Below are 60948 nucleotides of genomic sequence, written 5' to 3' on the forward strand. Positions count from 1 at the left end.
AAAGAGAATGAAAACGTCTGTGATGTTCGCCAAGTGTGTCATTACTTAAATTAGACCCATCTATGCTGCTGGTCTGGGACCAGATAGAGGTTTTCCTCGAGGACTTCTTTTCAAGTTGGCTAAATGGAAATTCAAACTCAGTTTAAGTGACAAGTCTAAAGGTAAAAAAACACACAGGTAAGGTATGTAAAATTAATACAACATACAAGAACACTGAAATTGTTTTTTTTTTTTCATGGAGCGTAATACCATGGTAAAAAACTACATATATAAACTATCCCTTGAAGTGTTTCATGAAAACAACTCATCATAATAAACCTACACATACCTGAGTGCACACACACCTTTACACACCCCCAATCCGCTGGATGATGCCCCCTCCCCTACCTCCACACACACGCTGTCCCTTTGAAGTGCGGACCTGGCTGTAAATTCTTGGGCTCTTTTATGCTCATTCCCATCTCGATTAGTGGGGTTAACAAGCCTCTGCAGCTCAGGCTAATGAGACTGTACCACGGAGAGGGGTCATCAGAGGTGGGGACGAGAGGGGGTCGAGGATGGATGACTCAGTCCCCTACCTACTGGTGTGTGTGTATGTGTGTGTGTACATGTGTTGTTTTACAGTAACTAAACATCCTCCAATTTGAGCAAACAAGATAAAGCAAGAGTGAGAAAATAGAAGATGAAAATGGAAAGTTGTAACTTGCTTTCTGCACTATCCAGCACAGTGCTGACTTCACAAGAGGGTGCATTTTCTCTTATGTTATGAATCAATTATCTCCCAAGAATAAACACACACACAAACACACACACACACACACGCGTAGACACAAACATACCTCTAACTAACATGGGGGCCCTGTGCAACCAATCCCGCTGGGGACAGATGGGCAGACAGAGAGGGGGGCCTCATTAAGGCAGGATGTACCAGGACGCAGTAAAACCTCGACTTTCCTTTCCTTTCCTCCCCTTCCACTTTTTTCCCTCTCCTGTGCTCCCTCACAGCGCACAGTGCCCTGTGAGATCACAAACAGATGGAGGAGACAGAGTCAGATCACTCAGCAACAAAAGAAGAGGGTCTCCTTTGTTTTTGTATTTTTACTCACAACCTTCAGTTTCCTGTTTAGTAAAATCTGCAAAAATGGGATTGAAAATGTACATCAAAGAGAGAAATGTCTCATCAGGTTATTGTATTTACCAATGTGTTCACGCAGAGCTTATAATGCTCACGCAGCCAGCATGAAAAAGCAATATCACAATACTTCATTTGTACTTTATTTGGCCTACAAAAAGGTGATATGTTCGGTTTTAAAACAATGAAAAATTGGAGAAGAGGGAAAACATTTAAAGGTAACTTTTTTAATAGTCATTTAAAGACCATGTTTCTTTTCATCTTCGAAAACTTTAAAGGTTTTTTTGTTTGTATGAATCAGACGTGTTTTCTGTTATTAAGATAATATCATTGTATTTGCAGATGACAAAAGAATGGTCAGAAACAAGTGAATATTTCATTTTAATAAGTTATGTTTATGAACGAATCAGACGTAATTTTCATTCATCCACAGATATCTTGTATAGTTTTCTGATTATCAAGTGAACCTGGACTTTAAATTTTAATGTGACTTAGTCAGATTTGTCATGGCTGTGGGAAAGCGTCCATCTGCTGAAGAACCTGCAGTCAGACGGAAAGTTTCTGACATACAGTAAAAATGTTTGCATGTTATCATTTTTTAAATTTCATTGCAGCATTATTGCCTTTCCAGTTTTAGTGTGATAAAGTTAGAATGTCTGTCTTTTAATTCAGTGAAGCATAATGATTTTTCATTTTGTTAATGACTTGGTATATTCAGGAATCTACCAAGTGTAGTTTTTCTTATAGTCTCAGCTTTTCTGTGATTAATATTTAAAGCCTCGGAAGAAAAATAAAAGTTATATTAACATGATTAAGACTTCAATCGCTGTTCTTGTGCATTTCTGAACATTATGTATGAATACATAAGCGAGTATAATAAGGCCTCGTGGACCAGCCTCAGGGCTCCTGTTCTGCATGTAAACGCTTCACGGGGGTCATCACACTAACAAACGATTCTGAGACTCCTGCTCGGCTCTCTGCTGCAGAGGTTAAGTGTCTTGACCAAAAGGTCAGGCCATCATTTAACAAATATATCTACTTCCCATCAGGGTCACATGCTGGCATGGAGATCAGCTGTGATGGTTGGCCAAGTGAGCAGACAAATGAGGAAAAGCACCCCCCCCCCCCCCCCCCCCCCCCGCCCCCCCCCCTGCTGTGTGTGTGTCTGTGATGTCCTAATCAGGCTGGTCAGCGGTGACACACAGCATACCGTTCTGAAGAAATGCACGGCACACAGTCCATCGACTTCCCTGCTGCTGGAGAAAAACGCAGAAAAGTGTGGGACCCTAAATGTCATTAAGTGTTGAATTAATTTACAAATACTTGAAACTCTTGTTTACTAATGCTTATTTGTGTATGTAACACAGACTTATCTGTTATAATAAAACTTAAGTGAGTCCTTATTAGGACAGGGGTGGTCACCTTGAAAAACAGGTGCCTAGATACTGCCTGCAAAACATAAAAACCTCTCATCCATATTTGTGTTGTTTTTGTTCATTTTTCATGCACAAATCTGACAAATCCCCTTCTATGTGGTTTTTGACAGTAACTCACTGTACATGATTCAACCAGCTTGTCGGTTTTTCTGGGCAGATCGCTGTGACAAGGAGACCAACTATTTAACTCACAACCACTGCTCTCTCACTCGAGATTTGGGCGAGTGAGCACCGAGTCGGCAAGGCTTCACTACCTAGCTTAGCTTCTCGAGTCTAATGATAAAAATATAGATCTGTGAGAAGCTATTTGTTACCACCTTCATTTATCAGCTAACCAAATATCCACAGATGTTGAGTGGTTAACGTTAACTGTTTAGAGTCTATATGGTGCACCGGCGTCATGCATATGCCACACTAATCTGAACTACTTGGCTGTTTGTATTTTTCAGGTGAGGTGAAACAATTTATGCATGCAGCAACCCAGTATGAGAATAGGAAAGAGACACTTCTGTTTATGCAAATGTATACATGTAGAAGTTCTGCAAGTTGAAACAACAGTTGGGAGTTTTTAGCTGGTCATGTTTAAGTGTGACATTAATACTGATGTCTGTGTATGACCTACAAAAGCAAACTAGACTAAAGTACTTAACCTAAGTATGGAAGTTGGTTTGGTGGCTGGAGAGGTGCCAGTACACTTCTGGGGCACTGCAATCACCCTTGAGCAAGGCACCAAACCCCCTCTAATGCACTACCTGTGTTGTTTGTGGCAGCCCCACTCCGACACCTCTCCATTAATGCATGTCCACAGGTCCTGTTTGTGCATGTGAGTGTAAAACCAGAATTTTCCCTCAGGAATTAATACAATCAAATAGATTTTTAAGAAATTAAGTAAATAAAAAAGCAGATGTTTAAGAGAAAGCAAGATTTTATTCACACATCATTCAGTAGTTCGAGTTGTCTGACAATATGCAACTATGCTTAACTGATGCTCTTGTGTTCCTGTGTCCAATTGTGCAACAGAAGTATGACAGTTTCATGCTTTTAAAATATCGCACACAAGATACAGATGTTTATTTTGCTATTGTGTCGTACATCCTCAGTTCCTCTCCCTGCATCCTATCCTCCATCTCCGTCTCCCCCGAAAAGAACACACAGATTAAGTGTGAGACAGACATCCCCTTCAGGTAATTTTTGCAGACACAAAGCTTTGAAGCCTGTTGCTTGGAGCGATGGAATGATCCCTGCTGAGAAAGAAAGAGATAGATGAGTGCAGGAGAAAGGAGCGTGATTACCTCCATATCTTCCACGTTAGGGCTCCTCTTTAATTTCATCAAGCGGCACCTCGAGGGAGGAAGGCGAGAGGCAGGGGTGAGGGGGGATGAAACAGTGGACATCAGGATAATAATCATAATTCAATTAAAAGGTTACTCACCTTCTCAGTCACTCACGAGGGCGGATGAACACGGCTGCTCGAGCTGCATCTTCCAGTCATAGAGGAAGATCACAGCGCAGCCTAATTGAGGCCTGTGTCTCTCATTCTGTGTGTGTGTGTGTGTGTGTAACGAAAACATGGGGAGCCTCGAACGCCTCCCAGGGGCTCCTCTCCTAATTGGTTAATTAATCCTTACAGAGCTCGTCTGCAGAGCCAGGGGCGCCGGGCGTACAGAAGGAGGGAGAGAGAGAGAGAGAGAGAGAGGTATAAGGACAGAAGGCTAGAGGGACGAGTGTGTGTGTGTGTGTGTGTGACAGGAAGGGGAGCGAGTTTGACAATGACATCAGCAGCGGATATTATCCCTTTAAGCACCACATGTTTCTCACTAAGTCTGAAACAATCTGTTTCTTTTATGCAGTCTCTGTTTGAGTCTACGTTTTGACAAAGTAGTCTTTTTTTTTTTAAGGTTTTTGATCACAGTGATATAAACTTTTGTTCACTTCTGAACTCTAGTCACTTCTTTCTCTTTACACTCCTCTGTTTCTCTTCTTTTTTTTTTTGCAGCGCAGGGTTACACTGGGCTGGAGGGAAGGGCAGCCATGTATAGAGCTTGTCTAGATGATACTCACTGAAAGAGACAAGTATGTAATTTGCCCTTAGATGAAACACAACACATAATCCACACTTGCATAATATGCTGGTTGCATGGGGTAAAACGAGGACTGTCAAGTATACGTGTTAATACTTAACTCAAGTAACAGTGATACAAACAAGCCAAAGCATTAAACTTCATTGTTAAAGAGCAAAGAAAGTACAAGATGATTCTTAGGAATTAAATTATATGTTACTAAAGATAGGTGTTTCTTAAAATAAAGGATGTTTTTGTTCATTTATTCATTAAAACCTTATTTTTCACCATAAGAATGTGTATCATACGGTGGCCCTGAAGGACAAACGCAACAAACCTTTTAAAAAGCGCAACGTTTCACCCATGCTTTTATCAATCACTATGATTTCAACAAAACTAAAATACATTATATTTCACAACACTAAACATTGTCTCATAAAACCAAAAGGATATTTCTCATAACTTAACGTTTTTCAAGCAGACAGGGCAGAACAGCGCTGTGTGTGTGTGTGTGTGTGTGTGTGTGTGTGTGTGTGTGTGTGTGTGTGTGTGTGAGAAGCTTCTGCTGTATACACACACTTCTTAAACACTGCAATGCAATGTGAGATCAGACATAGATGACAATATCACACCATTGCAGAGGCTTTGTGTATGTGGAAAGGCGTATTGACGATCGTTTTGGGTTAATTCAGATGGTTAAGATTTCACGCAGACACCAGAAATGCGTTTTAAAAAATAGCATTTCACAAACTACGTCATATAAAACAAGGCGACATTTTACAAAATGCAAAAACATTTCACAGAACAAAATGGAATTTCACAGAAACACATTTAAACAAATAAGACTTGTGTATTCAATGAAGCATTAAACTGTGAGTGCTTTTCTTTGGACAGGCATCTTTACAGGATAGCAAAGTTTTTTAAGCATGATTAATCCTGTTTTGTGAGTCACTGTGCAGCACCACCTACTTCTAATTCCTCTGAAACAACTTGCAGTTGACATTTGTGTTTATTGCTCATGAGATTCCTTCACCGCGGACGGAGGCAACAAATACACACCTGAGCACACAAACACAAACTTGTACACGTATATACAAAAACACACACAGTGGCAATCCAGTGCAGACTGAGATGCAGACAGGAAAAACTTACTCACCTATCTTTGTTCTACACACATACACACACACACACACACACACACACACACACACATTGGTGCAGCCTAGGGAATGCTGCCTTGTGCAGTTTTGTGTATGTGAACAGGTTCAGTTGTTTAATATAAAGGGTTTGATGACTGAGGGAGCCTGTAGACACACTCCATAATCCCATTCACACTGCTGCTAAAACAAACTACATGTAATGAGCACACCCAAAACGATGGGTATGTGGTGCAGTACTGAGGAGGCAACATCCTCAACCTATACAAAAATATCTGATTTAAACGGAAAAGCAAATAGTGATCTCATTTGTTAGTTTTGATAATAAGACCAACACTCTCTGAATCAATTGCCTAACGTCTCCTTTAGAAGCCAACTTTTTAAGGCTTCCGGCGAGGGGTGGAGCACTGATTTTAAAAGTGTGGGGGAGTGAGAGTAGTTCTGGGACATGAGCATTTTGACTCCTGTTTTAGTCTCAACAATGTTACAATTCATCGTGAATGCCATGCATGTATTTTATCAGCACCAGATGCACATCATATCAAGTTCAAGATGTACTTTTACTTCAAGATCCTCTTTTCACCAACATATTGTTCAAAGACATTGGACTTTTAAGTATCTGTTAAGTAACTGGTTTTCATTCAAATCTTAAATAATGCAGTTTGATTCATTTCTCCAAAGGCAAAATAAATTAATCTCACGGATCAATAAAGTATTTCTGACTAACATAATGTTGACAAACCTAAAAAATAAAGTCGACCTACTCTATGTATTATTCAAGAATGAAATAAATGTATTCCTTGTTTTACATTATACTGACTAATTAAAATCATCGTTTGCAAATTTGCTTTCTGATTCTTCCCGAAGCAAAGACCGAGCAAACCATTGATACTCGTCACATAGAACTTATAGCACTGTGAATCTTGCACTATAAAAATGTTTATAACCTGCATGACTACTTGGCGAGAAGAATGTCTTACCGTACGGCCCTTTGAAAGCACAATGTGTGCAGAAACAGCGGGGGCTCCACAAACACACGCTCAGACATGAACACAGACATTGTCCCCTGCTGGCTCCTCTGTTACTACCTCAAGAGCTGGCACACAGAGGGGATCACTTTGTCCACTCATTACGTCTCTGTGACATTCCAGTTAAGGAAAATTGCCACAGGGGTTTTTATTTTTTTAATTGGCAGTCTGAATAGGGCTTTAGAAATCAGTGACTCTAACATTGTTTTGGGATGTAAACAAATCTTGAAAACATCAGTTCAAGTGACTGATCGTCCTTCAGAAGGATGCTAAATCCTTTTCTTACATCTGAGCTCTTACCAAGCCATGAGAGACAAGATTTGTTACAGCCTGTAAGTGACTTCATCGTACTTAAACTGTAAACACTTTGCTGGCTTGGTGGGTAAGTCAAACTGTAAATGGATGAGTTACCATTCAACCAATCTGATTTGACCAATACAATTTCATTATTTCATTCAATAGAACACTTAACACCAATCCTAAAAAAACCTCAATTTGCTTCCACTTCACTACAGAATTTAATTCAAAATATTACTTCTGGTTCACAAAGCATGGAATGGCACCTCAATATCTCTCTGACCTACTCACGAACTACAGTCCAATAGGACCCCTCAGATCAGCAGGTACGGGTCTGCTGAATTGACCAAAAGTCAATACCAAATCTGGTGAAGGTGCGTTTAGTTACCATTTTAATGGAATAAACTGCTGATCTGAGGTCTGTAGAAAAGTTATCTTTGTCTGCTGCAAAGCACCTTGGGTTTAGGTTTGTTTGAAATGTGCTATACAAATCAAATTGAATTGAAACAAATTGAATTGAATTAATAGCTAGAAGTTCAGCAAAAAGTGTGAGGAATTACATTTCACTGTAATGGATGCTGTGTGGATGCTGCAACACACACAGGTGTGATGTGACTGGCTTCCAGTGTGGCCAAAACTTAGTCGAGACTTCTGACCAAGAGCTCGACATTTTCTCTGTTGTTCTGCATACAACGAAGGCCCGCTGAAGACCCTACTATTTATACTACAATTGGAAAAACCTGAAAAACTCCCAAAACCAAAATCTGGTCCCATGCACACAGATGTATACATCTACATATACGCATAATCTGTGGGAAAAGAACACCAGATTTGTCCAGAAGATTTATGGCAAAGGCTGTCATTACAGTCAAACAGTGCATATGTTAACGTTTTAAGTTACATGGATATGTTCTTGCTTTTTGGTTTTTATACCCTACAAGGTCAAGTATAAATTCATTCATGTCCAAATGGACATAGAATATATGTATTTACAAACCAAGCAAATTGTTACAATACTAGTTTAGTTTTTAAAGTTACATTTTAACTGTATAGTCACAGCAAATTGTTGCATAATCTAAAACTCAACTATTTTTAACTTTAAAATGAGCAACTGTGCATGTGTGTGTGTGCACGTGTGTGTTAGTATGTGTCTTTTTTTGTGGCGACAGAGTGAGAGACTCGGGGTGGGGCAGAAAAGGAAAAACCACTAATTTGCCCATAAAAACAGCAACATTCATACTTGAAGTCATCACCCAGATCTTCCTCTCCCATCCATGTCGTAAATGTAGATGACACCATGAGCAGCATGCAGGCCTCGGCACGCTCGTCACTGCTGTGGCACCATAAATCAACCATCACTTAACCACCTACAACTATACTGTTTTTCATTTTATGCTGAGATATACAGTCTTTTTAAGAGGCTTCAGTTACAAGAAAAATCCTTCTTTGGTTCTTCATGTTTGTTTATTCAACTCAGCAGAGTCATGTGAAGGCTTGTCCTGCATATTTGCTCATACAGTCTATATAATGATATTAAGTTGATGGCACACTGTTACTGCTGTAGTTACAGTAAGAGATAAAAGAGATATAATCATGTTCTGAATAATTCTGTTCTGTAAGGATTCACAGAACTTTACTTTCACTTTGTAGTCAAGAGCAATCATTTGTTGAAGAATATTAACAGTAATTATCTGTGTACAGTTTACCTCTTAAATGATGATGTGACATGACTAGAAATTATTAAGTAAATTACAAATTAGGAAAAAGCACATCGGGGAGACAAACTTGACTACTGATAAAAAGCGTCCAATGTTTGATGGACTGTTTTGAGTTTCTACACTTCCTTGGCCCTGACACGGTTGGAAGAGATGGAATTTGGTGCAGTTTGTCATGCTCAAGCACGGATACGAAACATGGACCCCAAACAGGCTTGGAGGTTTTTGGGTCTTTGTAGTATAACAACGTAAAGACGTATACATGAGGTACCAGGGCTTGATTGGGGCAGGAGCAATGTGAGTGCAGGCAGGCCGGGGATTGGGAAGGGGGACAATCGTGCTTCGAAGCGTTACAGCACAGCTGGGCCTAGTGTGAGCGCTGCCTTTGACAAGCAGGTCATATGTTACACTATAGTAAGCGAGCAACCCAACATTAGGCTGCCGATTTCAAAGCGGATTCAATGCATTAAGACGTTTTCTGTCCAACTGATTTACACACAGAAGCAAAGTAAAAGTTATGTATTTTAGGGGTGGAAGGTAATCCACCTTAATGCCATCAGGCTTTCTTTGGTGGTCAACAGCTGTCTGCAAGCAAGTGCAGTTAATAGTGCCCGCTCATACTGTATAGACTGTAAACAAAGGAGACAAAATATTCTCATGGAATCATTGGCTGTTGCTCCCAGAGGCCACAATGTCATCAGACAAAAGCTGATAAGCAACAAAGTTTGTTTAACCATTTCATTGTCGTATTTTTTTAAAGTAAGTGCTTGACCCTGTATCTCATGCTTTGTTAATCACTTAGACTTTTTTCTAAACTTTTTCACTAACTATGTTTAGTGCTCCTTTGCTTCCACGACACTTCCATCTCTGTGAGTCCTTGCCTCATTTTGGTCATTCGCTTGGATGTTGAAATGCAAAAGAAGGACCCTTCCCTGTCATAGCTGAGATCCAGAGAGTTCAGTAAGGATGAGCCGTTCTAGATAAACATGGCCCGAGTCACATCAAGTGCATGTCTTGGACGAGTCGGGCCTGAGGCAAGGACGGCCGAGTGCAGCACCGAGCAGACTGTATGTGACACGACAGAGTTTCAAAGCAACCCAAATGGACACACACTGGCTGTCCAGACAAATAGTTTGTGTGTGTTTGTGGTCAGTCATGGAGCAGTGACTGATTCAGACATACATGCACATATGTTGGATGTAGACATATAAGACAAACACAGATAGATGGAGCAAGTAGGCAATATGGGAAATTCTTGTTGGTGTGTCTTGTGTGCACTCTGTCCCCTGACAGTCCTCGTCCCCCAGGCCCTTACGAGTCCAGGTCAGAGATGTTAAAGTAAAACACATGTAGAGTAAATAAACACAAGCAAATGAAAGCAAACAGAACAAGCAACTGTCATGTTCCTGTTTTGGGAGACACTGGAGCATCACATTTTCCACCGAATCTTCCATCAGAGGACCAAAAGAGCCAAAATGTGAAATGTCTTGACAAATGTTGTAGTTTTCTGTGTGTGAGTTTTAAAGTGTGTGTGTGTGTGTGTGTGTGTGTGTGTGTGTGTGTGTGTGTGTGTGTGTGTGTGTGTGTGTGTGTGTGTGTGTGTGTGTGTGTGTGTGTGTTTGTCTTCTTGTCTCCTCAGACATCTGAGAACAAGGCGAGGAGTGTCAGAAGTCATTTGGCCACGATGGAGCCACACGGCACGCTGCCATTCACTTCGAATCAGCCACACACTGAGAGATCCAGCTCAGCCTCGGGGGGGCATGGCCACACACACACGCACACACACACACACGCACGCACACACACCTCCATCACCCCACCTCATTCTGCCTCACAGACACACCGAACACAAGAACCCGAACACGCCTCATCACCCAGCCCCTGGCCACCCCTCTTGACCTGCCTGGCCATACAAACACACAAAAGAAACACACGTAAACACAGACACCTCAAATCTTTACATGTTCACACACACACACACACACGTCAACAAACGCACACATTTAATACACGTGCAGCAGACAAGCCCTGTCTCTCCTGTTTATCCTCCCTCCATCCTCAAACCTTCTCAGGGATATTTCTTTCCTTTATCACTGACTTTCCTATCTCCCGCTCTTCTTCCTTTTCCTTTCCTCGTCTCCTCCCCCCCTCCCTTCTTTTTTTTTCTTTTTTGGAGATTTCAGAGAAAATAGCTGAGGGCAAGATTAGAGGTTGGCTGCCTCTTTGCGTTACCAGCAAAGATAAATATTCCCAGGATGACTCCCGGTGCCTTGAGGATGTTTGTGTGTGTACATGCTGCTCCTAACCCCCCCCTCCCCCCAAAACCAGAAAAAAAACACACACACTGACACACGTATGTGAGCAGATGTGCTAGTTTCAACCCACACACACACACTGCTGCATTTCCTCTTTGCTCAGTGTGACACAGTAGATTGAGCGGAGGGAGATCACTAACATTCGCCTGCCTGTTACGGGAACAACTCGCTGTTACCTGTTGCCTCATCACTGTGTGTGGCAGTGTATAAATGTGTGTGTGTGTGTGTGTGTGTGTGTGTGTGCGTGTAGCAGCCAGGTGATAAATGCCAGCAGCTGCTCAGTGATGTCACTGTCACAGGCTGTGGGAAGAAGATCAAGATGAGGCTGCAATGGAGGAGCATTCACATAGACCGTCTTTATCAGGTTACCTTTAAAACACAGCGTGTGGTCTTTAGCACGCAGAATAAAGTGTTCAATAAATCAATCAGTAATTATTAAAGATCATGAAAATGTCAATAATTCCAGAGAGTTGCATTCCTTTTTGCTTTACAATGTATGTAAGATTGCTTTGTAAAAAAAAAAATACTGTACTGGAAAGAAGAATTTTAAAGAAATCAAGCGAAAAAGTTAAATGTCAAACTCTTGGTAATTATTTAAATTTAACAATCTGTTTTCACTCATTTCAGAACAGAAGAATGAATGTCCAACTTTGGCTAAATGGTGGCCACTGTGACTACAAGTTGTGACTGCAGGATAAAGTCACATTTGACTTTCTTCCAATTCTTAAAAACTTCCTCTCAGGGACCTATCCCAAGGTCATCTGAGTGAGAATGAGTTGGATTTCGAGATCCATCATAAGAATTACATGTGAAGATGATGCCCGGTAGTTTTAACCACAACTGCTCGCCATGTTTGTCAACGACAAATATTTCTAGAGTCTGGATTCTTCTTCACTCATCATATCATTTGTGTTTTCCACACTGGACCCACACACTTACAAATCTGGTCTCTAAAATGTATTTTCATAACATAGACATCATATTTTAAACACAAAAGCACCCTCTGTATATAAAAAAGAACATTTGAAATGAAAGATTATCCAGTGTTCATTGACCTTTCCTGCAGTATCAGAAATCCTATCAACAGTTTTATTGGTATTTTAATCACAGTTACAGTGATGCTCTGCTTTTTCTGCAGTACAGCCAGATTTCACTGGGACAAGTTGGCAGACAATGTAAGTGTCTGTCTCGTTTCCAGCTCTCATAATTCAGCCCTGGTAAAATGGGACCACAGACAGACATGTCTCCAGCTCATGTTCAGTGTGTTCTCTTCCCCTCATACATTTTAAACTTGTGTAATTAGGGACGCTGTGGTGGCAATGGAGTTTTAAGGACTGTCCATAAGATGAAAATATGACAGTCATTCTAATTTCTTCTTTTCCTGTCATCTCTTTGGCTGTATAGGCTAATTTAGGTAGAAAAAGCCCACAAAGCCCTGAACACGTTCAACTAAGAAAGTAAGAAAGAGTTACATGTGATGTACCTCAACGAAATGCATTATACATTAAAAAATGTATTGGCTCATAAAGCGGCAAGATAAAAGTCCTGTAATGCATGATCTTGTACGATACAGGACACAATCACAGTAAGTTACAGCATGCTTTTCTGCAAACAGCCTGTGAAAAGAGTCACTGAGTTATTATACATTTCTGACGTGAATATTGGAGATGCAACCCAAAAAATTTAACCTGAACTTAAGAGCAAGAAAATCCAGTTTCTCCAGATATAAGCAGCCTGGTACAAACAAAACACATTAGGTCTAATAAGTTCTTTAATAAAGTCTTTTTCAGCTATAGGTGATGTCACTGACACTATGCCCATGTTTTATACAGTCTAAGATTAATATGTTACAAAACCATCTAACTATAGGTCACATTAAACCAAGCACCGTTTAGCAGCTTTTAGGGCGCACTCACACTAGGCAATCCGTATCGTGCCCAACCACGCTTCACCCCTAAACTCTGTTGTGTTTGACTAGTGTGATGCTCTTCCTTGGTGCCTCAGAACAGTGCAGATCACACACGAGCAGAATCACTGGGACATAGCGTAGAAAACCTTCAGTATCGACAATCCCAGGGTTGAATGTCTGTATTTGACTAAAATGATTTAAAATAAGAGAAAGACAGTAACGCAGGTGTCATGTTCTCTGTGTTGTTCTCCAGATGTGCAAACGCAAACTCTAATATGCGTCCCGTTTTTTTGTTTTTTTTCAAGTCTGCCTGTGCCTTTTTAACTAAACCCGCTTCATGATTAGATTAAGATTTGCATGTGTTGTATAACGACGTTAACCATGCTCAGGCCCAGTTAATCCTGGAGCAGCGTGAGTGCAGGCCAGTGGGGGAATTGGGAGATGGGGCGGAGGGGATCTTGCTAACGCACGGTACGGGACTCTGTTGCCTGTGAGTGCACCCAAAGATGCAGTACAGCAGGTTGGTAGTTCATTATGACCTCTGATTTCACAAAAGAGAAAGAAAACATATAATTCAGACAAGAATCATGTAGATATCATTTTTGTTATGACACGAACACAATATCCCCAAAGTTTCTACGTCTCATATTCTTATGAATCGTGAGAAAGATCAGATGAATTACAGCATTGTGGGGCAGCAAACACAGGAAATAGACTTATAGTGTTCGATTTGCTCATTTGAAGAGCAAATGTACCTATATTTCTACATTCCCCCTCAATATATAAGCATACATTCAACTGTTTGTTCCCCCTTTTTTTGTCGTTTTGTCTTTATTTGTGGTTTAAGATCTCCAAAATGCAAATCAGTAAAAACTGTTATGAACACAGATACGGAGATACGTCCTTTGCCTAACTGACTGTAGCTGGTTATGCAGGTGTCTGTGCTATCAGTTTCATATATGCAGAAACATTTGATATCGTGTTTTTGAGGCAGATTTGTTTTTTTCTTTCGAATATTTTGAGCTCCAGCTTTATCTGAAAGCTGACTGGATATATACATTAGGTCAGTAAACTGATAAGAGCAAGAACATGCAAATATGGTCCAATGGGAAACTTTGCTTTCTTGTATTGTCTTGTTTTGGATCAGCTGGTGTGTCTGCAGCTACTGTCAGGCTGCTAAGCAGACAGCTGTGCTTGAAGAGGCCGTTGGTTTAGAGGCCAAAATGATGAGACATGTCGGAACAAGAAGGATATTTTCAAGCTGCACATTTTTCTCCCTGCTTGAGACTTGTGTCTGTCTCTTTGCACAATGTACTAAACACACACACGCATCCTCACATACATTCAGATGAGTACACTCGCACACTTGTGTAATCATAAGTACTCTGATTCATAATCAGTCATGAGTGCAAGGACAAATAAAGCGCCACACAACACAGCTGCAGAAGTTTTGTTTTTATTGTATGCGTTTGTTTTTAGTGTGGGAGTTTTTAATGCACATCTTGTCATAGAAGTTATAGGTAGTATATGGTGAAAAATCTACCATAAATATTTAAGTCAAAGCCCAGCAAGTGTCACAAAAATATATATCTATCAAAGATTTCTCCATTTTTTTTCTCAAGCGATTCTGTCTGAAAGTCATGTTTCAAGACATGTAGTGTGTTAAGTCTTACTTGTATACACACACACACACACACACACACACACACACACACGTCTTCCCAGGATGTGTAAATGACAGAGTTTTATGAATGTCTGATTTCCCAACACTATGACATGTTCCCTCACTAATATGAATGATGAAATATGTCCTTTACCGCTTGTTATTCATTCCCTCCTTGGCACATCCACTTCCTTTTGATACAAACTACAGTAACAGACAGAGGGAAGGTTTTCTTCTCCTCCCAAAGCTGGATAAAGGCCTATAGGCTTACAATATGTTCATGCCGTCTTTCTCCGCAGGAATACAGCTGACGATGATGGTCTGAATGGCGTTGAAAGAATAGTGCGATAATGGTAACACCTCCAAACTGAAACAATCAGATAGTACACAGCAGCCGTTGTCTGAGTGTAAACATGCTGAGATATGAGCTTTATCACACGTATATCATCACAAGAGGGATCTCCATCTCTCTCTCTCTCTCTCTCTCTCTCTCTCTGTCTCTCTCTCTCTCTCTCATTCTCCCTTGTTGCTCTTTATGTTCCTTTTTTTTTTCACTTCCTCATACAGGCCGGTTTGTTCGACAGCGGTTGCATCAGCACAAACGTTGTCGGGAGGGAGTCATGCTAAATTAGCTACAACTGCTTTTTGTTTTAATCTTTTTGCAAGATAGGCAGGTGCATGTAAGTGTACACACAAACCTACACGTGATATACGTAAGCACATACAAAGTATTACACATAAACACTGACACCCGAAGTGTTTGATGTGTTGTTTGTATATTTGTAATTTGGGTGCAGTAGCTATTTACTTAGCTTACTCTCTATGAGTAGAAGAAGAGGAATAATAATTTACTAATCCCTGAGGGTACAGTTTTTTTTGACTTCTCTATTTTTGAAACATGTAACACAGACACAATACACACACCTACACACACACACACACACACACACACACACACACACACACACACACACACACCTACACACCCACACACTCACGTAAAACCAACCAACCTGTTGAAGATTTGACGTCTTGCTCAAGGGCACCTCTCAAGCAACAACTTCCCTTGCTCACCGGCTGTAGCTCGTCGGTCTCTCAACCAGAGATTCAGGGTTTGATCCCCAGCTCCTGCAGCCACATGTTCATTGAGTCCAAGACAATTGACCCCAAGATGCTCCTGCTGCTTTGGCGGCAGTGGCGTATGAATGGGATTTGTTCATACATGTGGTCATTTTACACAGCAATGTGGTGTAAATGGGGACGTGTGACCTGCAGTGCAAAAGCTCTTTGAGTATTATTATGTCCCATGTATTAGCATTATACTTTACTTGGTATCTATTAACCATATCTGATTATGATTCACCAATTTCCAGACACTGCTCAAACATCTTAAACAAGCACATCTCAGCTAGATCAGACACTTGACATTTTATTCAACTGTGGTTTCCTCATTTACACACGCACACACAGTCTCTCACACACACACACACACACTTCTCTGAAATACAGCCCGCAGACATCATTTCATTCATGCTGCTTCCATATTCAGGCATCAATCCATTTTTTTTTTCTCTTCCTGGTTGATAAAAGTTTGCATTGGTTCGGTAACATGTGGCCGTCTTATTCTAACGCAATCATTTTTTACTCCCTGTCACGAATTTACAAAGGCTAATATCTCGCTGTGAAATTCTTCATTCCATTGCCTCTACAACAGCACAATCCCTGCAGAAAACAGCTCCACTCTCTCACTTTCTCTCCCTCTCTTTTGGCCATTTTTTCCCCCCAGTTGTTTAAAGAGGCGCTACGCCAGTCTGACAGTGGACACTCACACCTTTCAACACCACCTCCCCTCTTTATGCAGAAACAGCATTGTGGCCGGATGCCACGGGTAGGTACTGTAAACATCGCTCCCTTTCTCTCCCTCCCCTTCAACACAATGACTTCGAAGATAATTGAAGCATGGGAGTCTGTGGCTGCTATATGCCAAACATGGGAAGGATAAATTGCTGGGAAAAAGGAAAATCTGTTCTGTGCCTTGAATTAAATAATTTATGGGAGATTAAATTAAGGGAGAAATAAATGGTAGTTGAATTTTTACACATAAAAAAGCTGGATTGAAAGCTGCTTGTTGCCATCTATACATGTACTACCCAGTAGCCATGACGCTGTCTAACTACTGTTTCTATGAGTGTTACTACATGTTGCTTAAGTGTGGCTGTCCCCTGTCTGAGGTGAGTGTATCTCCCGCACTGTGCTCTATTCTGCACTCTGCAAACAAGTCTGGACAGCTTTGTATCTCATCCCTCTTTGGATAAACACAGGCAGGAAATGAATGTGGTTTTACAATGATTCACTCCATACTGGAAGCATTTGCTTTCAAAGAAATCCATTCAAAGCAGCTTTGGCTTCACATGTTTACTATTTTCTCTTGCTTTTGCAGATATGTATCTTTTCATTTGGCCACTTCCTACCTCTAAAGCGCACCTTGTGCCTTATTTGTTTTTTTTTTTGCCCTCTAAATCAGATGGTTGGGACTAAGTTTAAAAAATGTTGTATTAGTATTGTTCGTTTTTTTGGGGGTTTTTTCAGTACAAATTTCTGTATTTTATTTACTCTGCCTTTTGATCTTTAATTTTGTCTATTTCTTTGTTTTAACTTCAATTTGTCTTTGATTCCCCCCCACCCGTGATTCTCTGCAGAAACCCATATTTCTACATATCATCCTCTGCCAGACTATCTTTATTAGTGGAAAGTCAAAGTGCCCGAGGCCACAAGCAGTACAGCTGGTTAGGGACTGTCGGCCGGAGTAATGAGCTTTACCTTTAGCTGAACCATAAAGGCTGGTGCTTGCCTTTAGGCATTCCTGCTCTGAAGTTAGGACGGCTCACAAACACATGCACGTGTGCGCTCGACGGTTGTAACAACTCCCGTTCTGCAGCTTTAAACGTTTCCCCTCATCATGTACATTAAGGCAACAGGACCCGAGTTGTTTTGTGTGTGATTATTGAGTGACCTCTGTGAGGAATCATTAGTTGTGCAGTTTTGACAGAGGTCAAATTCAATGTGTTCACTTCCCACAGCTGATGTGTTTGAGATGTTAAAACTCGAAAAAGTCATATTTATTCCTGCAGCTGTTTGACCTGCAGAAGTTGATGCACCAGTTATTTCAAAATGCTAATGAAGGATATGCTGTACAGGTACAAGAAAAGCATGACTGAAGATCTGCATGTAGAGGCATCATGACAATGAAGTTGTAATGTTTTGTAGTAAATGCATTAAATTTAAATTGACTGCAGGACTGCACTACTATGGTGGCCAACAAGTAAAAACAATCAATGGTACCAAATAATCGATAATTTGGAGGAACTAGCTGCCTAACAGTGGAAAGTCAAAATCGCAAACAATAACAGGCACAACATAAATGATGTAAATGGAAAGGAAGTGTGACCCAGTGAGAAAAAGAAACATAGATAAACAGAAAAACCCACTGCAAATATGGTGGGACCGAAAAAAAACACACAAACCCAAGTTGGAAGAGGGAGGAGAATGGAGCAAAAGTTCAAATCAACTAATAACATTAATTGTGACGATCACATTTAAAGACATCACTGTTAATTAAAATCTAGCCTAATGTTTTTTTATTGGAATTTTTCAATCCATAACAATGACATTCATCAGTCAGAATTATAATTGCCTGGGAGGCAGTAGCAGAGTTAGTGTGCCTCATGTATGCAGGATGTATTCTGGCTGGCTACCTGTTTGAATTTGACCTGTGGCTCCTTTCCTGTCATTCCCCACCTTCTCTCTCTGTTTCCATTTTCTTACTCTATCCACTGTCCTATCTCTTAAATAAAGCCCAAAAATAAAACCTTAAAAAAAGAAAGAATTGTAGTTATTGTAGCTATGAGTGACACTAATATATCAGAAAGTCGCTGTATTACGGAAAATTAGCTCCCGTTATCCTCTTACAATGGAAACATTTCTTAAAAGAATAAGACCCCCTGGACACTGGTGGCCTGTCAGTAAGGTTGTGCACCATGTACAAAGGTTCAAAGAGGGCGACAGAGGTTCAGGTCCAACCTGTGGCTCCTTTCCCACATGTTACTCACCCCTCTCTCTCTCTCTCTCTCTCTCTCTCTCTCTCTCTCTCTCTCTCTCTCTCTCTCTCTCTCTCTCTCTCTCTCTCTCTCCCTCCCTCTCTCTCTCTCTCTCTCTCTCTCTCTCTCTCTCTCTCTCTGAACAACTGAAGACTGAACAAGACTCAGAGCAGCAAAGACTGTTTAGAGAAGAATGAAAGAAATAAGACAAAAAAAATCATTAATTTAACAGGAACACAATGGGCATTACTTAATGTAAAATACAGAGTAGATACCATGGCATGCATACAAGTTACTAGGTTACTATATTTCATACATTTTTGTGTGGTTGCAAATGAAACAGGACTACTTTGTTTGTTGTTTAATTTAAAATGTGTATTGGTAAAGAGGTTGTGTCTTGATGTAATGGATGAGATCTTAAACAAACTTTTCCCTGCACACAAACAACTCTTAAACAACCTTGATATTAACGGTTAAGAAACTCCTCATTTTAGTTTTCTAAACAATGTATAATGCATTTTAAGAAGTGCTCAGGTAATAATTCTGAACACAAATGGCAGTTTTAACATTTCCTTGGTGTGATGAACAATAATAATAAATCTGTGTTCAGCACCTGTTTCAGCAGGTGGTTTCAGGGAAACTCTTTATAAAACTGCTCCATCATTTCAGCAGCGTTACCCACTATATGTTGCAGTCATAAGCACCGTTCCCAGGCTTGGGAATCAGCCATGTGTGGGCCAATAATGACACCAAGAAGTGATGATCAGTGAGACACAGACAGATCAATAATCCCTGCTAATCCATAAACCCATCAACAGTAACAGCAATAGGAAACAAATGGTACTTATCCTGATATGTTCTTCATTGATCCATTTTAGGCCTAAATCAAAGTAATCTTTTGGATTTTTTACGTTTATCCTCATTATCTCTGACTCTGGGAAAGCATTGCAGAGTCCTGTTTGTAAAGCAGAGTACAGTGTTTACAGGCCTGTTTGTTGACCAAACAGCTTGTTCCTATTACTCTGCATATGCCTAGGTGAACAAGTCTTTTTTGTACATTGGTTAACAGGAAGAGACGCCAGATGCTTTTCATTAGATAGATCAGTGGTGACAAGCTTCTCGTGTAATTTAACTGTTTTTGTGTTGGAGTAAATAAGAAAGAAAGATTCCTGGTTTTGTGCAAATGAGCTCGTGTTTGTGTCAGGGAGCATCTACAGGACTCCTCAACCAACGGCTAATCTCTTTCCAGTTAGCTAAGACTTCTGGGATGTGGCAGGTTTGGAGAGACTGGGGGAAGGCGTTTCTTTTTGTAGCAGAGGCTGCAAGAGGCCAGCAAAGAGTTCCCTGAGAAACCGGGACATCTGTTGTCTGTGAGAAGAGAGCGTACAGGGAGGAGAGCAGGGATTTAGTCAGTTCCTTCAGTCCCCGTTCACGCCAGCAGCCGCCCCTCTGCTGACTAATTGGTAAGAGGCCTCTGCGTGAGCGAGCAAAGGAGGGGCGTCTGGGTGGCAAGCCAGAGAGGAAGCAAGACAGGCCACCTCATTCCCACAAGATGAGGGTGAAAATGGGAAGAAGAAGAAGAAGAAGAAAAAGTAACAACAAGGTGAACAAAAAACTGAAAAAAGAAAGGGGAAAAAGAGACAAAAATGGCTGATTATGTGCCCTCTTCCTCCTCTACTTTCCTCTGTAGCCCTTCCAGACCCAGACTCCAGACTTGCCTCATCCTTGTAATTTAGATTAATTTCTTCCACATTTTCCTCAGGGATTAGGCTTGAACCCCCGAGGACCCCCCTCCTTTCCTACACACTCACACGCACACACTCTGTTCACCCCCTACAATAGTTCCTTAATGCTCCCATTATTGAAGTAAGTTTCCCCTCGCAACAACCCCCTCCCCTCCCTAGCCCTGAGCTTCCACACACACACATAAACACACTCAGTATTCATGTTAATCTTTTAACGTCATCACATGTTTCCTCTGATTTTATGAATGACACATTTTGTCTGATTTGATTTTATTACTGCAGTATTGTCATGTTAGTGTACTGTAACCCGATGTATCACTAGAGAAAATCTACTATTACAATTGCAGTATTTCTTGGTCTGTGTGGCCTGTAACTGAGTTTTGTTCCTTTCCTTTCCTTTAGTTTTTCGCTCAATAGTTTAAGGATTTTTCTGCTAAATCAAAGGTGATGACTGCTTTAAAGCAACATCACAAAAAAGGCCAAAAGGTACTGAAATGTTTGTCAGAGTGCCACAACAACTGTTTCATGCAGTGAACATGTGTTCGTCTGGCTCAGCAGGTAAATACCAGCATAGTTCACTCACTCTCAGTATCCAGGTGTTTGAGTGTAATACCACACAGAAGCGAGTCATGCAGTAAGCAGACATGAGTCACAACAACGAGTAAACAATTCCAGGGTTAAAAGCTAAGTCATCTAGGTGCTAATCACATGATTGATTTTTTTTTCATTTCTTTTTATGGTAGAAATGTTTGTCATTGTCTTCTTAATTCTGCCAAATGAAAGCGACTTGTTCCCTGGACGCATTCCTTGTTGAGCAGTAAACACCAGCTGTTGACCTGAAGAAAATGTCACAATCACAACAAGCACAACTCCTGCTCATCTTTAAAGCCCTTTAGATCTGGTTTTCTTTCTGTTCTTTATGGGCACATTTTACTCTCTTTTTACACACTTTGTCATTCTGTGATTTATGCTTAATCTTCCAGATTAAAATAGTGTTTTCCAAAGTAACTCAAATATACAAACTAGTGTTTTTTCAGTGGTACAGCACAACTAATTATCTAAAATGCAAAGGAAAACCTCTGGTCTTTAATGAGTAAAATCCATCACACACAAAAATGTCTTCCAATATTTAAAACAAATCATTGAACTCTGTGTGTGTGGTTACAATTAGGTATTAGCTTTTAAAATAGCGCTAAAAGGGGGCGCTGTTGGTGAAGTGGCAGTGTGCGCATCCCCATGTATCGAACGCCCCAGTTGTGATAAAAGTCCATCCCTCCATCTTTTCCCAGCTCCACTTAGTCAGAAGATATGTGTTCAAACAAGCCGTTTGGAGATTTTACCTTAATGACATCACAAAGGGCAGTAGCCCCTCCCCCAGGTGGGTGACACTCCCACAGCTAGGTGTTTGTTCTGCCTGCTCACTATAAACAAAAGGGTGTGGAGTGAGAAAGCCCAGGCCATCCAAGCCCTTCTAGATGGGCGTGGTCAGACACAGCTCACTGACCTTTAAAGCTACAGACACAGGAAACAGCCTGTTCATAGCAGGGCTGAATTAGAGGCGTTTCCAAAACACAGGATCAGAATGGATTTGTCACAAGAAACTTCACAGACATATTTTGGAGAACTCTGACACTTATTTAAACTTATTGAAAAGGAGAATAAGTTGTGAGAAAACGAGAAAATATCAGCAGATTTGATTGGTATTGAGACATTTATAAATTGCTCAGCTTTCTGTCTTCACTGCACTTGGATTAACTCGACTCGCCTTCTAATTTACACAAGAGTCTTCTGTCATCCGTATGACTTGTGACATGGGATGTTAGGACTACAGTTTAACTCATAAAGTGGTTTCAGTGGTCGGGAGCTGCAACCAAGCGATTAGTCTGACTGCAAATGAGTCTTAATGTACAACAGATCTCAAAGGCAGTTGTTGAGAGGAAGTGGTTTTACTAAATGGAAGGAGGGTGAAAAAGTAAAGCGCTAAGCAGCTGGGAACATGTGGAGCAAAATAGTGTGAAATTTGCAACAGTCAGGGTGCGTGTAAAAGTCGATATATGTTTAGATTTCTTTGACAAACTGATATACGACCTTCTCTGTCTTTGAAGCATCCTTCTGGATTTTTAAGCTTGATAATATGATAAACTATTACCATAAAACCGCCACCATTTCAGTCTGAGTTATTAAAAGAATGGGAAATGAGTAAATATAAATCAAGTTTTCTGCTCTTTGCTGCACTTTTCCTCTCTCTTGACAGCTTGGTCATGTGACTTTCCGTGACCTACATAGAAAAGGTCACTCAGTCAGAGCGTGCGTGAAATATGAGTACAGTTCAATGAATCTGGAGTTGACAAGTAGCCCCGGGCGTCCTAATGAGATCAAAAGATTCTATATTAGCACGTCAGTTATGATCTGTAAGTAAATGAGTTTCTTTTTTCTTCTTTTCATTTAAAAACGTGAAAGAAGGTAACAGGTAAGCTCTACAAGTCCACACTCGCCTCCTTTTCCCAGCTCTGTGAGGTGTGTCACAGTTAAATTACTCACAGTTACTTACAGTTGAGATTGAAATGTTTGACCAGTTACCATGATAGCTGTGTTTGGGAAAAAAAACATGATGAGGAGAGGCACATTGCAAACAGGTGCATGGTACATTAAAAACATGCCAATTTTCTGGTTGAACGCAACAAGACAAAAGGGGGTTGTTTCAAGAATGATCCAGTGTTATCCGGGTTTATGCAACCGTTAGATTCAAAATGAGTATTGTGCCCAGACAAGAGGGCATTTCATGAGTGCTGATATCTGAATCTGGGGGGACACTAAGGTTGACAAGTATCAATTATGTGATGGCGTCTCTCTACAATCTGTGGGTTTGACCGACAGCTATCCTGAGAACGGAATTTCCTACTTTTACCTTTACTTTTTATGTGACTTTACTTTTGAAAACAATGTAAAACAGGGGTTCTCAACAGGTCGATCAGAACCACATAATGAGTCATTACATCATTTTGTACTATTTGGGGTCTAAACTGTCCTGTTGTGCATTAAATACATTTCACTGGTTAAACAATATCAGATATATTTGTTTGTGATTTCTCATTAAGGAGTTGGTTGGGGGCTCTGAGGCTAGACCAGTTGAAAACCACTGATTTTAATATGTATTTGATGATATTTTGAAGAATTCTTATTAGACATGCCCTAAGTCCAGGAAGATCCTGTAGATGACAATAAAGTTGAAGAAAGCGAATGGTTCATGCATGTGTTTAAGCTCTCCCAGGTGATAGTCTCTAATACTACAAAAAAAAAAGAGAAGAGACGGAGTGAGTAACCTCCAACTAAAGCCTCAGACACAAGGAGGTGTCGCCTCAGCAGTGTTCAACCGGTCATCAAAGACACTCCAAATCCACCTCTCTCTCTCCAACACCTCCCTCTCTTTCGCCACCACCTCCTCCTCCTATTATTTCCTCTCTCTCAGGGCTGAGCACACAAGCTAACACAAGTAACTGAAGGCAGTTAAAGTCAACCGCTGCAGTGAGCAGCAGGTTGACAGGTCTGGTTGAACAGGTTCTGAGGGGAGAGGCTGATACTTGTTTAACTGCAAAGTATGGCACTCTGCTGCTGTCTCTCTCAACATGCAGCCTGGCCTTTGTGAAACACTGCTCTCAGATAGTGACCTCCAAAGATGGATAAAGATCTAATGCAGCACTGATGAGGAGAAATACTAGTGTGAGACATCACTGTGCAGTACATAAAAAGACGGAAAACAGACTTTGCTCTAGTAACGTATTAAGAACTCATCAAACTTATTTCCTGAAGTATAAAAAGTTGTGGATGTGAAATATTCTCACATCAGTCAAAGTGAAAAGGTTAAAACAACACCTAAAGCACATTTGCTTGCTCTATCTTAGCAAAACTGAACCGTAGCGAAGGCTTTTAAATTATTTGACTTATAGCTTCTAATTGGACATTTCAAACACCAACTTCATACTTCAAGTAACGTAGATGGCGAATGTCTTGCTGCCATACATCAGTTCTGATGTCTTCAAAAATGCTGGCTGGCAACATGTCTGTTTATGTACTCTATATGACATGCAGTGATGGATAGGACAAGAAGTTGTCTTTTCTATGCATTGTTTTTTGTGCCATTGTTGTTTTAAGTCTATGGGGAAGCAGGCACACACTGATTAAAAATAATTGAAGTGCAATAATGCAAACATGGCTGTTTGAAAGATGAAGTACAAGGTGCAGGTCGTTGGTTGAAATGTTGGTGGTTTAAGTAAAGATTTGTCAGATGATGCAATTCTCAAGCAGAGCACAGATACTGGAAAACTCCTCTTATATACAAGTATCTATCTTTTATTACTTTCCACATGGTACACAAATATTACACATTGTTAATCCAGCTTTTTGTCCAGTGTCTGTGGCCTGTCTTGGTGAAACCATGGCTCAGACACTTGGCATAGCAGCAAGCTCTGAAACCCATGAACACACAGACCACATGAATCAGCAAAGACTGGCTCTGCGAGTAATGATGAAGCAATCTTGCACACACATGTAAATCCCATCTGCATTTTTTTTTTTTTTTTTTTTTTTGCTACTCTTCTTTTTCTCACAGACATCAAAGGAAGTGTTGCCTGCAGAGGAACTTGCAGCTCGACATTTGCATAGATAGAATACACCTACACGTTGGAGCACACCTGCAGAAAAAAGACAGGAAAACAAAAACGACGTGGAGACACCGAACTATATCAAATTCAGGAAGAAAGGATATCAAACGATAGGCTCTTTAATCTGGCTATCTTGTGTCATGTGTCTGTTCTTTTTAACAAACAGATATAAGCCATTATTGTCAGCTGTGGATCTCATGTATCACATGATGTCATTTTTTTCTGCCTTCCCAAGCCACACAAGCTATTTGTGAAGCTGAAGTGTAAATAATGATTCCTACTGTTCTCTTGAGTTTGGGTGTTTTTGTTTTTTTGTTTTTTTGTTGCTTATTAATAGAAGGAACCTCCAACACATGATTTTACAAGAATCTGTGAGCTGAAATGTACTTTGTGCTCTAAAAGTTCAGTTTGGTTCAGTTCAGTTGGGTACACATTTATTGGCATTTCCTCAGTCAGAAGTCTGGAATGATACCAAAATAACCGCACTGCCCTATCAAACACTTTGGTTCAGCACAGTTTGACATGGTCTGAAACAGTAAACCCTGATCTTGCTTGCATTTCCACAGCCGGCCTTACCCTTAGTAAGTAAGCTGTAAACCACATTAACTTATGAAGAATGTCACACAGTAAACGAAGGACAACGATGGAGCGTGTCCAGCATTTTGTGTTTGTTCTTTTTGGCATGTGGCTGTTTATCACAAGAAGAAAGAACGCCTTAATTGAGAGAAGGCTGCAGGCCAGAAGGATAAGCAGCTTGAAATTATCCTTTCCAAATCCACAGGATATTTCAAGATGGCACTTTAGGTGTTTTTCCTATATTACTGCCGTTGCATGTAAAGTTATGATCAATCAACTAACTGCAGTATGTAACAACAACTCTTTAGGGTCAGATTGTACACTTGGAACCTTTACAGAAGGGTAGTAAAGAAGTAGGATAGTAGGGAACAGTTATTTTGGTACCATTTCCAACTTTTGACAGTGGAAACGCCACTTTTTAAGTACCGTTCTGAACCGAACTGAACAAGACCACTTGGTGGGAACGGGGGTTATGTGTGGCCTAAACAAGATCAACTCTCTGAAGCAGGCTCGAGTCTTTTCATTTTATTTTTATTTTTCCTGAAACTTTAAAACAGTTTTATTTTACATATTTTCAAAAAAAAAAAAAAAAAAAGTATATCATGCCCACTTCCTAACCTCTACTCGATAAAAAACTAACCCATTTATAAAAGTTGAACACGTCATCATAAAAAGTGAAACCATACACCAGAGGGAAACCATTATTTACACAAGCCCATTAAATTACAACATAAATTAGAAAATATTTACATCCAGGACAAGACACTGGATAAAATTATATGTTTGGAATTTAATGTCTAATTAAAAACATTAAAAAAAAAAGAAAGAAATATGTACATTTACGCACACTCTCACAACATACACACATTCAAGCAGGGCTGAACTGGATGGGGGAGGGGGGGTCGATGGTAACTTTGGGTTTAAATACTAAGAATGAGAAATACCTAACATGGTCACAAAAGTAACAAGTTTCTGCTGCTTAAAAGAGCAACAATGGAAGCATTGCTATGCCTGTTATCCACATGAACACTGAAGAGGCTTTAAAGTCTCTGGTTTCTGACCAAACACAGACCGACAAACCAAGAATCGTCTTTTTCTCATTCAGGCCTACATAAGATTCAAATCATCTCTCATGAACAAAGCACAATAACACTGGAGCCATTTTGAAGTGGTTGTACAAATCGAGCACAAAACAACAGAAAAATGAAGAGGATTTTCTTTTCTCTCTTTCTCATCAAAAAAAATTGTCCTCTGCAAGTCCATTGAGACACAGGAAATCAGTGGATTTGCCTCCAGACAGAGCAGGAGGGGGGGTGGAGGAAGCTGTGAGGAATTCACAGCCACAGCAACTCATCTTGAAATGATGTCCTCTAGGGAGAAAAAAAAACAGTATGGACTTTGTTCCTTTTGCTCCTCCTGTCAACAGAAAGCAGGTCCCATGGTTGCAGCTTCAGCACACTAGCAACTGTGTGGAACTGCATAGTGGTAAGGATGATAGGTGTAAAAGGTGGGCTCCCAATAGGACCAGTACTTAGACCTTCGCCATCCACTTGAGTTGCAGCAAACTGTGACAAGTTCTCAAAATCTATCAACACCTCAAACAATGTGATATCAATTCAACAGTGTGAGTACACACACACATACACTCAGACTCGTTAATTCAGCTCTCAAAAATGACAATACTTATCAATCGATTTTTTTTTTTAAGGTCCAAAAAAGGGCAGAGAGGGCGGCAAGGTTGAGGGACTCAAGGGTTTTCTCTAGTTCATAAGGATTCTCCTTCCAAGCTCTCATTTCCTGTGCTTGTCCATTTTGTCGGTAGATTTGCTCCCACTGTCTGAGGACCCCTGCGTGTCGCTACCAGAGCTCAGGTACATCTTGTCCACTTGTTTGAGCGCCTCGTTCAGATAGTTCTGCAGCGAGGTCATGGCAGCGCAGATTGCCGGAGAGCCGAAGCCGTGAGTGATGAGACTGAAGTGGGTGAGGCAGCCCTGGATCCCAGGCTCCATGATGGGAGCCGGCCGAGAGTTTCCCAGAGGTGAGCGGTCCTGGGTGAGCAGGTCAGTGAACTCTTTGCAGATTTGCCTGAAGGTGAAAAACCAGAATGATTTAGGAGGAGGGGTCAATAACTCAACGACGTGCATCGATGTATTGTGATCTTTTCAACAGCCACCTCAGAACAAATTCTAGATCTGTCTGCCTGGTCAGTCCCAATTTGCGACAGATCCATTTCGATTCACATTTAAAGCCTTCATCTGGATGAAACACTTACTTGGCAGCCAGCAGCATGTTCTTGCGAGAGTTAACCTCGTTGCGTTCCACGTGCGGCCTGCCCAGGTATTCAGCCATCGCCTTTGCAGGGAACTCCGTCTCACACACGTAACCAAAGTCTCTCGCTAAATGAACAGCTTCGCCTGCAAGGAGAAGAAAAGAAAGGAAGCATGTGAGATGAAGAATAATGTTTTCTCTGCCGCCCTAATCTGACACAACTGTTTACTTCTGAGAGTGTATTATTATTTACACAGACACACTGGTCAAAGATCAAACAGCTATCTGGCCGGTCCCAGCGATTTATCAATTCAGAGCATTACACCCCCCCCCCCCCCCCCCCCCCGCCCTTTGAACCTGATTCACACAAGCATCAAGGCACATGAAGTGAAGCAGCTGAACTCCAGAATAATCGTCTGTACACAGTCTTCTAGCTCGGGGACACAAGAGCAACCGAGATGAATATATTTCCATCTTGAGGGTGGTTCGACTTGCATGGTCATAATGGGCTTAGTGAAATAAATGCTATCAAAGAGAGCCTGTGGCCTTAACAGCACGGCGTATTGATGGAAGAGCACATCACTTCAGGACACGGGCGGCTATTCAGAAGCACAAGCTTTAAGGTCAGCAGACCCTCCTGGCGAGCCGAACACGAGATAACAAGGCTTAATTCAGCTTTGAAGGTCTCTAAATAACACAGGCCTGCAGTCATTCTCCTGCACAGAACCGTCAGCCCGTTTATAAAATCAAGCGTGTGGTGAGCAAGAGGAGGGGGGGAGTATTCTACCTTAGCCTGCGGCAGGTGGATTTGATTAAAGTGATAACTATTCATAGTGAAGTGTTACCGCCTGGGTATGGTATGATGATGTTTTTTTGAGTTTTCAAAGTGTGATGACAAGGTAGGGTGAAGGTGTAGAGTGTGTCATCATTAGAACTATGTAACACCATGGAATAAAACAAGGAAAGAGAACCACGACGTTCTAAGAATTTTCCATTCTTTAACACTTTTTGACACCATGTGTTTTCAAAGAAAAAAATCTCAATTCAAAAGTTTGTTTCAAAAGGAGTTTGTTTGCATTATTTTTAATAGTTAAGAACATTAAATTATCCAGTATTAGTTGGATGGGGCTCGATGTGTTTGGTTTAACTTGAATCATATTCGTGTTTAAATTTCAGGTCTTCTAACAATAGCTTAAAAAAAATAATAATGTTTTGCAGTGTAATTGTAAAGAAATGTGATCAAATCTGTGCATCTCCTAACACACTGAAGTCACATAAACAGACACTTCTGAAAATTGTGTTGAAAAGGATCGTAGATGGTGTTTTTAGTATTTCTAGAGATGTCAACGTTTGATCTCGGTCGATCCGATTTCGACCGAATCACAGAGGAAAATACAACTAATAGCCAATCACAACTTGGATAAATCAAACAAAAGAAAACTTTGCATTCACTCATTGTCTTCAGACAACAGGGTATTTCAACAATGATTGGCTGTTTAGAGACACTTTGGCCTTCTTAAAAAACTCGAATTCTAAATGAGACTGACGTTCTCGCACATTTACAGCAACATTCCAGCCGTCGCAAACAGCAATTACACCTGAGAAGGTGCTATACTAAGCACCGCTGAGTGACATGCCATACCTTCTACTAGTGAGGTAAGTAGAGTTACGTTAGCAGCCTTCCTCCTTCCCGCAGGCAGGTTGAGCCCAATCTTATCCAGCTTTTCTCTCAGAGAACGGCCTCCATTTTTTGACTTGGCTCTGCACAAAGAGAAACAGAGAAAAACACACATAAGTTAATAGTTGAACCACTGAGAGGAAATAAAGGTCAATAATGCAGGATTGAAATTAGTTTTTACACAACATTTTAACATATGTGGAAATGATTTGTTGTTGGATTTAAAAAGTCAATATAGCACCAATCTCTTGTCATGTAATCTGGACTATTTCACATCCATTAGAATCTGTATTAAAGATATCAACACATGTTCTTTGCATCTTAGCGTTGTCAAATGTGCTTTCCCTGAGATTCGGACACAACAGAACATGCTGAATAAAATATTTAAACATTTTGTGATCTCATATTGTCCATTTTATTCTCATTTTATTGCTGCTTTTGTTTTGTTTTTAAGAAGAAGAAGAAAAAAAGTGCAATAATGCCACTTTAGTCTTTTTGAATTTGTAAATATATATATATATATACACACACACACACACACACACACACACACACACACACACACCATAAGGCTTTGAAGTCGCTCTTGTAGAGCATCTGACTTATTGCACGCTCAATGACAAATAAATTCAACAAACAGGCTTCCCTGACCCAAAAAAACACAGTCAAAAGTGTTGATTCAACTCAAATAAAAATGGCAGAAAAATCACTTGTGTACATCAGCAGGGACACTTATACCGCCCACTTGACAACGACGATATTTTTTCCGCCTGACTGCCTGGCGAGCTCTGCCTCTCCATGGCGGGTGCATCTTTAGGGAGGCATGTGTGTACGAGTGTCCTCACCCCCGTCACCCCCTCCTCCCTTCTGTCCCTCTGCTAACGATCCCCCTCCTATTGCTATATGACCTACTTAAAAATGTGTAGTGTTGTGTGTGTGTCTGAGCATCTGCATGTCAGCATTAACACAGGCACATGGGAAGTGGCAAACGTGCGACTCCAAGCACAAAACGCTCCGGTCAGCGGTGTTGTACTATAACCTCACAGTCCCACTGCAGACTGCCACACTAACACATGTGCCATAAGGTCAACTGCTCTGCCTCGGATAAACGCACCCATGCTGCAACCCCTGGCAAACACACAACAACACACCCACAGAGTCTTTAGATTGGTACTAAGTGTGTTGATGTAACCTATCCCCGGAGGAAGCACAGAACCAAAATTGCAGACCACACAAAGAATGTCACGAACCTTACGCAAAAAAAAAAAAGAAAAGAAAAAAAAAAAAATGATGAGCTACAGTAACTGAGGCAAGCTGTGCTTTTAGAAAAGATTTTCCCATGAGCCTCTGAGCTTTAGTCTACAGAGCGGGAACTCTGCAGTCTGATGATGATTTACTTCACGACACGACTGCATTATCAATACAATGACAAAATCCAACTTCAGAACAAAGGTTTTAAAACTGGGCTCCTTCTGATCTACTGTCAGATGGAGTGTTTAAGTTACTCCGATTATTTTTTACAAGGAACTGTTCCATTTTGTGGTTTTAACAAGCATATTTACCTTAACGTCACATTTAAATTAATTACTTAAAGGTGTTACTGGAAACAGTGACTGCTCAAATGTTGCTAGCTTTAGCCACATTCTGCTCATGTGGTACATTTCTTTTTTTTGCAGCTCTAAAAGGTAGTTGCTAAAGGTATTAATAATATATATAATGGCTGAGATAAGTAGATTTTTAGCTGGCTTATTGAAATTGTGTTATCACATTTGTGCATCAGTCAGAGCAAAAAACCCGAATTCCATTTCAGGCAGAAGAAGAGGCATTTTGTATAACTATGGCTATGGAAAAAACAGAAATACAACGAACACAGACCCAGTGATCTTCATTATGTGTGTGGTTAGCATCTCTTTAACGCTGTCAATCAGTTCTTGCTGTTATGCATTGGACTTTGGAAACAGTAGTAAATCCAGCCTCCTGGCCTGTTCGTGTGTCTGAGCTCTGACCTGCGTAAAACTCCTCCCAGCAGCGATGCGTTCAGACACTCCGGGGGCGACAGACGTCTCTGGACCTCAGCTACTGTGACTTTGTACTTGGATGTGGAGCTCAGCAAGGAGAGACGGCCGGGCACCGAGCAAAATACCTCAGTGGGGTTTGATACCATGCCCAGCAGGGACTCCTTCTGGAAAGGAAGACCCAGCGCGTTGCCTTTAGGTAGAGTGACAGGACCTGCAGGGCGAGGGGCAGAACATACAGGTTAGCTAAATGGTGAAGGAGTTCAGAAGAAAATAAAAAAAAACATTCTGGTCTGCAATACACGTGTTTATATAGACACTTCTCTGTGCATGTACATGAGCTCTAATGGTTATAATGCTTTCCATGCAAAAAGAGAATCTGTGTTCTCTTGTACATTATCACAAGGAAGAGTGTGTGTACAGCTCTGCACAACTGACAATACCAGTGTCTGCGTTGGACTTTTAGAAATATATTGTGTTGTTTTCCAAGCACGGGCTGGTAAAACAGCTGAATTTCCTCATACCAAACACCGTCCACAAACAAAAACACACACAGACTGCCTCTCATCTAACCCCCAGATACACCTCCGTACTGTTTATCAGTTGGCCTCACTGGCTCTAGACTTTTAGAGTTATTGTTTTCTAAAGTTACACGGATTTTAATAACTCCCCCCCCCCCCTCCCCTCCCCCCACCACAACAAAAGCACTGGCAAGCATCGGACAAACATAACAAGTACAGCACACTACAAAACACAGCTATCTTCATCCTCACCCGCAAGAATGCCCCCCTGATAATAAGTCCTCTGTAAGCGATCAAGGTTCCTGCCACCTCGCAGTCCTAATACTGAGACAAAAATCACAGAATCACATGAGTACTTTAAAGCTCCTCTGGGGCACATGGCTTGATATGACATGCCATTGTTTACAAGGGGAAAACCTAAATCGCCCATAGCGTGCCCTTAAGCCTGGGAACAATATAATGAGCCATCACAGATTTACGTAGCACATGGGGACCGGTTAGTTTATTGTGCCATGCAAAATGATGTCTGGTTGTAAAGCTTTTTCATAGTCATTCTAAACAGAAAAAATATATATATATCGCACAATAATTGAATAAAACTCTAAAATAGTCAGGCATGATAATGATAAGCTAAAGCATATGGTTTGCTTTGAAAATGTTTGGAAATCAACCTTTTATGATTCAATATTATGTAACATTTTTATGAGTTTTAACAGGATTTAATAAGTGCATTTATCTTTTATCCCTCACTAAATCCTGTGCATGGTTTGAATAAATGCAGCAAAGCTAAGAAGTGGAAGGACTGTGCTCCAGCTGACCTCTCTCTGACTCAAAGGCTATTTAATGGAGCCCCGATGACAAAACAGCAGGAATACGTTCTCCTGCAAAACAGTTCATGTCTCAACAAATTACTGAACTGTCCTTCACATGCAAACCCTTAATGCCACACCCCGCCAAAAGCTGGTTCCGCAGAGCCAAACATTGCGGCAAGATCAACTCGTAATTTCCTGCTAACGTGGACTGGAAAGTGCAGCATTTGCAAGCTTAACCAGCCCAATGATGATCCAAAGCTTTCCTCTTCTCTCGCAGTCAACGCCGAAGATTGCTCAATTTTCGTGTCTTGTCAATAGCCTGTCGTTTATGAAAAGAATCACTTTTTTTCCCACTGGGCAACCATTCAAATACCTTCACCAACAGAATGGCCTGTGGATTATATCAAGCTTAGATAAATGCATCTTGTGGCTGTGAGGATTATCAGTGTATGCAGTGCAAGTACAAATACAAGACTCCTCCTGTGTTCTACTCATGCACTGAGTGCCCTGACATGCCACTATAGAAGTAATTGTTATGACAATTCCAAGTATGTGGAGAGTGAAAAAAAACAGTGCTTACGGTAAATTTCCAGCCCTTGCCAGTAATTACAGCATCTTTATTTGGTTGTACAAAGGCACATGTACCCCAGGCGGCAACTTTTTTCTTTTCTCTCAAACCAAATGTGCTTTGACTCTCTTGCACTAAAGATTGTATTTAAACACGTAGTAAACTCACCTTTTTTGATGACTGTCTGATCTGCCATAATAATACTGTGGTCATCTACATGCTGATAAAAAAAAGGAAAGAAACAGCAATTAGCAATCGCTTGCATTGTTCCTAAACACAATTATAAAGAGATAGCATAAACATAAAAAAAATACACAGATAACTAGTCAAAGGAAAATGCATTCAAATACACTGCATAACAAATGTAATAAGAAAAAGACAGCATCTAGATTTTTGTCTAAATGTTAAACTCTGATCTAAATTACCTTTTAGACTTCACACCACGTTCTTACACAAATATAAACAAAATAGTATTTCTGTTTAACATAAAACATCAAGTTCAAGGAGATTTTTAAGGGACTTTTAGTGATTTTTTAAAAACAAAAATGACCCCCTTTGACAGAAAGTTACTTGTTTGTTAGCCCAATTAACTTCAGTTTTATTGCCTGCCTAAGCAGCAACCATTCGTCGTTTAGTCTGTGGCATTTGATCAGCATATGCACACTTAAGGTGTCCAAGTGTTTTTCTCGGTCAAATTCACTCACTTGGACATCTTCCAGTCCGTGCCCCATGTCGTGCATCCCCATGTTATCACCAAGACCCGACGAGTCTATGCTGTGAGCATGCGGGGGCAGCAGCTCCGGCCGGCGGAAGCCTTCCCTCCTCACCCCGGACGAGCCTCCCTCCAGGCCCAGGATCTGACTCGCCAGCCCGCTCCTCGCGTGAGCTCCGAGCCCATCCTGACCCTGCCTTCCAGGCCACGGCTGCTGCTGGTTCGACGCCTGAGACTGGTGTAAAGAGTTGATATTGAAAGGGTCGCCGAGGTGGGAGTAGGGGTCGCTGGACTGAGGGTAGGAGATAGGCTGGTAAGGGGGTGGGAAATACGGGGGCTGGAAGTCCGAACTGGCCGAGTGTGAGAGGGAGGGAGATGGGCTGTAGAGGTGCTGGCTGACCGCTGGCAGGTGAGGCAGCCGGGGGTTCCCATTGCTGTTGCCATCGTGCCTTTCCTGCGGAATGGAGGAGACATGTCAGCTGAGAAAGGTGCAGCAAAAGACGGCAGGTAGTGTTGACTTTTGTCCCTCAGGGGAGTGAAGTGTCTGTTACCCACTGATATGTTGTTCACTGGGGACAATTATTTGCTTTAAAACATTTTTATTTTATTTTATTTTACCAAATATTTTAAAGTTAAGTTTGCTGATCATTGCAATAAAAATTTTATTTGCTGGTTTTAATCACATTTAAAAATTAGCACAACTTTTGGACTTTATCTTTCTTTTCAAGACTTTTTTCATGCAGGTTATTTATCATTCTGTAATTGCTGTCATAGATGTTGTTCGTCTAAAGGTTACATTAAAATGAAAAACTGCATCTTGCTTTTACATTCGTCTTGCAACTTCATTTGCATTATTTGTTTCTGAAGTTTGTTTGTTTTGTCCTCCTGTTGCCACTCAGCCTATCCCGTTTTTATGACTGTTTTCCTAAACATCCTTTGTGATCTCATTTTTAACTTTAACAAACATTTGATAATTCAGCCCATATTCACGAAGACGTTGAATTGCAAACTTTTGGTCCCTGTTCATAAAAGTGAACTTTTCCTTAGTTTCACAAACTCACCTCACAGTCGTCCTCATATTTGACGTTGTCGGCTAATTTCCACAACATTCTGACAGCGGAAAAAAAAACCAACCCCCCCTGATAAAAAATAATAATTTAAGAAAAATAAAAAAGAGTTGCCGTTGGCGAGTTAATCCAGGTAAAGAAAGAATAAGAGCTTCCTGGTGCTCATGAACAGGGGCCCCTCGTTGATCGAAGAGGTGACGGTTCTGACTTGTTGGATGGCGGATGAAGAAGCGAACTGACGAGCGACTGACAGTCCAACCACAGATAGGAGCTCCCACAACAACAATCAGAGAAAATAATCGTTGCCAACCAATATTTCCCCCCTCTCCGGCCAACGTCCTGTGTAGTTCTGCCTTGGAAGTGGGCGAGAGCGGAACATATAACAAACTTGACTCCCTCTTATGGACAAAAGGGAGATGTTCAGTCTTACTGGAGCATATGAGCACAGACTGTACTATATCTGCACATAGGCTCCGAGTGGGCGGCACCCTGCCGGTTGATGTCAATGAAAAGGGAAAATACTGCTGATTGGCGGGATAAGCATCCAATGAGAATTCTGTCCGTATGTACGTAGACATACCGTGTTCGACGTGAAAACCCACTGATTTAACTTTATTCCACTTTTCATGCATTGCAGAGAGAATCGCTCAGACGCTGGCCACCTGTGTTAAACGGTGGATGTTTCTGAGCCTGCCTGTAGGCTAATGTGTAACAAGAGTTTATTAATTTGAAGAACACCCATTGAAGCCTATATGTTTTAGGATTTTATGGAACAATTTACCGCTAACCAGCAGCTTACATGTGTTGTTTTTATTAATGACATGTCTAATAAGTTTTCTTTTTTGGGGGGGGGGGTTGGCCTGATGTTAAATATATATATATATATATATATATATATATATATATATATATATATATATATATATATATATATATATATATATATATATATATATACATATGATATGTTAAATATATATATATATTTAACACACACACACACACACACACACACACACATATATATATATATATATATAGCATCAGGCCAACCAATCCCCCCCAAAAAAATTGCTTTACGAAGGAGGTTACATCATGGTTGGCGCAGCCAATCAAATGCCCGGATGTTCTCTAATAGAACAATATTGGCTATAGAAATGTACTTTTTTTTTATTGATTCGATTTTTGTTTGTTAAAAGGCGTGTTGTGCATTTTTTTTAATTATATAAAACAGCAGGCATAGGCCCCAATAATGTGTTTTTTGTGTTTTAATAACATTTTGTCAATATCATTTGGGGAACATAATTTGTTTTTCAAAAAACAAATGAAATTATTGCTATTATTTGTAGGCCTCTTATAGGCTATGCATTTACTGACATATTTAGGCCCAAGAGAATAAAAGGCGACTTAGTTTTGTTGTTTTTCACGTTTTGATTGAATCCATATCCTTTATGTTTAAAATATTTGTCTTAACCTTTGAGTCTAAAATGATCCATACATACCTGCTCCCCCACTTGAATGGGCACACAAAAACAACCTCGTGACAGTGTACTGCCGGAGTTTCACAGAGGTGGTTAAGTGTTTGTTTCTAACCGCAATAAGCCCGAGGGCCCAACAGCATCACTCTCCCCAAAACCTCTAAAGCTCAAAGGAGCCCAACAAAAAAGTCTTTCTTTACCTCATTTACATATTTGGTGGAGCTTTTGCAACGTCCAGAACAACACGTTGAGGCTTTGATATACATCAAAGCCAAAAACCAAAAGATGTTTGTTGATGTTTTCTCTTCGTTGCCAAATTAACGATAAATATAGGTTAATAATAATTTTGTATTTTTTCACGTTTTATTTTAGTAGTTAAAACTTCCAAATTCAACATTTAAATTATTAAAAATATATATTCTTCCCCACTACAGACGAATGCCCTGTAGGCCCGTCATGTTGTCTATCTATTAATTGGTCATCATTTGAAGAGCAGGATACTAAATGTCAGATTATAATGTGTGAGGTTATTAGACAGAGGCTTTGTCTAACAGCATGTGGCGTCCGTCCACCCACGCTGCGCTGATCGGTTGTGAGTGAGAACAACGGGACTTGGGTGATCGCAAGGATTATCTTTTTTTTTTTTTTTTTTTTTCGGCTGCGTGTTGATCTTTGGCTTGTTGTGATGCGGCGCTGATTAAATGTTGTTTTACGTTGAAGGGACACGGAGCAGACCTTCAGGAAGTTAATCACGCTTGAACTGACGGTGATGTCTTGAACGATCCAGATGCTCATAGTGTCGTTTTAATCAGAAGGAGACAACCGGCTCATGATGTCAGGTGGAGAGAAGAAACGGATCCATGCCGGATAAAATATCAAGCACATCAATGACAGAGTTTATTGCTCAGTGATTTTTCATTTGGTTTGATATATCCACCTATGTTTTATGAAAATCTAAAATTTAAAAAGGCTTTTCCAGATGATATCAAAATTTGCAATTAATTAACAAATCTGAAAATAAACAAATATCCCCTGATAACGTCCGCTATTTATGTTTACATATAAGACTATCCTAATTGAATGTGCTTTTCGTAGTAGACCTAACAAATTTGAATAATTTGAGTATGTTTGCATTTGCTAAAGGTGAGCAATAAATACATTAGAAATAAAATGGTATATTTAAAAAATCGTGTGTCTAACAGATTTAGAATAACCTCAAACAAAAATCACTGTGAGTTTTGCTGAGATTGAAACCCTGCCCTCAAGAATCACTAGTTGCTGCTCCAAAGCTCACGCGGCGCAGTCCATTGCAAACAGGTGATAAAGGTGGAAGGGGATCAAAACAAATATACACAAAGCGTGATCGAAGTCGGTTTAAGAAAAAAAAAGTCGGCTGTATAAGAAACCAATCTCCGAGAGGACTCACCCTCCAGTCTATCCTGTCCAGCATAGACATCTGCAGAGCTCCAGTCACACAATCCCACTGACACACTGCTGCGGATCACTGAAACCACCCGAGGTTTACACAGCAGACTTCACCTGGGGTTCGCGCAGTGCGCATGCGCAAAGGAATGTAAAACACCTGAGAGGGATAAATCAAAACAATCCATCTAAAGTTTACCAAATGAAAAGTGCTTATCAGAGCACGGAGAGCGAAGAAGCCCAAAAGTGTAGGTGAAGTGTGTTTAGTCTCTTAATTTTTAATCATATATGTTCAATCACATCAGTCACCTTTAATCGAGAAATAATTCAAGTGAACTTTTTTTTCTCCATCTAATTTCGTTAAGAAAATTAAATAAATCAGTAAAAATGTTATTTATTTCAAAGTTTGAAGGGAAAAGAGGGGAAAAAAAGACCTGAGGAAATTTCAAGATGAGGTAATTCCACCCCCAAAGCCACGTCGCCTCAGGCTGACCAGAAGAATCTGCTTTCAAAAGCAACTGAATCTTTTTAAGGCCTAAAATGGCTCCTGTTATCTGATCTCCCAAATACTTTGGCTTAAACTAATGAACGGATCAAAGTGTCTCGACTATGTGGCTGAGAATAGCTGCATATCTTGTTCTGAGAAAATAACCTCATAGGCCTTTACCTTTGTGATCTGCTGCCCTGACACCTGCCACATAATAAAGACTCATCACACAATTACTGTTACAAATAACCAGAGTAAATATTAGAAACAATTATGTTTGGCAAATGTGTTTTAATTCAGACTTTAATTCATATGTATTCCAATGTGACCGCATTTGGCCTGTAAGAGCTATACTATTTTCTGTGAAAAAGAAGAGAAAAGTAGGTTATGACATTGATGCTTATGCATTCAAACTAAATTGTAATAAACATGTATAATATGTTGTCTTTATAAATACGAATCCGCAATAATGTTGTAGGGTATGCATTTTTTTTATTCAACGATTAATTACAGTATTATCGTGATTGAAAGCGTCCAGATTTAAATTGATCAACTTTGAACCACGTTGCTTCTTATTTTTCAGACAATCACATTTGTTCCTTTCGTTCTGTTAGGTACATAAAATGTAACTGTGCTCAACAATAGTATGTGGTACATAAATAAAACCGATATGATTTAAAAAAAAATTACCACTGAAAAATCACAAAACACACGAAAGAGATGTTGTAATTTTTTATATTTTTTTTCTCGTGCCTGCTCAAAGACACAACGTTTCCATGGTTATAAACAATTGGTAAATTAAAAACAAAAACTAACATGGGTTTATGTGGTTCTTATTATTGATAGATTATTTCTCTGTAAACAACCTCCACAGTGATCCAACGTGCGCTGAAAGATCGAAATAAACAACACACGTAAAACATGTCATACAGAGCAGCTGGAGGAAGACAAGAGGACGCAGTGTTTATTTGATTTTTCAGCCACAGTGATTGGATTATTTATGGTGTAACTTACATTTAACGAGAAGCAGGCAGACTCCTCCTTGCTGTTCCACTCTGCGTGTGTAAAATAAATCGGCGTTATAAGACTGCCTTTACTGCCACCTGGTGGTTGCAGCCTTGTATTATCACAGCGTGAACGTCAACCCACTATTAATAAAGGGAAACCTCAATACTTAATCAAATTCATCTAGGTTGCGTGTATGTTATAAGAAAATGTCAATTGCATGGATTTCTAAATGTCTACATTTGAACCAAACAAATTGTCTTTTCCCCCCACCACATCAGATTGCCCACGAATCAGAAAGGCTTCATCTCAAAAATCGACACTTTAATATCCCAGCACAGAGTAACTTCTCTGAACAATGTTAAAAAAAAAAAAAAAAAGTCTGTGAGGAGTAACTAGTGATAATGTTTGGCTTGAGTGAGTGACAGCACATCTTGATCCAGACTTGACCTGATACAATTTAAAGTTGTCCGTCACATCCTATTTTACAAACTATAAACTCTTCAAAATGTATGCCAGTTTATTAAAGACGTGTAAAAGATGCCACATGTCTCCAGCAAACATGACACACAGTTTGGTCCCGATCCCACTTGTATGGCTGCTGGACAAACCGCCACACCAGGCCAGCTCACCAAATATTCAGTGGAAAAATAATGGACAGTATTTCTTTTACATCTCTTTGAGCTCGCAGAAGAATATTATTGGAACAGAAGTCTCCACTACCTCCCAAAGCATCACACTTGTTAAAGGACCTCATGATGTTTCTAAATCTGGAGAAAATTATAAAACTAGCTGATAAAAAAGAAAGTATACCTTGAGGGGATCATCTGAAAAATGTGATTCTATGTGGGGCTCTGTGATCAACTATATAACCAAACTAAAGACATTAAGGACAGTTGAGGCTCTCACAATGCTCTATATTAAAATGTCTGGGTACCTGTTTAGAAAGAAGAGAGGGACACTTATCATTGATATGTCATTGTTTTGTTGTTGTATATTTGTTTGTTTTTTGTGTTTCACTCCCTGGTATGGTTATGTTTTTTGTAATGTGTGTTTATGTGTGTGTGTGCATGTGTACGTGTATGTATGGGGTGGGGAGGGGGGTGCGTGTGAGATGATATGAAGAAAAAAATATTCCTTAATGATCAAAGTCACTTTGTCACTTTAATGATCATTGTATATCATGATACCTATCAACTTAAAGTAGGGAGCACAGTGAAGGTCAATCACCCAAACTATAAAAGGCTTTCACCCTGATCTTCTCTATCGTTACAATGTCTTCTATCTCTGCTGACCGCCTGCAGAGGAGGGCAACGTCCCAGGACATTCTGTTTGTTCCCGTACCAACCAGAAAGAGATAAGGCACTTTCAAAACCAGGACAAAACAGCTGAAGAACAGTTCTTTATCCATGGCGTGCCACCCCACCCCTACATTTTTACATTTGTTTTATATGCTGCTTTTTGTCTTCTTGTCTTGAGAACATCATACTGAATTTCATTATAGACTTCTACAATCACAAACAACTTCCTTATTTTGGACAGTCTGCACTGTTGACTAGTTGAATGCATCCTCCATTTAATTAAATTGTGAAATATACTTTTTGAAAAATGAAAGAACTGTGAAATAATTGAGCTGAAGTTTTACTTAGCTGCCAGCTGAGCGTCCAGATCAGCATCATTTAACACTCGGCCTCATGACAGATGTCTTATTCACATCTCTGCATGTGAACACATGTAACCTGCCATACATAATGAGAGCTTTTTATAGCTTGTTTTTGGTGTGAATTGTCCCTTGAAGGGCACTACAGGGAGTTGCTGCTGCTGTCATCATCACTGGTAATTATTGCTGTTCATTGCACAGACAGCATTATGAAGCCAGGCTTTTACCTGGGATATATCCTGTACAATAAGTAGATACACAGTAAGGGAAATTTCTCCTCTATTGGACTGAATAGACTTTTATTTTTTGACATAATCTGTCACATAGACCAAAAAAAAAAAAAAAAGACAAAGGACTGTCGGTCGTTTTGCAAAATATCTAAAGAAAGCTCTTTAAGGAAAAAGGAAAACAAGTTAAAGATAAAAGCATCATTTTAGAAAATAATAAAGCCAATAGTACTTAAGACTGAAGAAGAGCACAGAGCATGAGTTTGATACTTTACAGTCTATGTACTTCACATGTTGATCAATTACAGCTGTTTGTCTTTTTGTGCTTCAGAAGCTTTCAAACACTCGAAACATGGATTCAACCGTTGTTATGTTGGTTGTATTCTTTTAGCATCCACAAAAACAATTGTAAAAATAATGTGTTAAAAAAAAGTCCGACTAAGAAACAAGATGGCCGAGCCTTTACAGATGGAGACTACACAGCAAAAAAATATATTACCTCCACATACTCATCTATAGATGAAGCCACGTGAAACAGGTAAATATGACCCGTTTAGAGTTAAACTGAAGAGTAAAATCCATATTAAAACCTTGTAGAGATCAATTTGAACAGCTGCAACATACATCCACTAGGGGGCAGCAGAGTGACAGATTATAAAGTGAGCCTGGCATCAAATCTCAAAGCACCTGTGACTGAGGACAGACACGGTGCAGAATCCATTGGGGAAGAAAAATGGTTGCAAAACAAAGAGTGTGGACAGCTTGGGGAGTTATTAGCAAAACGTTCACAACATGTAAACATGAAGTTACGATGGCTGAGAGACAAGAAGGGAATGAGTTTACACACTGATGTCTTGTGTAAGTTGGAGGGGTGTACATCTGTTTTTTTGAGGGAACAAATATAAAGTAATGTGGATATTTGCTCTGAGGGAAGGTTACTAGAAGTGATACGGGGTGTGGGTGACCCAGTTGGATGTCTGGTCTTTGGTGCGTTTCGCAGAGCTGTGGGTGGTGAAAAGAGATTTGAAGACCTCAGACCTCTCCTCATTTTCCTGGATGGACCTCTTGTTGGAGGAGCTTAAAGAAAGCTTGGAGTCTTTTGAGGATCCCGAGGGTCCAGCCGCAGCTGCAAAACAATGTCTTTCTTTGTTATTGTGTTCATTTTTGTGATTAGCATACCAACAAAAAACGGTTTATGATCCAATAAATATCTCAGCGTAACGCCAGACTGTGCAGGAGAACTTGTTATTGCCTCTAAATTGTCTTTCAAAAATTGTCCTCACAGCAAAAAGATTTTCCCTTTCAGAGCGGGGGGGGGGGGTTGTGTCAGGATGCAGGGCAGGACGTAACAAGGAAGCAGCGGTCCAAAATGGCAGGAGACCAAAAGTCTCTCACAGTCGTTGCCTTTCTATATAATGCTACATGTTATTGGACGTGTCCATGGTAACAAGGTACTTTCTCCCAATGGTGACTTGGTCCGAAATATGTCCTGCTGCGTTCAAACACTAAGCTGACTCTGACCTCATGTGGACATGTTACCATGAGGCCGGCAGAGCACAGGAAAAAAATAAAAAATAAAATTGGAATGTGTGGGTGAAAATGTCAGCCGTTTGTCTTCACACACACAAAGCTCTCAACCAGAAATGTAATAATCTTCAGTCATTATTCAAGAGAGCAAAGTGTTGTTACCCACCTGACTGGCTGTTTTCACCTCCATTCTGTTGAGAGCTTCCTCCGGCCACCTCCTGTCCTGTGGACTGCTTTTCATCTGCTGGAGGGGAACATGAGTCAGACACTTTGGACTTAATGTGATTTCTATTGTAGTAGATGTACACGCGGATAACGTTTCAGTCATTTTAATACGATTTGTATTCATTCAACACATGTGATGACCATGACATACATTGAATGTTTTCTTTCACGTTCAATGTTTTATTTATTACTTTTTACTGTGTTTTCTGATCAAATACGCCCTGCATGTTTACATGGAGACACTAGTTTGTAACATGTGCCCATATACCAATGTTTTATGTGATATTAAAGTCATTTATTATAAATACATCCAGTGTTTCTGAGCCAACACCCCTTCTCTTCACATCCTGTTCCAAAATAAAAAAAAAAACCTAAAAAAAAAACTACAGGAAACCACGCCAAGGCTCTCTGAGGACACAGAACAGAGGAGGCTCTCTAATCTAAAGCTCCAGAAACACATGGAAGCACATTGTTACATCACTCTACCTTCCAAATTCACTATCTACACACTTTGAATCTGTTAGCTTGTTTGCATGTGGAGCCATGGCGGTTTCGTGGAGGACAGTAAAGCTAAAACAATCAGTAAGTTGTGCCCACCAATTGAATTATTCATGCTGATAACTGGATTTATTATTGGTTTTTGGCACTTAGACAAGCTGCTTTTAACTCTGCCTCTCTGGCTTATGCGACTCAAAAACATCAATAAAAAAGCCACTCCTTAATGAAAAATATACAGACACTATATATTTTTACTTCTGCCTCTACACACAGGAAAACATCTGATTGTCAGGTTTGTTTTTCTCCACACTCCAGCTCCGAGACAATGGCCACAGTACGTGTGGCTTTAGAGGTGTACGTAAACATACAAATGACTCAGAAGGCAAAACATCCTCCGTGTACTCTGCATTCAGCCTCTTTAACTTTCTCTATGGCCCCTATGGGTGAGAGGCAGAAGAGGCAGGTTTGAATGATAAATAATCATGAATGAGTGGAGTAAAGGCAGCAAGGTTAGTCAGGATCTAATTGTGAACGACATTCTTCTTCATGTCGACAATAAAGAGAGAAAAACAGTAACACAGGAATGAAGTGTTTCAGATTACTGTGTTAAAGGCTCATCGTTAAAATCATCTGTTGAAAAAAGTCTGAGCATTATTTAGGGCCCGAGCACCGACCTCGGTGTGAGGAACATGTTGCCTGACAAAGGCAGACTAACAAAAAGTTACATTATGACCATACTGTAAAATGTTCCATATTCTCTGAATCTCACAGCGCTACCCCCTTTTTTTTCCGAACTTGCCAGTACTACGACTTTTACACAAATGGAAATGCACTGCCTGCTCCTGAGCCACATCCTGATGCTGCAGTACCGCGGTCGCGACACAAGCCGACATGAACACCAGGGGAAGGGCCCTACGACACCACTTGTGGTTTTAACTATCTCTGTTTTCTGAGTCTCTCTGCACTCAGTTAAGATTGAGAAGGTTGTTAAGATGAGAACATACATTTAGGATAGGAGTACAAGTTCACAGGAACGCTACCAAATACAGAGAGATAAAACTCTTTGACTAACATGTTATAATCTGTCACTACATGATCGATTCGCAATTTTATTTATTTTTTAAATGACAAAATGATGAACACTAACATTTTAATGTTTGAGCTAACATGCGTGTGTTAACAAATTCACACAGCGAGACTGCAGCTGGTGAATGGCTGACAGGGACTGTGATCACCTTCTTTTACTTAATTTATTTATCACTTAATTTACCACTGCTTTTAATCTATTGTTGTTTTTAAGCTATTTATTAGGGACTTCATGACCAATCAGAATTTCTAATTTTTAACTTTTAAAAAGTGAATGTTGTGTGTGTTGTGTTCTGTACTGGCGCTTTCCCTGCAATGAAGTTCCGAACGGATAAATAAAGTTCATTTGATTTGAAAACAGAAAGCAGATATGAGACACGTCACGTCAAACGAGACATCATGTAATGGAGACAAAGGTTATGGGAGGACACATAAAGTTCATGTTTGTCTGGATCAGTGCCAAACGAGTGGAACACAAACCTTGAGGTTCTGAGGTGGTGGACACAGTTTCTGCAGCTTTGCTCTTCTTTGATTTCTGAATAAGGAAGAGAAGAGGTCACCCTTTGTTGTTTGTTGTTGCAAAACTCAAATCAATAGTTCATCACTGATCTCGCCTCTCTATAAGCTCATCGTAGCTGTGATTCTGTTTGAATTATAACCCACCTTGGTTTTGGTTTTGGCTTTGCTCCGCCTCTCCGCCATCTTCTCGCTCAGCTTCTCGACTTCCTCCTTTGTGCCGTTGAGCACCACAACGTCCTCATCCTTAAACGGGTCCCCACACTGAAACACAAAAGGTAAGAGATGCTGGCTCACACTGAAGACTCACTTTTAATGAAAAAGGCTGTTTCTATTGGTTCTTTTACTGTTTTTTATTCTTATTGTTGTTAGTATTATTATTATTATTTTTACTGAATGTGTCTGGACTCTAAGAGAGACTTTTTCACACTAAGTACAAAAAGTGAATTGAATGATCATCAGTTTCTTCTTTTACATGTTCACGGGATTGTTTTGAAATTGTGATATACACTGATGACGAGGTCATTGGACAGCCTTTAAAGTGTCGAATGAGATGAGTTCAACATGTCAACAACATCTTAAAATGATGAGGTTATCGTGCATCCAGTGGGTGAAACCTTGAATGGCCTTCTTTTTTTCTTTTTTTTTTTACTTTGTTAGCTGCCAAATATTACATTTCTTTCATTAGTTCTGCACACGTCAACACACAATGGTCACTGTAATAAGCAGCCCTGTGACAAACTCTGACCTAAAAAGGAGACCGCACACTTCGTGCATTTTACTGTAAGCACATCCCTTCAGACTTCAGTTACTCACAGCATGTGCTTGCAATATAATGAACGAAAAGGGAGCAAGTGTGCGGTCTCCTTTTTACTCCTCTGATACTGGTCCTTGAGACAGGCACCTAACTGGATGTGCGCAACTACTACTACTTTTCCACAACTCTGACCTGAAACCATACCGTCACCAGTCCACTTGCTGTGTGGCTGGATGAACGACGCACCTGGATGCATTTCCACAACAATCAGATAACCGCACATCAACGCTGATTCCGTGAAAAGGACGAAGGCAAAGGTTGGAGGGTGCACAACACGTGAGGAGACGTGGTGCTGCTTTCACTTGCAAAGCCCTGTTTTGCCTTTCCAGCTCAATGAATGTGTGTTCAAATGGCTTGTCAGGCTATCTGCGGCTGGGATTAGACTGAAATAGCGAGTAGTCAAATGAATAAAGCCATGCTGTATGCAAATGAGTAGTTGTTTTTTTAAATGGGGGGGAAAAAATGTCTGGAAATCAGTGGGAATCACATTGTCTGAAAAATAAATAATGAAACATAGTTGTACACTTGGATTACATAAATATGTTATTATAAAAAAAAGTACAATACGGTCGCGTGACTGCCAGAAAAAAAAAAAGGAAGGAAAAAAAAAAAAAAATACAAATGCGCACACATAAGCACAGATATTAAAGCCCTGAGTAACCAGCAGAGGGTCTATTGTGTTGCTGTAATGCAGACTCAGTGGGTGTGAACTCCGGCCATGTGCTCTGTTCAACACAAGAGGGATAATCTCAGAAGCTGACCAAGCAGCAAACAAACTCCGGCCGTTACTCTGCTGCTGCTGCTGCCACTATCGCCACACATGACACTGATCTGGTGAGCAGGGCATCTTATCAGCACGTCAGCCACCAGGCCCACCACGATCCAGCTTCAGCACTAAACCACGAGACACAGAGAGACAAAAATGGACAGGACGTGTGCCTCGAACTAGGCAAAAGTGGATTAGAACCCATTTGAGGGTCAAAACGCCGACAATTATGGAAAGAGAGAGGACAAAAAAGGAACGATGCAAAAGATCTGTGAGTAGGAAACTGTATGTGGGAGGAGTGGAAAAAACCTTAGGGAGTGAGAGTGTGTGTGTGTGTGTGTGTGTGTGAGAGTGAGTGAGTGTGTGTGTGAGGTAGGTGGAAGCGTGTTCCTGTGTGTCAGGTGTTCGCCTGTGTGTTACTGCTGGTAACCAGGCAGGGACAGACCTGGTCTCACGGGGGATGTTTAAGGGGAGGGGGCGACTTCATCAGCATTTAATTCCTCCGTGAACAGGAGCACACGCAGAGAGAGCACTGCGTCTCATTGTGACAGACTCTCTCAGAGAGCACGGCGCACTGCACCGCGAGGAAATGACAACTAAATAACTAAATATAGCTTACGACGTAGAGGACGGCAGAAACTTCTCAGCTCCTGCTCCGCTTGTTGCTGGTGATGATGGAGTAGATGCAAACAAGCCGAGCCCACCTCTGGACTCTGGATGGATTGTAATAAAGAGCCCGGAGTAGCTGTTTTAAGTCAATGAACTGGCACTGATGCAGGATACTTCTTCATCGTGAAGACTACAGACTGAACTACCTCCAAGGTAATCAGCTCACCTCGCTCTGTGAGGCTATCATGATGTTCGTATTTGAAACTCTGATATGATATTAGTCCGAATCGAATGATATGTAGACCTGTTTGGAGTCCCAGGCACCAAATATTGAGTCCTCTTTGGTTTTTAATGACCAACAAACGCTGTCTCAGGTGAACAAGCATGCTGTCTTTGCTGAAACCTTGTCAACGTATTTTTGCGATTTAGACTTCAGCTTTTGACTTAAGCCCTTGAGTTGTTATTTTTTTAAGCTTTCTGATGCTATCAATTGTCTACATACCTAAGATGTTATCTTCTAGAAGCACGTGACATCATAAAGTATACACAACAAGATTAATCATCACAACGTATATGTGAGAGATGTGTAATACTTCATTTTGTCAGAGCAAAAAAATAATAATAAAAAAAACAAAACACTCAAGAACCAAACTACATGCAAAACCAGTAAGCTTTTCTGATTTCCATGTTCCCAGTTGGTTTTTCTGTCAGTCTTGGTGCCGAAGAAGGAAGGTGTGCGTTGGACAGCAGATTGAACACATAAACACATTTCCATAGCAACCCTTCCTCTATGGAAATGTGCATCTGTGGAGCAACAGGGTTTTTACAGCAGGTGCTTTCTCCAACGTGGGATTAAGGATATAGTCTTCAGACGTACTGTATGTATATTTCTCTCTCGTGGGCTCAATTTCAAATCTTTCACTTTACACAATAAAATATAGTTAAATGAGAACTGTATCATCAGCTCAATGCTCATAAATGTAAAGTGTCCATATTTAAACCAAAACAGAATAATGTGAAAGTCTTCCTTTAGTTGGCATTCAAAAACAAGTGACGTTGGTTTACCACACATGCCTCAAGAGGCTTTTATAATCTGTAGAGCATACAAAAAAATATATCTCTGATTTGGAAAATAAAGAATCTGAAAAAGTGGATGATAATTTAAAAAGGAGCAGCAGGTGAGTAATCTCTTTTTAAGAAGGGACACTCATACATGCAGAATAGACCGCAGTGGTTCCTAAACTTTTTTTTGCTTGAGGGCTTGAACATAAAAATGGCTTTGCACACTGTATATGTGTGTGTGTATGTATATATATATATATATATATATACACAAAATACAGACAAAAACATCCTTAGCAGTCAAATATCTGTACTTTTAGAATAGATCTGAGATTTGCCAAAACAGGAAAAGAATGTCAGCATCAATGTGCGAAGATTAAAGTTAAACAAAAATATCAAGTCAATTCTAAAGTACAAATAAAGAGTGTTCATTCAACTTCGGCCTTTTTTTAAGACTCAACACGTGTCCACACCCAGCGTCTTTTTCCTTAATGCCAGCGTCTGTTTTCTGTTGTTTTCATGGCGGACGCCCGCACGAAGAGCGCGGCGTCTTTGCTCTGCCATTTATGTGCGTCCGATCCAAACAACGTTTTCGTTACCAGCGCTCTTTTTAAAACGCGTGATATTCCCCGTATTTTAGCCTCCTATGGATCGTATATTGTACTCACATCTTCTTTGCTCTGTGTCTGGATAAAAAGAAGGAAAAAAAACCCGATATCAAATATAAAACGTGCAGTAAAAAGTAAGGGAGCCGTGTAGATCATACACCGGCCGTTGTCAACAAACGGTTGTCATGGAGACATGGACTTTTCAAACTGCTGGGTGCACAGAGAGAGAGAAAAACGCCCGGTGGACACGGGGCTTCAAATAGGTATACAACATACAAACACAGAGCACCTTTTTTTTCCGTATTCCTCTTTTTGAACCACTGCAGTATAATGCAACTTTTAAAACGGTGACAACCACTAGTTGTGCAACACACCGAAACTGTGAGAAACGATGTATTTACATGTTCCCGAGATTGCCTTACACGAGCAAATAGCCAGAAAGAAGCCTATTGATTTGGTTTATTTGTTCATGTATGTCAATATCAAAAGTACCCAAAACTCTCCTCAAAGTAGAGTAAAAACAACATGATGTGTTTTAATAGCCAGCCAATGTGTGCCTGATTTATTTCTTCAGATTTTAGATATGAATTGCATGAAGACAACTTTAATTTATCCCAATGGCAACTCATTTTTTTTATTACAGCCTTTCAGATCACATAAAGACAGAACGTGGTTGCACTGTTGTTGTTCGTACTTGTCATTATTTATATTTAGAGCTCATATACTTAGAGCCACTCCACTTCCACAAAACAGAAAAACTAAATAAAACAAACCCAGTCACCAGCACACGTCAGCATGTCAGTGGCGGCAGACCCTTGTTATCAGGGCACCACCCTTCTCATCACTCTTCTTCAGTTTGAACATTTTTGGCATGTCTCATATCTCACTAAACATGGTGTTTATTTACGTAATGCTGTATAATGAACTTTGCACTAGCAGCTCCTGCATGTTGAGATCATCTGTTAAGGCTTGTTCAGTGAGTCTCTGTTTTAATCAATGATTCAACTGTGAGCATGACGGCTCAAAGTTAGTTTTACACTTTTGATTAAGAAACAGACGTAATAAGCTATGACCAGAAGTTGTCCGTTATTCCCACATGATCATTGGTTTACATCTTGTATTGTCCAACTCATGTATTAATCAACTTGCTGGTGATCAAGATCACATCCATAACATGCCATGTAGCCAGGATAAAACCAGTCAAAAGGATTCAGAGGAAATGACAGAGGCTAGAGAGGACACTGGGGTGAGAGTGGGGAGTAACATGTGACACAGTGCCAAGTAGTCCAAGTCCAACCAGGGCTGCCGACCTCCAGGACTCTCGCCTCTGTACATGAGGTGCGCGACACAACAACTTAACTTCAACAAAAAACAAGTCAGTATTTAAGAGTTAGTGTCAGTACTGTTTATTGAGTCCACGCTAAATATACTTTTCATTTTAATTGTAATAAAGCAACTGTTCACTTTCATGGGTTTTGTTTTGATTTTTTGGTTAAAATGCCAAAAGAGGAAGAACAGCTCATGATACATTTTGCTAAATTAATTTCACTTCTTTAAACTACTACTAGGTATTCCACTATGTGTTACCAGTTAATAATAAGGTTAATAGGTCAGAATTATGACACTAATCTGTATTTCTTGAGCTAAAAACTAACTTTATCAATTAGTGCTAACCTACATTTTTAACCCTATTTAGTATTCCTCGGGACATGACTCGAAATAACTGATCTGGGTTGAATAGAAGTTGTACACTCAGTTTAACTCTGAGGAAGGATGTGTGCCAAAATGTGGAAGGCTTTGTTTATTGTGATGTGAGCAAATAAACTGGTGCTATGATCGTGGTTTACCCTCCTGAACTCGGAACTTGAGCTGTGCTGCCTGTGTATTTTTTTGAGCTGATGGAGGTATTGTCTTCTTGCAGGGGTTTTTATCTGTGGTGGTGCAGCCTAGAAACAGTGAAGCCGGGCTATTATGTGCCAGCTTGAAGGGACCAAATGCAGCTTCCTGTTGTGCCTGGGGATGAGTATTATTGTCTGTTCAGTTATTTACTTGAGGACCAGGGTGCCGACCGAGCCCAAACCTCTGGAGACCCCAAGCTGCAAGGCCTTCTGTGCTGAATCTAAAGCTTCTGTGCCTGGCGTGGACGGAGGCGTGGACGGAGGAGCGGAGCGGTATCGACACAACAGCCAAGCAAGTTTCACTTTTTTTTTCTTCTTCAAATTCACAAGATCTTTAAGGTCAAGATCAATTAATTTGAACATTGCAGTGGGCCTAGACCTGTTACTCAGGACAGCTGTTTTTCTCAGCATCGATCTGAACAGATATTCTGGATTACATTTTCTGACGTATAATATTTGTTCACTTTGTTGAAGCTAGAGCTTCACAACCAGCCTTTTTTTTTTTTTTTTTTTTTTTTAAAGCTAAACGCTTTAAATAAATGTCTGACATCTATACAAATAGTCTGCATCCACATATTCAAATTATTGTTTGTTTAGCGACAGGCACAGGTATGTAAACTGATGCCGCACTCGTAGTCTTACCTCATTTGCAGGACTTGTCCATTCATGAGCCTTTAACACACTTTACAACACATCCCATACAAAAGGATAACAATGATGATGACATAATACTTGTGTGAAGACTGTCTGTTAAGCAATTTTGACAACGTGTTTTACTCATGTTTGTCCTTTCCATCTACAGGTTGAAAGGTTGATTCTTAACAGTGGCCTGCAGTGTTCTGATCTGATCAGAGACTTACACTTCATCACAAAACCTCTGAGCCGTGAGGAGAAGGACTATCCTTTAGCCTTTATTGTGACTGTACACAAGGAGCTGGGGCTTCTTGTGCGCCTGTTGCGGGCGATATACATGCCCCAAAATGTCTACTGCATCCATGTGGATGCTAAGGCTCCGCTGGAGTACCAGGAAGCGGTACGGAGACTAGTGAGCTGCTTTAAAAACACGTTCCTCTCAAGCCGCAGCGAGACAGTAACCTACGCCGGGTTTTCACGCCTGCAAGCTGATCTGAACTGCATGGCAGATCTGGTGAAGTCCACGACAGGCTGGAGAAAGGTGGTGAATCTGTGTGGACAGGATTTTCCTATCATGAGCAACCTGGAGCTGGTGCGGTACATGCAGAGCAAAGAGTGGAGGGACATAAACATGACGCCGGGGGTGAAGCAGCCGGTGTCCATGAGACACAGGACGCAGCTCCAGCACCGTGAGGTCACGGGGTCACATATAGTACGGAAAGGTTTAGCCTTAAAGAAAGGTCCTCCGCCGTACAAACTGCAGATTTATTTCGGAACAGCCTACTACGCCCTCACAAGGGCGTTTGTAGACTTTGTTCTGAAAAGTCCGATAGCCAAAGACCTCTTGGAGTGGTCCAAAGACACTTTCAGTCCAGACGAGCACTACTGGGTGACGCTCAACCACATCAAAGGTAAAACTGCCTTTGAAAGCAACTTTCCAGTAAAGCAGCTGCTCTGTAGCAAACATCCTTGCATGAAAGTTGAATTATTACTGCGTCCAAGGTTGGAATGAAGGATTAAGAGTAGAACAATTTACAGAAGATGTGTTGGAAGGGTGTCGAGTTGGATAAGGACCAACCCATTAAATTCCTTTCAAACAGACAATCATGTCAACCAAATTGGAGTCTTGTACATTTTCTGATATGCTGAGGTTGCACTTGTGGATCATCATATCACAGAAGCATTTAAAAAAAAAAAAAAAAAAAAACATGCCATGGTTGAGGTCTTAAGCTCTTTCACTACACTTAAAAATGATGGGATATTGTGTATAAAATAAGGTTGTTTGCATGATGGAAACTCAACTGTTTGACTTGAGTTCACACTGTCCGTTTGACTGTGACAGTAAAGCACACGTCAGAATGTCAACTTGACACAAGAACTGGCTCTTTTTGCAAAAGCCAAATGGAAAGTTTCAAGATTTGTTTGTGAGTTGGGGTTGGTTAAATCTGGCTAATCTGACCACAGAATAGATGCACAGCATGTATTCATTATTTGAGTGACCTACATCAAGATAGAAGCTGTTGAACTAGCACGCGTGCGCTTAGTAAGCAACAGATCGTGCACAGTGTAAAAAAAGGCATCACTAATGTTGCTTTTTAACACACCCTTGGTTTAACACTTGAGTAAAACTTGAGTCAGGTCTAAAAAGGTTTACATTTCTGTGAACTCCGTGACTTCACAGGACACAAGCATGTTGGTGAGCTGGAAATATAGTCATTGGTCTTGGAAAAAAAAAGGAAGTGAAAGTCAACCAAGTGCTGAGCAATCAAAGCCATTTTTCTAATACATTTTCTGACATTGAGTATTTGTAGTAACATTAGCTTCCCCTCCACATGTATATTTCATAGATTTTATTTACTTTAGAGAGATAGTGGATAGAGGATTTCAGTATTTCTGGGGTGCAGGCACTAGACTACTGCATCTAGTTCCCTACTACACGCACGTTGTAGGGAACTGATTTATTTACTTCTTGGTTTGATCTCTTTCTGTTTCCAAATGAAACATTGTAAAAGCTTTGCACTTACCATAAAAAAAAAAAGAGAAGTTCAACTGGACATGTGAATGCGGCTAAGACCAATCTACGTTTCAACATCCAGTATGGGGCTGGAAGTTTTTGGGTGTCTTTGATTTGATAGTGATTCTTGGGGTGTCATGATTTGATTCAGAATTTGTTTTCAGTTCAAAACGTTTCTGGATTCAGGGTCTACTCCAAACATCTGTGACACTGGCTAAAGTTTGTGTTGCTGCATTTGACATTCTACTAACTTTAATAGCGAACAAATAACAAAAAAATGAACATGAAAAGAACATGAATCCATTTTAAATCTTAAAAGAGAAGAATCACTTTTTACATAACTGGATTTTTCCCACCTCTATTTCAGTTTACTTTGACAAAGGCACTAATTAATGACAGGAAGCATTTTAAAAAAAGGTATGCTTCAGATTTATCATCAGTGCCAAAGCTTAAGCACTTTCTGGTTTGGTAAATGCAGGTCTGGTTAACACACACACACACACACACACACACACACACACACACACACACACAGCCCCCTCCCTCAGCTTTTCTGTGAGAGGCATATGAGAGTTCCTCCCACATAGTCGATGTTAAACTCCAAAACAGGCCTGAGCATATCTTTATAATTCAATCAGATTGCATAATCATGCCTTGCTTTGTGTGCTTATGTGCTTAAAGACTCTCCAGGCAACCACATAGATGGAGGCTGGGAAGGAGCCATCCGAGCAATCAAATGGAGGGATCAAGAGGGAATAACACACGATGGCTGCAAAGGTAGATTACACAACAGGGTGTACGATAGTTAGCAACTGTTTAACTTGTGTGCCACAGGAGTTATCTCAGGTCCAGCTTCATCTCGATTAGTCGACTACTTCTTGTTAGTTGCTTGTTTCTGCTAAAAAAAAAAAAAAAAAACTTCTGTTATTTTGAAGTAAATGATTTCCCCAGATGGTATTATTTATTCAGAAATGAGTCCTGATGATCTCGTCATATTCATATTATACAGAATTAACATGGTCTTTACTTAAACTTTGTCCTACATGGTTTCCAGACAAGACTGCAGGGCAAAAGACGACTAAGCCATCATTTACTCAACAAGAGATGACCAGGAGATGGATTTAAGAATTTATCTGATTTCATGTGCTCTTAAATGGGTTTAATCTGTGTTTTGTATGACTTTTGCAGGTTAAGGTAAAAACAAGTCCCTTAATGTAACAGTAAAAGGAAATCATCCAACATAACTGCAGCAGAACACAAACTGCTGACAAACATTATGAATCTATTTCTATCTACTTCTGAAGACTGATATCTTGTGATCAAAATTAAGAGCAACATTTTTTTTTTTTTCAGGGCGTTACGTACGAGACATCTGTATCTTCGGAGTGAAAGATCTGCCCTGGATCATCGACAAGAACAGCATGTTTGCCAATAAGTTTGAGAGCAGAACGTTTCCGGAGGCTCTGGACTGCCTGGAGAAGTGGCACAGGAACAAGGTGTTGAACCAGGCAACTGTTCCCACAGAGCCATCATGGCTGCTGCTGGCCACACAGAGCAACTCGAGCAGGGAAGACTAAAGCAGCAGTGCTGGAGCATGAAGACAGACGCATCCGTTTATTTGCTCTTGTTCAGTGGCTGTTGTCGAGAGTGAGCAGGAAAACAAAAGTGCACTAAGAGCAGCAGGTATATTTAGGCTCAATGGTTACTGTTTAAAGATGTGCATTTTAAATATCAGAAGACTGTGTAGGCTACTATATGTTAAGACTAAAGCAATCCAGTTAAGAAGAACCATTCCCAACAAAAATATCAGTCAATGAAGAATTAGCTGAACTTATTACACTACACTAGGTATTGCATAACCAACTGAATGTTGTTTAACTTAATTCAACTGTTAACATTTCGTGTTGTTTTACTTAATAATGTCAATGTCCTTTCATTACATGGCATAAATAAATGACACCAGAATAATCCATCAATGTTTATGCCTCTGCAAACCACTCAAACCCATGAGTTTATCAGAGTCAAATATGAGAGTACTCAGACCACTAACAGCATTAACACACAAGGGAATATCTGTGGGCAGTATTTCCTTATAAGCCCATCGAAGTTGAACATTTCCAAGAAAGAGAGTTTCCCACAAAAGCCCTGGAAGTTGTCTTTTTGTTTAAGACCCTATTTCTGGCAAAGTCAAACAACTGACCTTTTCCAAGATGCCTTCACGTCCACGTTAACAAAAGCAGCGGCTACACACCATCTGCTCCAACGTTTTCACTTATATTTTCTTTAAGGAGAAATAGCAGAAATAACTTTTAATAAATTTGAAACTAAGAGGTCAGAACCTCAACTGGTTCACAGTCATGCTTCCGTGAGAATCTCAAGTGGCTCAATCCGAGTGTGCCAGAACAACTCTTAAAAGAGGAACAGGGATGCATATTGATGCCAACAGTCTTGACAAAAATTACTGGAAATATGACAACGCATACAGTGTTTGAAGCTTTCACAATTTTCCTCGGGATTTCAACTATTCGTTTGACCATATGAGGAACTGTTTGTGCCTCAATAACACAGGAAAGCTCGGGAATGATAAACATCAATATCAAGGCTGGGGCTGTTTTAGCTCCGTAACTGTCAAACAATCAGGTGTACCCTGCTTCTTGTGTAGTGACAGCGAGCCAGCAGCTCCGGCCGCCCATGACCCCCAACGTGATAAGCGGTATAGCTAATGGACGGTGTTGGAAGTCTCTTTATTTGGATCAAACAAGCACAAACCTCTGCAAAATATTTAGAGACGATAAAGGGAAAAATGAAAACTATTAGGAAAAGTAACCAAATGTCACAGCAAACAATGGGTGTATAACACAAAGTTGACTGGGGAAATAATGGTAATGGGTGATGATGTGCATCTTTCTTACCTTGTGGCAGATCTCGGTCTTAACCTCCTTCATGGCTCTGTCAGAAAAGACGCAGCCGCAGGACTGCAGGTAAACAAATCTGAAAATGGAAACAATGGAGCATGTATTATTAGAAGCGTTCGTTCAACATTTGTGATCATTTCATGCTCGATAGAACAATCTGTATCTGACATATATCATGTCTTTCCACAAGTGCCTGTTGTTTATTTTTATGAGATAATTGAGCTCACAAGTTGTGATTCGCTTTCCAAGTCCATTTCAGCCTCCACTAAAATCGTTACAATAACGAGGAAGGCGGCCGTCCGCCCGCGTCAACCCAGCCAGAGCGTGTGAGCGTACGGACATTCAGCTGAGAGCAGACTTCAGCGATCGATTTTATTTTCAAAAATAAATTCAGAATGAGAGAACGATTACATTTTACCCCACGTACCCGTAGATGGTCATCACCACTATCATGTTACAATGCATCTTGATAGCGTATCATTAAATGAATATTCAGCAACCTTATTTGTTTTGGTGAGAGTCTGATGTCATATTGTAACACAACAATGATAAGTCAAACAGTGTTTTATGCATGATAAAAAAAAAGCTCCGTCTCCAACTTACATCAAGATGCACCACAGGGCGCACAGCAGACTCTTTATAAGTAACTTAACTACAGAAAGCATGGTGGTCATTAACATCATGGAAACTGGAAATCATTTGCAGTTCTAACAGAGTAAGGTAAGACCTCTATCTTACAGTTTAGTTTATGTTGGTTGTTACCTGTGTTTGCCATTCATCTCCAGCCCAACAACGGGGCAAATGAACATGCCACAGTGGACGTCCTCATATCTGTCTCCTTTAGTGGTCCTTCTCTCTCCCTCCCACACCGGGTTATCAGTCAAGTTCAGTTCTTTTATATCCTGCAGAGAGTGTAGAGGCATAGAAGTGAGGAAAATTAGATATGAACTTATAGCTGAATACACACCAGTGTCAAAAAACAGCATCACTTTACCTTGATCCCACGGATATGGGCGACTGCCTCAGTGTTTGGTCTCTCTGCAGTCTTATCCAGAAGGTATTCAATGACAGCGTCTTTGTTAAAGAGCCTGAATGGACATTATAAGATCAATGGTTAGAAAACTATTATTTACCCAGAGTGATTGGAGTTAAAATTATATATCCACTCAAATGTATATATCACACGACAAATTCCCAGGTCTGTCTATGCAGTCCATCTATCAACCAATAAAATGTCTATCCAGTAACCCAGGGTTAATTAAATATTTTCCAACGTCAGATGAAGGTGCATTTATTCACCATGGTGCCATTGGGGAACAAACTACCTGAGGTCTGTAGACACTTTAAGTTCTTTTAAGAGAAGTCTTAAAACGTTGTCTTTAGTTGATAGTTTTGTGTGTGTGTGTGTGTGTTTGAGCTCTCTATAGAAACAGGAGTAGGTGTTGGTTGTATGGGATGATGCATATTCCTTTTACAAATGTGTTTGGTCTAAAGCCAGCTCTTGAATCCTCTTGTTCATTAGTTATTTATTATTCTAAATGAGTTACTGATGCGCATTGAGTTTAAGTTTGTATGACAAATCAATCTGAGTATAAATCAACAGAGAGGTGGCGCTCACCTTCCCAGTTCACAGGAAACGATGGGACGTTTGAGTTTCTCCTGGCTCAAAGCACAGTATTTCCACTTGGCAGCCAACTCTGCACTTTTATCAACCTAAACACACGAAAAAGAGGACAAGATAACTCAACAGGCGCATCCATCACATTTCATTAGCATCGTCCTGTCTCGCATTAACGTAACTGTGTTTACATTGAAAGCTAACTAGAGCTAGCTGGAGCCAAATGAATTGTAAACAGTGCTCCAGAAAACAAAGCGTGCCCCTTTCTCACAGTTTCAACATAGCTTAAAGTGTTTTAATGTTTAACTCTAGACAGGTGTGGACAGCCTAGCTAAGCATCTGTAACCGCGCGTTAGCTTTCGACAGTATCACTAACTTCTCCGGGTTTAAAACGGAAGACAACACAAACCTTTTCGACTTTTTTGGGTCCTTTCACCAATTCGTGTCTTTTAGGAATCGTGCCTCCATCACATCCCATCTTGAAAGCGTATTCTCGGTTAAAACACTAACCCGGTTAGCTTACTCTGGACAAAAAGCTGCTAGCAGGCAGCAGGAAGTGATTCGCTTGTAAACAAACAACGACGAGAACTTCAAAGCTCGCGCGATGTTTCATTTAATTTGAGGACGCCCCCTCGTGGCTGAACCAAAAAAAATCTCTTCAGGTGTATTTTGAAGCTTCATCCACAGTGTGGAAGCATCACTCCGCATATAAGGCTACTGAGTTTAATATCATAAATCAGCAAGGAGGGAAGATCGCTGAAGATTAAAATGGATTTAAACACGAAAGAGACACATACACGTGTGTTAAAAGAACACAATTTATAATTTCAACAAAAATATAGAGAATTAAATTAAGTTACTTAGTCAGGTTATAATACAGATAATTTGCCTGACTTGTATTTATAACTTAGTCAATATTTAGGGGGGTTCACCAGCATTTTTTCTTTGATTCTGAAGCACTTCAGTCTACTTTAGCCATGCCCGTGAAAAAACAATTTACGAGACTGACTCCATCCTGACTTACAGCCCATCCATCTATTAGACATTTCCCCATCAGCCATTAAACCTAGAACTAGTAAGTGACATTAGTCTGGCTTTCAGGCCTGTTGTAAGATGAAAGTTTCCTTAGAAGATAGTTCAATGAGTGCTAATTAGATCTGTTTCCTGTGCCTTGAAGGCTGCAGATTAGTTTACTATCGACGGTGCTGTCCAAGAGCGACCATTAGTTTGGGGAATACCTCAGTGGAGACATCTCTGACGGCATGACTGATAATCTGTGTGGGAAACAAAACTGGATAAAAACACAGCATTGGACTTCATTTTGGCTGAGAAAAGTAGATTTCCACCTCTTTACTCTCACCACAGACAGGCAGCTGTTATAGGCGTTTAAATTGTTGCAAAATGAAGAGATATAAACAAAACAAAAAAAATGTCCATCTTGCCTGTTGGTTCGATTGGTTCTTCCTGTAATTTACAAATTGTGTTATGTGTCTTATTGAATTTCCCCCCTTTCTCACACAGAGCTAAATGTTTAGTATGGATTTTCATTAGATGCAATGGAGTGAAAGCTCTGTTAGCAAACTATTCGTGAGAGAGTGGAGCGCCTCAGGCTGATAGTGCAAACCAACACCTCAGGAACACACAATGCACAATGGCAACTGGACAAAAGAAGACTACAACAATGGTTGTATGTCCTTGTCTAGCAGGTTTCGTTGTTTTCAAAACCGCTGAGCCAGGTCAAGCAAGTTTTCTGTGATTTATTGAATATTTTTTAGATTTAGATTTACCCTGGCTTTTTTCTTTTGCGTATGACCTTTAAAACATAGAAATAGTTAACTAAACCTGCTATATGAACATTCAAATAAAGAATAGTTTAGTTATGAAGCATAACAGGTCAATATGCAATCTGCGATTGCAGTAGGGTAAATGGGTGCTCAGCGAGTGTTATATGGAGTGAAACAGCCAATGCCAACCAAACAAAAACATTTGAACGCATGTTGGAACAGTGAAGCCTACTGCAGAGTAGTCCAGGGAGACTGGCCAGGTACTTCCAGGTTAGCTGAAAATCTGCCTACAAGAAGACAAAACACAGACTGATAAAGGAAAACAGTGGCAGAAAGCAAGAGGCTGAATAGTCTCATATTATTGAGATGCAGAAAATGTTAAAACTTTGACACCTTTGAGCTTCCAAGATCAAAGTCAGAGAACACATTGCTTATGATGAATCGTTTGCTGTACAGCTATTCCAGTATCCATGTGGCGTTGTCTGTCATCTTAGCTTAAATATGTAGAAGTAACCCTGAAATATAAATAACAGAAGGGTAGTTCTATTTTGATGATGGGTTGGAAACATAAGATGCATTTTGATATATATAATAAATAAACATAATCATAACATAGAACAGAGCAGCAATGTAGAAAATAATATAGTTTATTCCATTTTTT

General features: G+C 40.3%; 3 protein-coding genes across 14 annotated transcripts; 1 reads left to right on the forward strand and 2 right to left on the reverse strand.

Moving 5' to 3' along the window:
- Positions 1-26339: 26339 nt before the first annotated feature.
- On the reverse strand, positions 26340-38399 carry tfap2c (transcription factor AP-2 gamma (activating enhancer binding protein 2 gamma)). 3 transcript variants are annotated; one of them, XM_079340635.1, is made up of 8 exons: positions 38337-38399; positions 34358-34819; positions 33822-33873; positions 32526-32597; positions 31744-31966; positions 29702-29820; positions 28064-28205; positions 26340-27876 (listed from the first exon to the last, which is right to left on the reverse strand). In XM_079340635.1, the coding sequence occupies exons 1-8, from the start codon at positions 38364-38366 to the stop codon at positions 27582-27584; spliced, it is 1395 nt and encodes a 464-aa protein (XP_079196761.1). In that variant the 5' UTR covers positions 38367-38399; the 3' UTR covers positions 26340-27581. The 3 variants fall into 3 exon arrangements, with proteins under 3 accessions (XP_079196761.1, XP_079196760.1, XP_079196762.1); XM_079340634.1 differs by lacking the exon at positions 38337-38399 and adding an exon at positions 35427-35759; XM_079340636.1 differs by lacking the exons at positions 32526-32597; positions 38337-38399 and adding an exon at positions 35427-35759.
- A 3363-nt stretch (positions 38400-41762) lies between these two features.
- On the reverse strand, positions 41763-59097 carry rtf2 (replication termination factor 2). Of its 4 annotated transcripts, none has more exons than XM_079340607.1 (9): positions 58913-59097; positions 58504-58598; positions 57880-57973; positions 57648-57787; positions 56883-56961; positions 45718-45827; positions 45528-45583; positions 43405-43482; positions 41763-42837 (listed from the first exon to the last, which is right to left on the reverse strand). In XM_079340607.1, exons 1-9 carry the CDS (start codon positions 58979-58981, stop codon positions 42650-42652), a joined length of 909 nt encoding a protein of 302 aa, XP_079196733.1. In that variant the 5' UTR covers positions 58982-59097; the 3' UTR covers positions 41763-42649. The 4 variants fall into 4 exon arrangements, with proteins under 4 accessions (XP_079196733.1, XP_079196734.1, XP_079196732.1 ...); XM_079340608.1 differs by having other exon boundaries at positions 43405-43479; positions 58913-59096; XM_079340606.1 differs by having other exon boundaries at positions 43405-43479; positions 45528-45582; positions 45711-45827; positions 58913-59096.
- gcnt7 (glucosaminyl (N-acetyl) transferase family member 7) lies at positions 47681-55942 on the forward strand. 7 transcript variants are annotated; one of them, XM_079340600.1, is made up of 7 exons: positions 49624-49688; positions 50586-50800; positions 51122-51236; positions 51347-51615; positions 52126-52867; positions 54652-54747; positions 55324-55942. In XM_079340600.1, exons 4-7 carry the CDS (start codon positions 51397-51399, stop codon positions 55545-55547), a joined length of 1281 nt encoding a protein of 426 aa, XP_079196726.1. In that variant the 5' UTR covers positions 49624-49688; positions 50586-50800; positions 51122-51236; positions 51347-51396; the 3' UTR covers positions 55548-55942. The 7 variants fall into 7 exon arrangements, with proteins under 7 accessions (XP_079196730.1, XP_079196726.1, XP_079196727.1 ...); XM_079340601.1 differs by having other exon boundaries at positions 50586-50763; XM_079340598.1 differs by lacking the exon at positions 51122-51236.
- Positions 59098-60948: the final 1851 nt, after the last annotated feature.

Source organism: Symphodus melops, assembly GCF_947650265.1.
Source record: "Symphodus melops genome assembly, chromosome: 4".
Classification (NCBI taxonomy): Eukaryota; Metazoa; Chordata; class Actinopteri; order Labriformes; family Labridae; genus Symphodus; species Symphodus melops.

Excerpts from the sequence above, each read along its gene's own strand:
- tfap2c (XM_079340634.1), bottom strand. The coding sequence starts at position 35,474 with ATGTTGTGGAAATTAGCCGACAACGTCAAATATGAGGACGACTGTGAG. Across the intron at positions 34,820-35,426 it reads AATATGAGGACGACTGTGAG|GAAAGGCACGATGGCAACAG; the intron begins GTGAGTTTGTGA and ends TCCATTCCGCAG. Across the intron at positions 32,598-33,821 it reads TCAGACAGTCATCAAAAAAG|TATTAGGACTGCGAGGTGGC; the intron begins GTGAGTTTACTA and ends TTTTTGTCTCAG.
- gcnt7 (XM_079340604.1), top strand. The coding sequence starts at position 51,397 with ATGTGCCAGCTTGAAGGGACCAAATGCAGCTTCCTGTTGTGCCTGGGG. Across the intron at positions 52,868-54,651 it reads GACGCTCAACCACATCAAAG|ACTCTCCAGGCAACCACATA; the intron begins GTAAAACTGCCT and ends ATGTGCTTAAAG. Across the intron at positions 54,748-55,323 it reads AACACACGATGGCTGCAAAG|GGCGTTACGTACGAGACATC; the intron begins GTAGATTACACA and ends TTTTTTTTTCAG.
- rtf2 (XM_079340605.1), bottom strand. The coding sequence starts at position 58,981 with ATGGGATGTGATGGAGGCACGATTCCTAAAAGACACGAATTGGTGAAA. Across the intron at positions 57,788-57,879 it reads CCCATATCCGTGGGATCAAG|GATATAAAAGAACTGAACTT; the intron begins GTAAAGTGATGC and ends CACTCTCTGCAG. Across the intron at positions 42,838-43,404 it reads AGGTGAAAACAGCCAGTCAG|CTGCGGCTGGACCCTCGGGA; the intron begins GTGGGTAACAAC and ends ATTGTTTTGCAG.